The 65,185-nt window shown below is 40.9% G+C and overlaps 3 protein-coding genes and 1 long non-coding RNA gene across 4 annotated transcripts; 3 read left to right on the top strand and 1 right to left on the bottom strand.

The window, feature by feature from the left end:
* The first annotated feature begins 4,450 nt into the window (after positions 1 to 4,450).
* Positions 4,451 to 9,253, top strand: LOC108511656 (G-type lectin S-receptor-like serine/threonine-protein kinase B120). Its single transcript, XM_039116476.1, is given in 11 exon segments — positions 4,451 to 4,625; positions 4,628 to 5,097; positions 5,099 to 5,125; positions 5,127 to 5,367; positions 5,370 to 5,777; positions 6,328 to 6,429; positions 6,516 to 6,727; positions 7,945 to 8,155; positions 8,238 to 8,475; positions 8,685 to 8,835; positions 8,948 to 9,253. Coding segments are annotated over 11 exon segments (2,502 nt in total). The 5' UTR covers positions 4,451 to 4,489.
* Positions 9,254 to 10,962: 1,709 nt separating this feature from the next.
* LOC103717327 lies at positions 10,963 to 32,557 on the top strand. Its single transcript, XM_039116475.1, is given in 15 exon segments — positions 10,963 to 11,666; positions 11,669 to 12,403; positions 16,212 to 16,319; positions 16,399 to 16,616; positions 17,408 to 17,618; positions 17,775 to 18,012; positions 18,435 to 18,585; positions 18,731 to 19,037; positions 22,587 to 23,795; positions 29,659 to 29,784; positions 29,863 to 30,083; positions 30,846 to 31,056; positions 31,213 to 31,450; positions 31,862 to 32,012; positions 32,141 to 32,557. Coding segments are annotated over 15 exon segments (4,983 nt in total). The 5' UTR covers positions 10,963 to 11,116; the 3' UTR covers positions 32,450 to 32,557.
* Positions 32,558 to 36,577: 4,020 nt separating this feature from the next.
* Positions 36,578 to 42,053, top strand: LOC120104744. Its single transcript, XR_005507118.1, has 2 exons — positions 36,578 to 36,635; positions 41,862 to 42,053. It is a non-coding gene; the product is annotated as an uncharacterized LOC120104744 (long non-coding RNA).
* A 15,552-nt stretch (positions 42,054 to 57,605) lies between these two features.
* On the bottom strand, positions 57,606 to 61,152 carry LOC103717328 (G-type lectin S-receptor-like serine/threonine-protein kinase At4g27290). The gene is made up of 4 exons (XM_039116474.1): positions 59,840 to 61,152; positions 58,191 to 58,397; positions 57,854 to 58,091; positions 57,606 to 57,768 (listed from the first exon to the last, which is right to left on the bottom strand). The coding sequence occupies exons 1-4, from the start codon at positions 61,125 to 61,127 to the stop codon at positions 57,606 to 57,608; spliced, it is 1,896 nt and encodes a 631-aa protein (XP_038972402.1). The 5' UTR covers positions 61,128 to 61,152.
* Between the last annotated feature and the right edge of the window lie 4,033 nt (positions 61,153 to 65,185).

The following is a 65,185-nucleotide window of genomic DNA, read 5'->3' as shown; positions in this document are numbered from 1 at the left end:
GCCCCACCGAGAGAAGAGGGCGGGAAGGGCCTCCCGCCCGACGGTAGCCCTGGCCGAGGACCGGCGGCGGCTGCAGCCGAGGGCCGCGGTCACGGTGGGGACACCTACCTTATCGAGAAAAACAGGGGAGGGGAAGAGATCTCCGTCCCATTTACAGCCTTAGTCCTCTCCACTCCGCTTCTTATAATTGTCCACTGATCAAACAATTATGCAGTTGCCACCACCATGGGGCCTAATTAGTCTCCTCCTCCTCATCCCTGGCCTATGTCACTCATTGCTTCAATCTCAATGAAAATCTCGACCGAGATGTCAATTTGTATCGATATGGGCTTCTCACCCATATGACATGAACTATACCTTGGTCCATTTATCTCAGTTAGTATTAATCTATAATATCCCAATATGTCCGTCGATACAAGATTATAATATTGATTGAGATTTCTCAAACAGGTTTTTACTCTCTAAAAACTAATTCTTAAATAGTAAATATTCAAAACAATTCAAAATATTAATTAATTAATTAGTTCATTAATTAATTGATTGATTGATTAATAATTAGTTCACTATAAAACTGAAATGTCCAATATCACTAGAGATGGGCACTGGGCCGGGCCGCCCATGGCCCGGCACGGCTCGGCACGACCCAGGCACGGCCCGCTTGCTACAGTAACGGGCCGTGCCTAGCACGGCCCATTAAAGGGGGCCGGGCTGGGTTACCACTTTCTGGCCCGCGGGCCGAGCCCGGCACGGCCCATAAGGGCCTGGGCTGGCACGGCCCACGGGCCAGCCCGGCACGGCCCATAAGGGCCTGGGCTCGGCACGGCCCGCGAGCCAGCCCGGAACGGCCCATAAGGGCCTGAACCGGGCCTGGGCCGGGCCTGGGCCGGGCCAGGCACGGCCCGTCCCCCTTAAAATAAATGGAAATAATTTTTTTTAATAAATTAATAAATATTGAAAACTAAGGATTTATTAATATAAAGCCACCTTAATGGTGGGGGTTTGGCATAGACCCCTACCAGTTTATTAATTTAAATCAAAATGGTACATGAAGGGAGGTTTGGACCTTGGTCTGACCTCCAGAATACAATAAAAAAAGGAGAAAAAATAGAGATGACTCACTTTAACAATTAAAAAAATAAAAATGTACAATTATAAAAAATTAAGAAATCTTACTAATCATCAGTGATTCAGTATTCACTATTCAGTAGTGTTTGTATCATCATCATCAGAGGATGTTGTATTATGTCCACCTTTATCTTGAAGTCTCGCCTCAGCATCCAACCAATCTTTGAAGCAGAGAAGCATCTCAACTGTTTCGCCAGTCATCCTACTTCTCTTTTCGTCAAGAAACACGCCGACCTGCACTAAAAGCGGATTCCCATGCTACTGTGGACATCGGCACAGCTAAAATATCGCGTGCAATTGCAGACATAACAGGATGTTGATTTTTAACACTCTTCCACCAAGATAATACATCTAGACTCTCTATTTGATTTTCATCATATGCAGACTGAAGATCATTTCGTAAATAAAATTCTAGTTCACTACTAAAGATGAAGAAGATGAAGATGAACTTGAAGCATGTGTGTGTTTTCTCTGTGCAATGAATGAAAAAATAGATGACGAACGAGAACTACTAGAAGAAGAAATAGAGCTTTGTACGGAGAATCTAGATCCACGAATTTTTCCATCATATATAGCATAAATATCATAAAGAAGTTGTTTTACCTCAATTTTAGCAGGTTCAGGATCTTGAATCATATTTTCACAGTATGCATCAAGTAAAATTAGCACGCCATTCAATTAACTCTTGGATCAAATACAGCAGCTAAGTTATGCATAGGACATATCTTGTCCCAATACTCATTCCATTTAGATTCCATTTGTTCAATAATAGGCATTAAAACATCATCATATCTATGTTCTGCAAATTTTGACTAATTATATATGCTTGTTGTAAAAATGAACATGAAAGTTGGATAATAAATACCAGAAAGAATATCAGTAGCATTATAAAAACTAAGCAAAAAATCTTCCAAAATTTTTTCTTTATTCCAATCAGTTTCAGTCAATGTAAAGCCTAATCCACGATCATTAATATATGCACTTAATAAGTTTTCATATGGGTATGCATCATGTATCATGCTATATGTTGAGTTCCAACGAGTAATTACATCAAGTTTAATTTTTTTAAAACGTTTACCATGATTTATACATAGTTCCTTAAATTCTTGAAGTCTTGATCTTGAAGCATGAATAAAAGAAACTGCATTTCTAATTTTTGAAATTCACATCTTGAATCATGCCCATGCCAGCTTGAACAGAAAGATTTAAGATATGACATGCACATCTAATATGCAATAAATTTTCATTTAACATGGGATGCAATGAGTCCTTTAATAATGTAACAGCAGAATTATTATTAGATGCATTATCAAAGTAATAGACATAATTTTATCATTAATATTATATGAACATACAGTTTGATAAATGGCATTTGAAATTTGTTGCCCAGAATGTGGAAAATCAAAAGCACGAAAAGCAAGAATACGTTTATTTAATTGTCAATCATTATCAATATAATGAGCAGTAATGACAATAAAACAATTACTACCTACAGATGCTGACCAAATATCAGAAGTTAATGAAATTTTTACATTTAAAGTAGAGAGTGTTTCAATTAAAGTTTGTCTCATTGCTAAAAAGTTAGTCATAGCTACTCTTCTAAATGTACGCCTACTAGTTCTTTTGTAAGCAGGTTGTAGGTTTAATTGAACATATTCTTCAAAATTAAAAGATTCACATAAACTAAAAGGTAATTCATTCTTAACTATCCATTTTACAAGTTCTTTTTTTTTATTTTCATAATTATATGCAAAATTAAGGGTACTTTGAGCATGAGAATCATGCATCCTATAACTCTCTTGATGTCTTCTTAAATGGCCTGTTCCCCCACTACTACTACAACTATAAAGTTTGGCACATTTTTTACATTTTGCTTTCCAGACTCCATCAACCATAATTCTAGCAAATTCATTCCATACAGCACTAGTCCCCTTACGAGAAGAGGTTTGATCTTCACTCGGTTCACTAGTTCTAGAGGAACTAGGAACATGGGGTTGGGGATTAGTTTCTTCTCCCTCAGAAACAGGAGGAATGCCAAAATGACTTTCCTCAAAAGATGACATATCTAAATTGATGAATGCAAAAAATAAAAACTAACCACAAGGAAGAATTGAGTAGAGGGTCAGAGGGCAGAGGTAGAGCCGAGATTCTGAGCTTCCTCTTGTGCTCTCAACAGGAGGGACCTTCTCTTCTCAACAGGAACCTCCTCTTGTGTAGCACTTGAACACTTGCTAAATGCAAACTAAAAATTAAATTGCTAGAAGAGCACTTTAGAAGAGAGAAATAGTAGTAGTAGAGAAGGAGAGAATAGTTGGTTTGGTTGTGGTGAGAATGAGGGAGGAAATGGGTATTTATAGGACTCCAAAAAAAATTTTCCCCAAAATACCCCTCAAACTAGCCGTTTTTGGACTGTTGGGAGAGGTATTTTGGGAAAAAACCAAAAAATAGCCGTTGGAAACGGCTATTTTCTTCCCCCCCTGCCAGATGGGGCACGGCCCGTAACGGGCAGAATTTTTCTGCCAGACGGGCCGTGCCAGGCACGGCCCGTTTGGACCCGTTACGGGCCGTGCCTGGCATGGCCCGTTTGGCAGCCCGTGATGGGCCGTGCCTGGCACGGCCCGTCTCGTGCCGTGCCGGGCCCGGCCCGCCAATCCACGGGCCTAGGGCCGGGCCGGGCTTGGGTTTTTGGCTGAGCGGGCGCCGCTAACGAAGCGGGCCGGGCCAGGCACAGCCCGTTTAGTCCGTGGCCCGGTGGGCCTGGGCCGGGCCGGCCCGGCACGGCCCGATGCCCATGACTAAATATCACTATTCCCGTTTGACCTGGTTTTCTATACCTTATTTCTTTCCTATGTTGAGATTAGAATATTAGTCGAAATCGGCGCGTATCTCAGCTATTTCATGTTTGGCACAGGTTTGACGGTGGCCAAGAAAATCCAAAGATCTCGGTCCATCTCAGCATCGGCTACCTATTAAGATGGCCAAAATCTCAGATCTTAAACGTCACCGCCACGGCCACTAAAACTGACCAGAGACGTTCCATTTTGTTCTAGAGTAATCAAAGAGTATTCCTCCTTGTTCTTTGTGACGCCATGGATCCCATATATGGAATCCACCACCTTAGAACTTCAAATATGCCGGCTGCCGTACCTACCCAACGAGTTGACCGGATTTGTTCTCGAGTAAACAAAAGAAGGCGACAATTGGTCAAAGTAGAGCCGGACACCATCCATGGCCGAAGACTCAGATACTTGCACACGTTTCCTTATAGATCGAGCAGCAGAAGCTCATGATCAATGGATCAAGAATAATGCAGAGATAGAAGCAAAGAAGATCACCTCTCAAAATTTGCTTTCAACTCTTGAGTATGGGCTTTTACCAGGGTACTTCCGTTCTCCTCCTCTCTTCTCTTCTCTTCTGTTTTGGCTCTCTTTCGCTACCATCCCATGCTAAAGACACGCTAACACTAGGCCAATCAATTAGCGACGGCGAGACGCTGATCTCTGCGGCGAGATCTTCGAGCTGGGCTTCTTCAGCCCTGGTAGCTCGAAGAACCGCTATGTCGGAATATGGTACTATAACTTCTCAACTGACACGGTCTTATGGGTTGCCAACCGAGAGATCCCAGTGCCGGACCACTCCGGGACCCTCGCCATCGCAGAAAATGGCAACCTGGTGGTCCTTAACGGGACTAAGAGTGTAATCTGGTCGTCCAATGCATCCATGTCATCGAACGAATCGACGGTGCAGCTGATGGACACTGGAAACCTTGTTCTCCTCAACAGCTCAGGAAGCACCGCATGGCAGAGCTTCGATCATCCCACCGACACGTACCTCCCCGGCATGAAGGTTGGGCTCGACCTTCGGACGAATGTGAACCAGCTCTTTTTCTCGTGGAAGAGCAAAGATGATCCAGCGAAGGGGAACTTCTCCATGGGCATCGACCCAAGGCGGTCGACGCAGATCTTTTTATGGGAAGGGGACTAAACCACGGTGGAGATCCGGGCGGTTGGAACGGGCAGGTGTTCATCGGAATTCAAAACATGGTTGCAACTTACGTCTATGGATTCAAGCTCAGCAACTTTCAGCAGGAGCAGAAGATGTACTTCTACTACAATGAATTCAATAGCTCGCATCGATACGTTCTGACGTGGGACGGCATTGAAGAGCACTTGATATGGAACGGCACGAAACTGGATTGGTATCAGTTCTGGGCGCAACCAATTACGGAGTGTGAATTCTATAACAATGCGGGAATTGTGGTAGTTGCACCGATGGGAACACGCCGATATGCAGCTGTTTGAAGGGGTTCGTACCAGCGGTGGACAGGGAATGGAACGGTGGGAATTGGACTAGTGGGTGTGTCAGGAGGACTCCATTGCAGTGCGAGAGGAACAGCACCAGTGGCGAGAAGGCTGAAGCTGACGGGTTTTGGAAGCTGCAAGGGGTGAAGTTGCCGGACTTGTCGGACTGGGATTCGGATGTGGCGGACGAGAATGGATGCCAAACGAGCTGTTTGAGCAATTGTTCTTGCAAGGCCTATGCGTATGTGACAGGGATCGGTTGCTTGATGTGGGGAGTGGATTTGGTCGACATTCATGTGTTCTCAAGTGGAGGGAATGACATGTACCTCCGGCTCGCCGGCTCGGAGCTAGGTGAGCGACATCTAAAGTTTCTTGCTTTTTGTTGGTATTATTATTATTATTATTATTATTTTGCTTGTTGTTTGGAGACCATGAAGGCTTGGAATTGGCTAAGCTATATAATTTCTCCTTCCCTATTTTCTAAATACTAATTTATGATATAACCTGGAATTATTAAATACATTAAAGGAAAAAAAAAAAAACCATTGAAGCTCATTAATTAGAGGTGAGCGGATTGAAGGTGTGTGGACTATGAGAAAAGCTAGGTTGGTGCCTGTATCTAAAATTTCTCTAGATCTTTTTAGATATTTTCCTAGAGTAGAAGTTGTATTCATGGATTATGGAAAACTCTTACATTTGATCAATCTTGATGTCTAAATGGCAAAAAGCATATGTTACTTTGGGAGCTTAGAACTCACCCTTCTAAAGTTCAGGAGCAATAGCTCACTATTCTTCTTTAGGCTTGCCTATGATTTGGGCTATTTATTTTCCTTCTTTTCTCTTCTCCACTTTTAGTACTCTGGGATATATAATTAATCAAGTTCTCTTTGCAGATAAACATAAGAAGATACCAGGTTATGCTATAGTTATATAATTGTTTTGACAGTGGTATTTGTACTGGGATGCATCTATGTCTTGTGGAAGTGCAGGAGAAGAATAAGAGGTAATGCACTACACTGGCTTGTGATATTTTCCTATTTTTTCAGTCTCACCATTGTCTGACTAATATTATTAAATCAATCTGCCCAGAGTATTTTAAGGGAAGAAAGAGCCAAGGTGTTGGAAGAGTTGATCAGAGTAGTGGTAGAGGAGCATCAACAGAATTTTCAGTGGCAGAGGAAAGGAAGGATGGAGAACGCCAAGAGCTACCTCTGTTAAGCTTTGATTCCATTCTAGGTGCCACGGGGAATTTTTCTTCTTTAAATTTGCTTGGTGAGGGCGGATTTGGTCCTGTCTACAAGGTTAGTTGACATTTTCACTCATCAAATTTTTAAGCAATACACAGGATTTGAACCCTGGAGCTATCAAGCTTTTAGCTGTGTTATGCCGACCAAATATATTACCAATTAGTAGTATACAATGATCACTTGTCAGTAACTTTACATTATTTGAAAGAAAAAGTATAGGGAATTTATCTACTCAAGCATGTTGATGATGACATGCATGCACATGCTTGTCTATCACGAAACAAACAATTGACACTTACCCATTCGTAGGTATCGCACGTAAAATTCATGATAATATTGTTGCCATTGCAGCACTTAGTGTGTGCTTGTAACTACTATTTAGCACCTGTGATGCATATGCCATTCTAAAAAATACTAGAACAGGGACAGGAGAAGGGGGATACAATTCCCCAGGGTTCACATTGTAATACTGTCTTTCAGGTGTGCTTACAGGTGTGGTAGTCCTGATCTAAAAGTTCTGCATAAGGATAAAAGGGTTGTGACAAACTAAAACAATGAAGAATTTTGGGAACATAGTGTGAAATGAAATTAGTTTATGAGGGCTTCATCTTGTTCAGCCATTTAGACATAATTTATCTATTCTTATGGGTAAAACAAGGTGAGAATGTGACTATTTTCCACCCTCATGCAAGTGTATGACATAAAATTACCATCCTTTGAACTTCCATGATCTAATGGTCTTCTTTGATAATTGAAAGGGTGATTAAGTTTTTGGTAGAAGCGGCCATGCCTGTATATTTTATCACTGGTTTTTTGGAACCAGAAACTAATTAGATTTCATCCATGTTTTTGTGTCTAGTTTCATCAAGCAACTCTGTTGTGTAGGAAAAAAAAAATTCCAGCTAGGAGTGATCTATCTATACTCACACTATTTGCAGGCCTGGCCTGAAGTTGAATGTAATTTGCAAAATGGGTTTTGTTAAACTTAGATTCTAATATGTTCACAATTACCCTCTTGATCTTGCTTTCTGTTGACAATAAAAAGAATTCTCATTTCCCAAGTCCGCTCTCTTTACCTTATTGCTTCCCTTTTCCTTCTCTGGGTTCTTAGTGTCGGAATGCAATCTGGTGCTCTTAAAATTGTTAATTATTTCAATTCTTTTTGTTTGTAGAAATTTCTTTGGGCTTGAAATTCTTAAAACATCACTCTTTATAGTAAGCAAACTTTGGCATTAATGTTATGAGCACTGAAGTGATGTGAATTCTAATAGGGCAACCTACCAGGGGGCCAAGAAATAGCTGTGAAAAGACTATCAAGGAGTTCTGGGCAAGGCCTGGAGGAATTCAAGAATGAGGTCATTCTGATAGCAAAATTACAACACAGGAACCTCGTTAGACTCCTGGGATGCTGCATTGAGGGAGAAGAAAAGATACTGATTTATGAGTACATGAGAAATAGAAGCTTGGATGCTTTCCTTTTTGGTAAGTACATCCATGCCTGCTATTCTCTTATACTTGACTTTTACTGTTTGTACTGATCTATCTAACAATCCAATTTGGACAGACTCAAGAAAGAAAGGGCTCTTGGACTGGAAGACGAGATACAATATTATCGAAGGGATCGCACGCGGCCTGCTCTACCTTCACAGGGACTCAAGGCTACGTGTAATCCATCGTGATCTAAAAGCTAGTAACATCTTGTTAGATGAGGAGATGAACCCAAAGATCTCAGACTTTGGCATGGCAAGGATCTTTGGGAATGATGACAACGAAACAAACACCAAGAGAGTAGTTGGTACATAGTAAGTACTGCTTACTTACCTGGGATTAATTACAGAAAAATCTCATTTTGAGTCTTTAAATTTGCTTCATGACATGAGGAGAGAGGGTGAGCTGCTGAGTGCCACAACATTTCATCGTCATGAAGACTTACTATTAGAATGATCATATGCTCAATGTCTCTGCATTTACTTGTACAAGTATCTCTTAGCATTTTCACTGTTGAATGCAGTGGGTATATGTCTCCTGAATATGCGATGCAAGGAGTGTTCTCCGTGAAGTCTGATGTCTATAGCTTTGGAGTACTACTGCTGGAGATTGTGAGCGGGAGGAAGAATAGCACCTACCATCACCCAGAATTATCTCTCAACCTCTTAGGATATGTAAGCAAATATATGTTCTGTTTCTCTTTTTAGTGCTATAAAAAGCTGCCTAGACCGATGCTGTAACTATTCTTCTAAACAGGCTTCTTGCTTGAACTTTGAATTGCTGTAGGCTTGGAAATCATGGAATGAGGACAATGTGATGGAGTTTGTCGATCCATCCATAAGGGATTCCTGTTCGCTGAGCGAAGTATCGAGGTGCATAAATGTGGGGCTCTTGTGCGTGCAAGACCGAGCAAATGATAGGCCAACCATGTCATCTGTCGTTATAATGTTAGAGAGAGGGACTACTGCTAATCCCCAGCCAAGGCAACCCACATTTGCAGCAGATAGGAGCAGCAGTGAAACTGAGTCATCAACATTGGATCCCATGGTCAATTCAGCTAATATGACGATCACTCTGCTTAGTGCGCGGTAGAGGCTGAGGCATATAATAAAAATATTTTTTCTTTGTATTTTCAGTTTTGTATATAATGAGCTAGAGTGTACTGATAGATTGACAGAGACGGTAGCTTTTGGATTAGATCGTTGAGAAGATATTTTGTATATAATATGCTAGTTTTTGTTTATTATGTTTTTTTTAACATTTTATATTTCATTATGTTTAATTTTGTTGTCTTAGAACTAGGATTCAGCGACGAATTTGGCCACTGGATCAATTTTGAGCTTATTTGCGCATCTTAATAAGAAAATATTACTTACAGATCGATGGTTTGGAAGACCACTTGCATAGCTAGATTTTAGCACCCAAATTCATCGCGTCCCCCGCGTGAGCTTTGAAGATCGTCTAAACCGGCGGAAGCCCACAGAATTGAACACATAACTCGCAGTATTTGACCAAGGATATATGAGGGTCCTAGTTCGTTCCCACACGCTTTGCAGCTTCCCTATCTTCCATGGACCCCAACTTTCTGAACATTTCCCACTTTGATTGATTTTGATGTGTTTGAGAAACATGAATGCATTTTTTCTAAATGTTACATTTGAAGTTAATAGACCACCCTTTCTAGCATCTCTCCTCCTGCCTTGCCTCTGTTGTCACCTCCCTGGCCTTCTCTCTGACCTCCGCCACCCCCACCCCCTCCCCACCACTAGTTCCATAGACCACGGTGCCTGCCACCACTCTGCCATCATGCTGGGATCGGTCTTGATCCGCTATCGACTTGGGCACAACACGATTTTTGGAGAAATCATAGCCGTTCATCAAGGAAGGAAGCATCAGTCTTACTTCCAGATGCTCGGCAGCGACCAATAACACTAAGACCACATTGAAGAGCCGACTACATTTTATCAGGATTATTTTTTTGCTACAATGGATGGTTCATACATTTCTAGTGTGAATACATCCAAGAAAGTCAAAAAGTAATAAGTGCTCCAGACAGCTCCCTCTCACCAATCCAGAAAGCTCCCCTAGAGTGATCGGCCACATACGAAACCACCCAATCTGTAGCTCCATTGGCCTCTCTGTAGACATGCCTTGATCTGTAAGGCAGCGTCTATGCCTACCATGACTCAAATATTTCAGAACAATGGGTGGTAGCCACCCATGCCATCGGTGCACCCCCAGATCCAACCGATCACCATAGCCGAGTCACTCTCAAGCATAACTGCACTGGCCCACAGAACTTACTGGGCTTGATACAGAGCAACCAAAGTTGCCCTCAACTCTGCCTTAGGGACAAAAATATCAAAAATCAAACACCCACCAGCTGCTACTACTCTAGAATTCGGACATCTAATCATGAAGCCCGCACCACCCCCTTCTGCCACCATCCAGCACATATCCATCAAAGTTGACCTTAAGAAAACTTAGAGGTGGGAGCTCCTAAGTGAAAAACACCATCCGTGGCACTATAAGTGCAGATATAAAACCTTAGATATCTCGAGCTGTCAAAAGTTTGTTCGATGGACTTATATGGGTGATCTACGCTATCTGTACATGGGCTTACTCCACAATGGATCTAAGTATAAAACTGCTCTTTCCAAAGATCCAAGTATTTCTAGTCAACTAAATATGGTAAGTAATATAAGTCGTTGATATTTATACTTCTTTTTACATCCGGAAATATGACATTCAGACTCATGTGACAAGCCACGAGCCTTCGAGCTGTCGTGGGCCTCTCCAAACTGCATTTCGACACCCTAGTCAAAGTCCAAACGCTATGGTCTGCACGAAATTTCTAGCCTTCTTCCCCACAGACGAAAGAGCCTTGCCATTTCATCTTACTTAGCTAAGAGCATTGGTGTGGCATGAAGAACATGGCAAAGAAAGGAAAGTGCAATGGAGTGGCCCCTCTTCTATATTGCCATTTTCTTGTTATCGTCGCCATCTCATCCACTCCTTTGTGCTTCAGATGATAGGCTATCTCCGGGCGAATCCATTTCCCTGAACGAGAGCTTAGTCTCCGATGGCGGAGCCTTTGCTCTGGGCTTCGCCCACCTCGGCGATTCACCTGCTAATCTCTACCTTGTTATACGGTACTACAACATCGCTCAGGAGACAATCGTTTGGGTTGCCAACAGAGAGAAACCGATCGACGACTCCTCGGCGACTCTCAAAATCTCAAACGACAGCAATCTCCTTGTCATGGGTTCAAACGGAAGGATCTTCTGGTCATCGAATGTCAGCAGCACCGGTCCGTCAAAAAATAGTACCATGGTCGCCGTTCTGAAGAACAACGGCAATCTTGTACTCAGAGAAGGCAGCCGTACCATTTTATGGCAGAGTTTTGATCACCCGGCCGACATCTTCCTCCCCGGCATGAAGCTCGAATTGAGTTACAAGACCCACGAAGCCAACAGGTTAACATCTTGGAAAGATGCACAGGACCCATCCCTGGGAACTTCTCTTTTGGTGCTGATCCCAATACCTTTCTCCAGTTCTTCACATGGCAGGGTTCCGAGCCTTACTGGCGAAGCACGGTGTGGACCGGGAGATTGTTTTCTGGAGCTCAAGTGACGAACTCCAGCTATATATCATATCTAGCTATCACAGCTCCTGAGGATGAGGTCTACATCATCTCATTTAGTCTCTCCGATGAATCCTCGAATGCTATGTACAAACTAGACCATACAGGCCAGCTTCAATTCCTTGGATGGGATTATGGCTTGAATAATTGGAGCATTGCCGCAGCACAGCCTCATAGCATGTGTGTCAGATATGGCCACTGCGGTCCATTTGGCTGTTGTGATAGTACTGAATCAGTGCCGACATGTAAGTGTTTGGAGGGTTTTGAGCCCAAGTTTCCAAGTGATTGGAACCGGGGGAATTTTTCGGGAGGTTGTGTCAGAAGGACAGCTTTGGAGTGTGGTAATGGGGATAGGTTTTTGATTCTCGGGGACATGAGGCTGCCAGATAAGTTCTTGTTTCTGAGGAATAAGAGTGCTGGCGAATGCGAAGCGGAATGCCTTGCCAACTGCTCTTGTAATGCTTATGCCTATTCTAATTTGATCACGGAGTCTGGTAACGTTTCACGGTGTTTGGTTTGGATGGGGGAATTGATCGATGCTGAGATGGGAGCCATCGGAGGAGAGAATCTCTACCTGCGTGTTGTTGGCTCGGAACTGGGTATGCCTACTTGTCGGATCTTTGTTATCTTTCTCATACAAAGAATTTTGTAGTATAGTGCACACAAGGTGTTTGAGTATAAACTTGAACGGCTTGGTGCGGGATGCATATAACTATTGACTGCTCGAAATACATGTCTGGAATTCATTGCTGAGTTTCATGATTGCTGCAACATCTGCCAATATATTAGGTTTAACTAAATAGATATCTGTTGGTCTTCTCTTAAGCACCCCTTCTGCCGAAATACACACAATGATGGAAGAATGTAAGAATTGAACCCCCAAAAGTAATAAAAAAATAAATAATTCTAGCTGATAAGCCAAAGGGAGCTCGATCCACCCATTGGCACTTCTCTCCTAAGCACATGACACTTTTTCATTTTTCACAATGAAAAAAACTATATTTTGGTTGTTAACTAGCATGTTACTTGAATACCAATTATTACAATCTTATCTATTCCACTTGATATGCCATTGTAGTTGAACTACACCCATTAGAAATTCGGTTTCCTTAGTTATCTGAAAGATTTTGAATAGTCTATGCTGGAAAATGCTTTGTTGATCACCATTAAAAATGTGGCTAATGATAATTTTTCCATCATTTTCTTATGATCAGCAAAATGAGAGTTGGTCTAAATCAAGGGTCGAAATAATGGTGATATCGGTCCAGGGTGGTGTGGTATGTAAAGTGGTACATGAGAGAGACAAAGAGAGAGAGGGGAAATAAAAAAACGTGTACTAAGCTGTGGGGGTTGATGCCCATTTATCATGGAACAATTCAGTTTGCCAAGGAACCAGTAGTGGGAGGTGACCTGGCCGAATCATGATTCATTGGCACATACCTGCTGGTATGGGCTGGTATGCTCAGCTCCTCAATCCTTGATGTAAACAAGGCAAATTTGTCCATATATAAAATAAATTTATTTGTTGGAAGCTAAATTAACTTATTATTTAGCCCTTCATGCCGCTTGCAATGACGTGCTGCTTTTCTATTTAACATTTAGTCGTGAATTAGTTTATTTCAATTTATCGCTGTCTTACTAGGATAATTATTGGCCTTTGGAGATAAATTTCCGTATTTTATTGGAGTCCATGAGTTTGCTGTATATTCCAGAATGTTGACAAAATATGTAACCACCATGCAGTAGTTGCTTTTCATTTTCCATATAGTCCTGAATTAATTTATTTCAATTTATCGCTGTCTTATGAGGATAATTATTGGCTTTTGGGGATAAATTGCGGTATTTTTTGGAGTCCATGAGTTTGCTGCATATAAAGTATAATCCAGAATGTTGACAAAATATGTAACCATCATGCAGTAGCCGCTTAGCTTCTGCTTCTGCTTTTATAAAGGCAGGAAGTTGTAATTCTTTCGTTTTTTAAAAAAGAATAGGTGGGCTTTAGATGGAACTTACCGAAACTTTGCTTTAGCACTCCTTGCTATGCTTGTGCTGCCCATATGTAATAACTTAGCTTTAACATTTGTTTCATTTTATCAAGCTTTTCATCAATGCAGCTCAACCCTGGTGTAAGATTGAATATATTGTTATTTGTTGCCAGATCTGGACCATTATATTCAATAATGATTTATTCTTTCACCTAATCATACATTTCATTTTTTTAAAAAATTTTAAAAGGATGGTGTGAAGTAGGAAGTAGTCCTGAATTAATTTATTTCTACTTATCGCTGTCTTACTAGGATAATTATTGGCTTTTGGGGATAAATTGCGGTATTTTTTGGAGTCCATGAGTTTGCTGCATATAAGGTATAATCCAGAATGTTGACAAAATATGTAACCACCATGCAGTAGCCGCTTAGCTTCTGCTTCTGCTTTTGTAAAGGCAGGAAGTTGTAATTCTTTAGTTTTTAAAAAAAAGAATAGGTGGGCTTTAGATGGAACTTACCGAAACTTTGCTCTAGCACTTCTTGCTATGCTTGTGCTGCCCATATGTAATAACTTAGCTTTTGCATTTGTTTCATTTTATCAAGCTTTTCATCAATGCAGCTCAACCCTGGTGTAAGATTGAATATATTGTTATTTGTTGCCAGATCTGGACCATTATATTCAATAATGATTTATTCTTTCACCTAATCATACATTCCATTTCTTTTTAAAATTTTAAAAGGATGGTGTGAAGTAGGAAGTAGTCCTGAATTAATTTATTTCTACTTATCGCTGTCTTACTAGGATAATTATTGGCTTTTGGGGATAAATTGCGGTATTTTTTGGAGTCCATGAGTTTGCAGCGTATGAAGTATAGTCTAGAATGTTGACAAAATATGTAACCACCATGCAGTAGCCGCTTAGCTTCTGCTTCTGCTTTTGTAAAGGCAGGAAGTTGTAATTCTTTCGTTTTTTAAAAAAGAATAGGTGGGCTTTTGATGGAACTTACCAAAACTTTGCTTTAGCACTCCTTGCTATGCTTGTGCTTCCCATATGTAATAACTTAGCTTTAGCATTTGTTTCATTTTATCAAGCTTTTCATAAATGCAGCTTAACCCTGGTGTAAGATTGAATATATTGTTATTTGTTGCCAGATCTGAACCATTATATTCAATAATGATTTATTCTTTCACCTAATCATACATTTCATTTCTTTTTAAAATTCTAAAATGATGGTGTGAAGTAGGAAGTAGTCCTGAATTAATTTATTTCTATTTATCGCTGTCTTACTAGGATAATTATTGGCTTTTGGGGATAAATTGCAGTATTTTTTGGAGTCCATGAGTTTGCTGCATATAAGGTATAATCCAGAATGTTGACAAAATGTGTAACCACTATGCAGTAGCCGCTTAGCTTCTGCTTCTGCTTTTGTAAATGCAGGAAGTTGTAATTCTTTCGTTTTAAAAAAAAAGAATAGGTGGGCTTTAGATGGAACTTACCGAAACTTTGCTTTAGCACTCCTTGCTATGCTTGTGCTGCCCATATGTAATAACTTAGCTTTAGCATTTGTTTCATTTTATCAAGCTTTTCATCAATGCAGCTCAACCCTGGTGTAAGATTGAATATATTGTTATTTGTTGCCAGATCTGGACTATTATATTCAATAATGATTTATTCTTTCACCTAATCATACATTTCATTTCTTTTAAAAATTTTAAAATGATGGTGTGAAGTAGGAAGTAGTCCTGAATTAATTTATTTCTACTTATCGCTGTCTTACTAGGATAATTATTGGCTTTTGGGGATAAATTGCGGTATTTTTTGGAGTCCATGAGTTTGCTGCATATAAAGTATAATCCAGAATGTTGACAAAATATGTAACCACCATGCAGTAGCCGCTTAGCTTCTGCTTCTGCTTTTGTAAAGGCAGGAAGTTGTAATTCTTTCGTTTTTTGAAAAAGAATAGGTGGGCTTTTGATGGAACTTACCAAAACTTTGCTTTAGCACTCCTTGCTATGCTTGTGCTGCCCATATGTAATACTTTAGCTTTAGCATTTGTTTCATTTTATCAAGCTTTTCATCAATGCAGCTCAACCCTGGTGTAAGATTGAATATATTGTTATTTGTTGCCATATCTGGACCATTATATTCAATAATGATTTATTCTTTCACCTAATCATACATTTCGTTTCTTTTTAAAATTTTAAAAGGATGGTAAGTAGGACACTGGTTAACTTGATTGACATGTTCAATTTTACTTCATTACATTTCAAAAGTTGTTACCACCTACAGGCTGAAAGAGAAAGGACAACAATAATTGTAGCACCTGTTTCTGGAGCAATTTTTTTTTTTTACTTACTTGGAAGCTGACTAAATTTTCAAATTTATTGCATTTTGTTTCTGTATTTTTTTCTCAACCTACAGGCAATAAGAGACTTAGAAGGACAATTGTCATTGTAGCATCTGTTTCTGGAGCAATTCTGTTGATCACTTTAACATACTTTGCATGGAAGTTCAGAGATAAAATAAAAGGTAATACAACAAAGTATTTGTTGCCTATTTGTCAGTTGACCATATTCCAGTAATTAATTAATCTATATGCCCCAGCCAGGTATACGGAAGGATGGAAAGAATAAAGGGAGTCTGCTTGATGATCTGAGTTCAGGTACAGAATTTCCAAAGGACTTATCTGGTTCTAGTGGATTTGGAGAAGGGCCTGGTCATATCCCAGAACTTCCACTAATAAATTTTGAAAGCATAGCAGTTGCCACCAATAATTTCTCTGATTTGCATAAGCTTGGACAAGGAGGTTTTGGCAAAGTTTACAAGGTAAAAGACTTGAATTAGACTATAGTATAACACCAGATTTTGGATGCAAATGTCCTTTTGTTAAATGAGATATCTATTTGTTTTTTGATATATTTTATTCACCATTTCTCTTTGCTAAAGAGATGTGTCATTAGCACCTGTACAGTGTTAGTGCTCCATCATCTCTTTTGCTTTGTTTATGGTCCAAGAATTAGAGGATCTACTTCAGATATCGTGCTCATGTATATGTGCGCCTTTTATATGTGCTCATGTATATGAATTAACAAGCAAGCATGCAATTATTGCCAGATAGCACCATATGTGTGCTTTCGTTCTACATTGCTTGCAGAAAACATTCATTACCACAAGCATGCGCGGTTAGCACAGCTTGTTTATGTATTTTACATGTAACAGATGTACACAAATGGTCTTGAATAGGATTGGCATTTTTCATATTAATGTAAATTCACTTTTGTATCTTTTATCTAAGGTGTTAGCAACTAAGATTGTTAGCTATTAATGATGCATTAAATCTTATAAATACCTTTAGTTTTATTATTTATTTATTTAGTCTCACTTGTCAGCCTCTAAATCTTGACTTCTCTTGGTGCCTCTTTCTACCACCATATAATCTATATATATATGTGTAATAGAATAACAATATAAAGAAAGGAATGGAAGATAGATGAGGAAATAATAAACCTTTTACTGAAATGTAGTCTTCAATTTTCATAAGTCAGCAGAATCCTTTACTTATTCACATTTAAATTAGTGAGCACTCTGTAACATGTTAAATGATACTTATTTTTCAGGGTAAGCTTCCTCGAGGGCACGAGATTGCTGTTAAAAGACTTAGTAGGAATTCTGGGCAAGGGTTAAAGGAATTCAAAAATGAGGTTTTGCTGATTGCCAGATTACAACACAGGAATTTGGTTAGACTTCTTGGTTGCTGCATGCAAGGAGAAGAAAAGTTATTGATCTACGAGTACATGCCCAATAAAAGCTTGGATGCCTTTCTCTTTGGTTTGTTCATTTTCATTTTCGGTGCATTCTTAATATCTAGCTAGGAATCTACACTGCATATTTCTTTCTCTTTCACTGGAATATGTCTTTCTGTTATGCATAGATTAAAAGCTTGGAATTTCATTAATAAAATTTACAATATATTTCTCTTTATAGACCCAGCAAAGAAACAACTATTGGATTGGGAAAAGCGCTTTAACATAATCAAAGGAATTGCTCGAGGGCTTCTATATCTTCACCAAGATTCAAGATTAAGAATAATTCATCGAGATCTTAAAGCTAGCAACGTTTTGCTAGATCAAGATATGAACCCTAAGATCTCTGACTTTGGCATAGCAAGGATCTTTGGTGGCAACCAGAATGAAGTAAATACTAATCGAGTTGTTGGAACATAGTGAGTATTTGAGGCACTCCTGTGCTTATTTAAAATTTCTATGCGAAAATAATAAACAAATCTATGGCATGCATAACCTGCATCCCCCCTCCCCTCCCTCTTTAAATATAATCAAATTTCATTTTTTTTTTTTTTTTTTTTTTTTGATCCCTTCAAATGTCATTAAGGGGCCAATATCTACAAGTCGCTCCACCGTGGCTATGAGATCATAGATTCGAAATATGCAAATAACCTCTCTACATGTAGGGGTATGGCCATACGTCTAACCCTCTCTGGACTCCACAATGGTGGGAGCCTCGTGTATTAGACTATTAGGTTACTCTTTTCTTAAGACAAATATCTATAATTTCTTGGGTATGCTTCAGTTGTAAGACTCATATGAACTCAGTTTTTCATTAACTCTGTACATTTATGTTATCCAGTGGCTATATGTCTCCTGAATATGCAATGGGAGGACTCTTTTCTGTGAAATCTGATATCTATAGCTTTGGGGTATTGATCTTGGAGATTGTGAGCAGTTCACGAAATAGTAGCTTTGATCTCGCTATGGATTCTCCAAGTCTGCTAGCTTATGTAAGTAAAAGTAGTTTTATGTCTCCCCATGCTATTCCTATGTTCCTTTCTGAAGGAAATGGTGACATAATGTTTAATTTTAAATGATATTTAATGAAGTTCGATGACCAAATTCCAAATTGATCTTTAATTTTAAATGTTTCAGGCATGGAAACTATGGAAGGAAGGCAAGGCAATGGATCTCGCAGACCCATCCTTAGTAGAGTTATGTTCAGCTGATGAAGTGTTCAGATGCATACATGTTGGGCTCTTGTGTGTGCAGGACCACCCAAATGATCGGCCAACCATGTCATCCATTGTTTTCATGCTGGAAAATGAAACAACAATACATCTTACACCGAGACAGCCCACTTTTACAGCACAGAGAAACTTAGATGAATATGATGCCAAGATGCAGAATCTTGAGATATTTTCTGCAAATAATTTAACCGTTACGGTGGAAGAGGGACGGTAGAAGCTCAAGGAATCTCTAATATTGAATGTTCTTGCTCTCATGAGAAATTCTTGTCACAGTTTCTAGTCATTTATAGGCCTATTCATCTTTCATCTTTTCTTCTTAAGAGTGTAGAGATTCCATGAGACCAACATACTGCATTCTACCAAATTGATTGGTTAGTTGCCCATCCTTGTCAGTCATTCCCGGATTGAAGCTTTTGATTGAGCAAACTCAAACTGACATTTGTGGATAGAGCTCTTTTCAGTAATTTCTTGATCTGGTATGGAAGCTTATTAGTCTGCGAAGGCAAAGAAAACCAAGGAGTGGCCAAGAATTTTGAGCGTATTTTGAAGAAGACACAGTGAAAGTAGTACCATGAGTTCATTCTGGAGTGGGCATCTTTGGGTTATTTGTGAAGACATCCAACTGAGGCAAGGAGGAGATGTGGCATCTAGGCTATGACACATTCCAGTTGAGAAGTTAGACGACACATTCCAGTTGCTATTTCTCAACGATCATAGTAGTGAGTAGGTTTCATACTGAAACAGAATCATGTGAGCTAATAGCAGCACAATGTTGCATAGCTTTTAAGTGTTTATTCTACGCTGTTGATATGGATGCTGCTCCGGATTTTTCAACATGTAGCTCCTTTGGATGGAAAGAGTATATCCTTGTTACTGATTAATACTCTCTATAATATGTTTGGTTGTTCCATAAGTTCCAAACCTTCAGAGGAGTGTCGCGCCATGCAGGGGAGAGAGGCAGATTTGCAGCGTCTAGAGATCGAATCATCCTCTGATTCTAAGATGGGGAGGCAATCTTGATGCGTCGGAGATAGAGGAGAGGGGAGATACTATTTGGAAAGAGCTTGAAGATATAGCAAACGATTGTCTCAACTCTTCGGAGATAGAGGGGATCTGCTCTCACTGCACTGTGGTACTTCATAGAATCAGTTTCGGTGCACGGTGTTAGAGGCTTCTCATCTCCACCGGTGGGGGTGCAGGATGGACCATGGAAAAGGGCTGTCCAGGGCCATCACTAACCCCAATGGCAGATCCAAAAATAATAGAAGAGGAAATAGCTACTTTGCAAGACCACTTCTCCATCAAGCTTGTGTTGCCGAAGGAGTTGATGGAGGAGAGCCAGGAATGGGATAACGGGGAGTTGGATCCTCCTGGACTTGATCTCCAAGGAATTCAAGGAAAAGGATCGGCCCCCAAACTCTATGGAGACCTTTGCTATGGCAGAGGACCACAATATGTCCCACTTTCAAACGGAAGGTGAGATGGACACTGTGCTGTTGAATGGCCCGTGGATTGTCTCCGGCCAACTCCTAGGCTTCCGATGTTGACTCTATTTTTTGGCAACAATTTATCTATGAAGACCTTTACTTCCGAGGTGCTTGAATAGGGCACCCATGGTTTGAGTTGAAAGGACATCCCAGATCTAGCGTTCAAAAGCTTGCAACTACATCACAAGCTATGGGTAAAGCCAAAGGCCTGCTACAACTCAAGCCTAAATTACAATTTGATCCACACCTAAAATGATTATGGGATAAGCTACCAGCACTCAAATTGTGGGCCCCTACATAATAATACCCCCTCTCCTTCATCTAACCCAACAATGAGATCATACCAAACTTCATCATCTCCTCCGACAAAGAAGCTGTAACCACTCAGAACGAATACTTTTGCTCCCACCCTAGCTATTCTAAAGTAGGTCAAGCGCCAGCCTCGTATAAAACATCAAAATGGACCGAAATGCTAGGAGTTTGGGCCAAGCACCAAGATTTTAGACCGGAGCATCCAATATACAAGCTAAAATACCAAAGATGCAGACTGATACATTTAGTAAGATGTAAGCTGAAATACCAAAGTTTTAACCCAAAATTAGGATGCAGACTGAAATACCAGGGGTTCAAAATGAGTAACTATAAATTAAGGTGTTCAAACGGAAGGTGAGATGGACAGAGTGCTGTTGAATGGCCCGTGGATTATCTCCGGCCAACTCCTAGGCTTCCAACGTTGACTCTATTTTTTGGCAACAATTTATCTCTGAAGATCTTTGCTTCCGAGGTGCTTGAATAGGGCGCCCATGGTTTGAGTTGAAAGGACAACCCAGATCTTGCATAAATAATAGTAGCAAGTTGAAAACAAATAAAAAAAGTAGAGGTTGTAGATACTTTAATCGCATCCATGCCTCTATGACATCTATCTTTATAACGTAAACTCCTAAATAATTTGTGAGGGGTGTCTGATGGTTCTCTTTTTCCCTGCTCTTCATCCCCACTCCTGGGCCAATGTCATTTGTAAGATGCGTGTCCTACTTGCATCTAAGATGCGTAGCACTTCAATCAATTTTTGAGCGTCTAGCAGAGGTTCAATGCACCTGAGAAAAATACCATTTGATCTTAAAATTTAAAAATTATTATCAAGAAATGAGACTCTTGGAAAACCGTACGTCTCATTTGTAATGTAATTTGTTCTTACTCGGACCCATATTGGTTTCTATGGTGTCATCTACGTCAAATAAGAACCTCTCTCCAAATTCCTGTCCGTTATGCGTCAATCCAGATCTTTCAGAATGGTCGCCGCGATACTTCTCATTCTAGCCAGAACTAATAAAGAACTACCGCAGCGGACAAATAGCTGTCCTTCTAAATTAATTAATCCATGTCGCGCAAGAAGCCTTGCTTTAGAGGAACTAGAGAATGGCCACTTCATGCAAACAGGCCCATGCGGACATATATTTAGTGTTGTATCGGTTATTCATCAAAAAAATTTTGGATACTTATGTAAGACTGAAAAATCCAAAAAATACATTTTCATTAGCTACTTTGGATGAAATCCTGAATTGTTACAAATGGTATTGGAGTACACTCGGCCCATAGCCTATATGAATTAAGAAATACTGCAACATAGATTCATGCAAGCTGACCACAAGCCGATCGTAGTAATTGTGATTAGATTTTAATGGATTGAACTCTTAACTTGATGACGAAACTTAAACGAAAGAATATGTGAGGACCCATGCATGCGTGTGTTTAGTCCCCATATCGGTGTCCCATATTAGTTATTCGACCGAGGAAATTTTAGATGTTTATACAGGACTAAGAAAATCTAAAAAAATACCTTTCGACTAGTTATTTTGCATGAGTTTCTAAATTATTACAATATATATACATATGTATGTATACATATGTATATATCTATATGTATAAATAAAAAAAAATATAGAGAAATGCAACATTAAGGTCGGACGCCCAGGAGTAGCACGCGGTTTGTTTTACACCAAGCTTAAGTTGATTGGATTAGATTGTCCGAATGGGAGCGCAAACTTGCGCCATCAACTGCAGTTTGACACCCTGGTCTGCACGAAATTTCTAGCCTTCTTCACCACAGACGCGAAAGGACCTTATCATCTCATCTTTCTTAGCGAAGACTCAAAAGCATTGCCGTGGCATGAAGAGCATAGCAAAGAAAGGAAAGTGCAATGGAGTGGCCACTCCTCTATATTGCCATTTTCTTGTTATCGTCGCCATCTCATCCACTCTTTTGTGCTTCAGATGATAGGCTATCTCCCGGCGAATCCATTTCCCTGAACGAGACCTTGGTCTCCGATGGCGGAGACTTTGCTCTGGGCTTCTCCCCCGTCGGAGATTTACATGCTAATCTCTACCTTGTTATACGATACAACAACATCGCTCAGAAGACAATCGTTTGGGTTGCCAACAGAGAGAAACCGATCAATGATTCCTCGGCGACGCTCACAATCTCAAACGACAGCAATCTCCTCGTCATGGGTTCAAACGGAAGGGTCTTGTGGTCATCGAATGTCAGCAGCACCGGTCCGTCAAAAAATAGTACCACGGTCGCCGTTCTGAAGAACAACGGCAATCTTGTGCTCAGAGAAGGCAGCCGTACCATTTTATGGCAGAGTTTTGATCACCCCGCCGACACCTTCCTCCCCGGCATGAAGCTCGAATTGAGTTACAAGACCCACGAAGCCAACAGGTTAACATCTTGGAAAGATGCAGAGGACCCATCCCCGGGGAACTTCTCTTTTGGATATGATCCCAATACCTTTCTCCAGCTCTTCACATGGCAGGGTTCCGAGCCTTACTGGCGAAGCCCGGTGTGGACCGGGAGATTGTTTTCTGGAGCTCAAGTGACGAAGTCCAGGTGTATAGGATATGAAGCTATCACAGCTACTGAGGATGAGATCTACGTATCATTTAGTCTCTCCGATGGATCCTCGAATGCTATGTACAAACTAGACCATTCAGGCCAGCTTCAATTCGTTGAATGGGATTATAGCTTGAATAATTGGAGCATTGCCGCAGCACAGCCTCATAGCATGTGTGACCGATATGGCCACTGCGGTCCATTTGGGTGTTGTGAGAGTACTGAATCAGTGCCAACATGTAAGTGTTTGGAGGGTTTTGAGCCCAAGTTTCCAAGTGATTGGAACGGGGGGAATTTTTCGGGAGGTTGTGTGAGAAGGACAGCTTTGGAGTGTGGAAATAGGGATGGGTTTTTGATTCTCGGGGGCATGAAGCCGCCATATAAGTTCTTGTTTCTGACGAATAAGAGTGTTGGCGAATGCGAATTGGAATGCCTTGCCAACTGCTCTTGTAATGCTTATGCCTATGCCAATTTGAGCACGGAGACTGGTAATGTTTCACGGTGTTTGGTTTGGATGGGGGAATTGATCGATGCTGAGACGCTTGCCGGAGGAGAGAATCTCTACCTGCGTCTTGCTGTTTCGGAACTGGGTATGTCTAGTTGCATCTCTCTCTTTCTCATATTCTTTTTTTTTCCCGCCATTTTCCTACCACAAGTATGACTATTAGATGACTGAAATAAGATAGTTTAGTTTATTTTCCAACAGATCATTTAGTTTATTTTGTAAAGATAGTTTTCCATCGAAGATATTGACAACTAAATGAAGATGAACGAGAAACAAGATGTACCGTCTAGGAATCAAGGTCTTGTAGGATGTTGTGTCTCGGGAAAGTGTAGTTTATGATTGATTCTCTTATTCATTGATGGCGGAAAATAGAGGATAGAGACTTCGGCGGAAATGTTTCAGTTGGAAACTTTTTGTCTGATCTTTGTTCTCTTTCTCATGGGAAGAATTTTGTGGTATAGTGCACACAAGGTGTTTGAGTATAGACTTGAACGGCTTGGTGCGGGACACATATAACTATTGACTGCTCGAATACATATCTGGAATTCTTTGCTGAGTTTCATGATTGCTGCAACATCTGCCAATATTTATTAGGTTTAACTCAATAGATATCTGTTGGTCTTCTCTTAAGTACCACCCCTGCCCAAATACACACAATGACGGAAAAATATGAGAATTGAACCCCCAAAAGTAATAATAAATAAATAAATCTAGCTGATAAGCCGAAGGGACTTTGATCCATCCATTGGCACTTCTCTCCTAGGCACATGCCACTTTTTCATGGAACATGAAAAAGGTGTACTAAGCTGTGGGGTTGATGCCCATTTATTATCATGGAACAATTCAGTTTGCCAAGGAACCAGTAGTGGCAGGTGCCCTGGCCGATTCATGATTCATAGAGCACATACCTGCCGGTATGGGCTGGCATGCTCAGCTCCTCAATCCTTATTGTAAACAAGGCAAATTTGTCCATATGTAAAATAAATTTATTTGATGGAAGCTAAATTAACTTATTGTTTAGCCCTTCATGCTGCTTGCAATGACGTGTTGCTTTTCTATTTTCCATGTAGTCCTGAATTAGTTTATTTCAATTTATCGCTGTCTTACTAGGATAATTATTGGCCTTTGGAGATAAAGTGCAGTATTTTATTGGAGTCCATGAATTTGCTGCATATAAAGTATAATCCAGAATGTTGACAAAATATGTAACCTGAAAAAAATAATAATAATAAATGACTTGTTGAAAGCTTTGATAGAACTTACCAAAACTTTGTTTAAGCACTCTTTACTATGTTTATGCTTCGTTCTGCATATGTAATAACTTATGGTGCGGATACCAGTGTTAGATTATCCGTCACTCGGATCTACGGTCGTTATAGGAGGATGTTGCAACCAGCTTGATTTTATTCTAGGAGTGATTTTATGTTATTTAGGCTTATTAGGGTATTTTGTTATTTGACCGTCTTTAGGACTTATTTTGGTATTTTATTATTTTGAGGATCTTTTGCAAGACTATTTTTTTTTAGAGGCTTGTTTGCATATTGTCATTTTAGAGCTTTTATGAAATTGTTTTCTCTGCAGAGGTCTTTTTGTTATTTTATGATCCTATATATATGGATCCATGCATGTGTTTAGGGTTATTGAATGATTGAATGAAATAGCCTCCTTTTAGCCATGGCCAGAGCCGGATGAGAAGCTTGGTTCTTTTTCTTCTCCTTCACTTCTTTTCTTCCCCTTTTTTTCCTCTCATCCCTGTAGTTGTCCTACATCAACTTTGGTACCAGAGCAACAAGGCAACAAAACATCTTGGACTGCTGTGGGCCTAGGCCTTCTCCCCCATCCGAGAAAGGGTCCCGATACTTCCGAAGCCGAACTTCCAAAGCCCTGTTCCCGTGTGTGATTCCTCCTTTCGGCGAAGCGCGAGGAGGAAAGGAGAGCACCCCACCCCGAGTCGGCCGGCGACCGGACGCGAGAAAGGAGGACAGGCCGCGTGTTCCGCCGCGACACCTCCCGATTTTCTTGGTATTTGCGGCGGGTCCCGACGAAAGAAAGGGAAAACCCTCTTCCGTCGCGCCGTCTTCCGCTAGGATCCGGGAAGAGGAGCACCACCGCTGCTACCTTCTCCTCCTCGTCGTCCCTTGACTCCTCACCGCGATCGCTCGCCGGTGCCACTCCTTCGCCTCCCTTGGCTGCGGCCATCGAATCGCCACCCGCGGCTCCTCGCCGGATGACTCCGCGTTCCACGCGGCGTGTCGCCACAAAAACTGGTAACCACTGGCATCCTTCCCCTCCCCCAAGTCTCCATGAAGGAGATGGACCCGTAGCGGGTTATCGGAGTGGGTGCGCCCGACTGAGTTCGCACGGGCCCAAGTCACCGGCCCGCTCGACCACTTCCTTCAAAGCACGAGCCCAACAGCGCCACAGCACCACAGCCCCCTCCCTCCTTCATCTCTCGGGCCCGACTGGCCCATCTGCACATCTGTACAAATTCGCCACCTCCCCCCCCCCCCCCCCCCCCCTCTTCCACAGGCCCACAACCCGCTAGTCCGATTCTCTAACAACCCCAAACCCCTCATCCGCCGGCCCACAGTCGCAAGCCCGCAGGCCATTCAGGCCCCATGAATTGCTGATTTTCGCCCTGCCGAGTTGTTGGAACCAGACCCAATTGAAGCTATTTGACGAGCCTTCTTGCTGCGACCGTGTCTCTGATTGTCATCCCCGCCCATGTCAGATTTCCTCTCTTATTGGAAACTCTATTTGTTTGTCTAAATTCAGCATCAATAAACTCTTGTGTACTCTATTGACTTAGTTTACTATGAACTCAACATACACCCCAAACAACCCTAAAACCCTTGTAGTGGCCCATCTTAACCATTAATTGTAGGGCTATCTAATCTTTGGGAGTTCTTCGAAGCTCCGTGCAACCCTACAACACACAGAATACTAGCGCTATTTGGCTGCAATTACTAGCTTGCACTTAGTACGTGATCATTTACTTGATTTGCTAAGAATTAGCTTTCTGTTTATATTAAGCATATACATTGTGCTTTAAGCATCATTTTCATGCATTAGGTCTGCTTAGGAACCACCACTGTCTTAGCATTGTAGGGCTACGCACAACTTTGCACACTCATTATATGCACCTTCGTAGTGGTCGTGTTGTCTCCCAATTAGAATTTCAATTTGCCATGGATCCTAACATCGAAGCCTTGCTAAAGATTGTCCAAAACTTAACCACAGTGTCCACCCAGGCTTGCACCCGACTAGACTTAGCTGAGGCTTCCCTTCAGAGGATTATGGGATCCAAAGAAGGTAGTGCCTCCCATTTGGAAGGCCCAGAGATCCAGATTGAAACTTTAGACCATCTAGGATCTGTGCAACAGGGTCACTTTGACCCTAATCCCTTCCTAGGCCGCCTTAAAACCTACCCTCGTCACAAAGGACTGGTTCCTTTCCCTAATGTCAATAAGGGTTATCGATACAATGTAGAACCTAGAGAGCCCCGTGATCATGATAAGGATGTGCTCAAGAGCATTAGGGTTGAAGCACCCACCTTGATGGTCGCCTTGACCCAAAGGTTTTCTCAGACTAGTTACACAAAAAGGATCACTTCTTTGAGTGGTACAATTTGTCTGACGAAAAGAAGGTCCGGTTTGCCAGAATGAAGCTCATTGGTTGAGCTAAGTTTTTCTGGCAAAACACTGAATAGCTTCTGGCTAGGAGACGTCAGCCTGCCATAACTGATTGGATATAAATGAAGAAAAAACTTAAAGAAAAATACTTGTCCCTTAATTACCAAGATGATCTCCTGGACCGATGGAACAATTTACGACAAGGTACTCAATCAGCCACTGACTACATCGCACAATTTGATGAATATATGATGCAATGTAATGTGATTGAGGATGAGAGAATGGTCCTAAGTCGGTTCCATAGAGGTCTCAATGATGAATTTCAGAAGGAACTTGTCCTCCGAGAAGTGTCCACATTAGACCAGACCTATGCAATTGTGCGGAACTACGAGCATGTTACTAAGTCCATATTTGTAAGGCGCCCTAACACACGAAGTACTTCTATGGGCCCAATTCTTCAGGGTCCAAACCTTCTGTAGGGTCCTCTGCCCCTAGACCCCCTCCTACTGCCTCTACCACAAATCGGGACACCAAAGGAAAGGGAATCTTCGATGAACCCCCAAAGCCAACCTCTAGAATTCAGTGCTATAAATATCAGGGTTTCGGTCACGTTGCCTCCCAATGTGCCAATAAGACTCTAGTTATTGATCAACAAGATTTGAAATGATACAAATGACTTGGAAGGGCAAGTCTACGAACCAAATTTCGATGACATTCGGGACATTGAGGAAGAGGTTGATAAAGGACCTGCTACTCTAGGATGCATTCGCACTATGCCTATATCATTTGCACCTTTAGAGAGAAAGTTTGCCTAGTCTACCATGAGTGTAGTGCATGGTTACAAAGCTAAGAAATTTCTAGATTCCTTGTCCATGTCACCCCATATTACGATTTTCGAGTCTGCACATGCACTAACACAGCACATCCATGAGTTGCATCAGAAAATCCATAAGAGCATTCATGCATGTACTGCGCAATCTAAGGCGCAAGCTGATTTCCACAAGCATACCGAAGAATTTCAAATTTGGGGTTACGTAATGATCCGTATTAAGGAATTGCAGTCTCTTAGTGTTAGACCATTCAAGGTGTTGCATAAGGATGACACTGACGCCTATGCCATTGACTTCCCATTTGATTTTGGTAATTGCCTTACTTTTAATGACTCTTTTGCTGAACCCTCTCCTGAGCCCGCTGCTTATCCTATTACTGATTTCATGCCATCTTCGTTTCCTTTTCTCCTCTATCGAGCACAGAAAGACTATACTGATTCTATTTTAGCCGAGCAAATAGTTTTTACTAGTGATGGAGACATCCAACATTTTCTGGTTCGTTGGCGAGGACGATTAAAGTCCGGCTATACTTGGATCCCGCGCGAGAAGCTACAACAGATTGACCCGAACTTGCTGGAGTACTACTGGGGCTACACTGAGCCGCTTTCGTCGAGGTCGACTTCTTCCCACCCGGAGGAAGTTGGTGTGGATACCAGTGCCAGGTCACCCGTCACTCGGATCTAAGGTCGCCGCAGGAGGATGTTCCGGCCAGCTTGATTTTATTCTGTGAGTGATTTTATATTATTTGGGCTTATTAGGGTATTTTGTTATGTGACAGCCTTGAGGGCTTATTTTGGTATTTCGTTATTTTGAGGATTTTTTGTGAGACTAGTTTCTTTTTAGGGGCTTGTTTGCATATTGTCATTTTAGGGCCTTTATGAGATTGTTTTCTTTATTGGGGTCTTTTTGTTATTTTGTGACCCTATATATATGGGTCAATGTACGTATTTAGGGTTATTGAATGATTGAATGAAATAGCCTTCTTTTCTCTGAAACCCTGGTGTGAAGCCATGGCCAGAGCCAGGTGAGAAGCCTGGTTCTTCTTCTTCCCCTCCTCTTCTCTTCTTCCTCCTTCCCTCTCCTCCTTGCAGTTGTCCTGCATCAACTTAGCTTTAGCATTTGTTTCATTTTATTGAGCTTTTCATCAATGCAGCTCAACCCTGGTGTAATCTTGATTATATTGTTATTTGTTCCCAGATGTAGACATGATATTCAATAATGATTTACTCTTTCACCTAATCATACATTTCAGTTTTTTTATTTTTTAATTTTAAAAGTATGGTGTGAAGTAGGACAGTGGTTAACTTGATTGAGATGTTCAAATTTACTTCATTACATTTCAAAAGTTGTTACCACCTATGGGCAGAAAGAGAAATATGAGGGCAACAATAATTGTAGCACCTGTTTCTGGAGCAGTTTTTTTGATTTTCTTTACTTACTTGGAAGCTGACTAAATTTTCAAATGTCTTGCATAATGTTTCTATAGATTTTTCTCAACCTACAGGCAGTAAGAGAAATAGAAGGATAATTATCATTGTGGCACCTATTTCTGGAGCAATTCTTTCGATCGCTTTATCTTACTTGGCATGGAAGTTCAGAGATAAAATAAAAGGTAATACAATAAAATACTTGTTGCCTATTTGTCTGTTGTCCATATTGCAGTAATTAATTAGTCTAATGCCCCAGCCAGGTATATGGAAGGATGGAAAGAATAAAGGGAGGCTGCGTGATGATCTGAGTTTAAGTACACAGTTTCCAAAGGACTTATCTGGTTCTAGTGGATTTGGAGAAGGGAAGCGTGGTCATGGCCCGGAAATTCCCCTAATAAATTTCGAAAGCGTAGCAGTTGCCACCAATAATTTCTCCGATTCGCATAAGCTTGGACAAGGTGGTTTTGGCAAAGTTTACATGGTAAAAGACTGAATTAGACTATAGTAGAACACGTGATTTTGGATACAAATGTCTATATTTTTGATATATCTTATTCACCATTTCTCCTAGAGAAAGAGATATGTGTAATCAGCACCTGTATAGTGTTAATGCTCCATCATCTCCTTGCTTTGTTTATGGTCCAAGAAATAGAGGATCTACTTCAGATATTGTGCTCATGTATATGTGTGCCTTTGTATATGTGCTCATGCATATGAATTAACTAGCAAGAATGCAATTATTGTCAGATAGCGTATGTGTGCCTTTGCACTACATTGCTTGTAAAAATCATTCATTACCACAAGCATGCAGGGTTGGTACAGCTTGTTTACGTATGTTACATGTAGCAGATATACACATAGTCTTGAAAAGGTACTAGGATTTTTTATTTTAATGTAAAGTCACTTTTGTATCTTTTATCTAAGGTGTTAGCAAGCAAGATTGCTAGTTATTAATGATGCATTAAATCTTATAAATACCTTTAGTTTTATTGTTTATTTATTTAGCTTCATTGTCAGCCTCTTAATCTTGACTTCTCTTGATGCCTCTTTCTATTAGCATATAATCTATATATTTGTAATAGAATAACACTGTACAGAAAGGAAAGGAAGCCAGATAAGGAAATATTAAACTTTTTACTGGAGTGTAGTCCTCAAAATTTCATAAGTCGAAAGAATCCTTTACTCATTCACATTTAAATTAGTGAAGCCCTCAGTAACATGTTAAATGATACTTATTTTTCAGGGTAAGCTGCCTCGGGGGCAAGAGATTGCTGTTAAAAGACTTAGTAGGAATTCTGGGCAAGGATTAGAGGAATTCAAAAATGAGGTTTTACTGATTGCCAGATTACAACACAGGAATTTGGTTAGACTTCTTGGTTGCTGCATGGAAGGAGAAGAAAAGTTATTGATCTACGAGTACATGCCCAATAAAAGCTTGGATGCCTTTCTCTTTGGTTTGTTCATTTTCATTTTCAGTGCATTCTTAATATCTAGCTAGGAATCTACACTGCATATGTCGTTATCTTTCACTGTATTATGTCTTTCTGATATGCATAGATTAAAAGCTTGGAATTTCATTAATAAAATTTACAGTATATTTTTCTTTATAGACCCAGCAAGGAAACAACTATTGGATTGGGAAAAGCGCTTTAACATAATCAAAGGAATTGCTCGAGGGCTTCTATATCTTCACCAAGATTCAAGATTAAGAATAATTCATCGAGATCTTAAAGCTAGCAACATTTTGCTAGATGAAGACATGAACCCTAAGATTTCTGACTTTGGCATGGCAAGGATCTTTGGTGGCGACCAGAATAAAGTAACTACTAATCGAGTTGTTGGAACATAGTGAGTATTCGAGGCACTCCTGTGCTTATTTAAAATTTCTATATGAATATAATGAGTGGATCTGTTGCATGCATAACCGGCATATCGATTTCCCCTCCCCTTTTTTGATGTAATCAAATTTCTTTTTTTTTTTTTTTTTTTTGATCCCTTCAAATGTCATTAAGGGGCCAATGTCTACAAGTCGCTCCACCGTGGCTATGAGATCATGAATTCGAAATATGCAAATAGCCTCTCTATATGTAGGGGTAAGGCTATATGTCTATCCCTCTCCAGACCCCACAATGGTGGGAGCCTCGTGTATTAGGTTACTCTTTTCTTAAGACAAATATCTATAATTTCTTGGGAATGCTTCAGTTGTAAGACTCATATGAACTCAGTTTTTCATTAACTCTGTACATTTATGTTATCCAGTGGCTATATGTCTCCTGAATATGCAATGGGAGGACTCTTTTCTGTGAAATCTGATGTCTATAGCTTTGGGGTATTGATCTTGGAAATTGTGAGCAGTTCACGAAATTGTAGCTTTGATCTCACTATGGATTCTCCAAGTCTGCTAGCTTATGTAAGTACAAGTAGTTTTATGTCTCCCCATGCTGATCCTATGTTCCTTTCTGAAGGAAATGGTGACTTAATGTTTAATGATGTTTGATGACCAGATTCCAAATTGATCTTTAATTTTAAATGTTTCAGGCATGGAAACTATGGAAGGAAGGCAAGGCAATGGATCTCGCAGACCCATCCTTAGTAGAGTTATGTTCAGCTGATGAAGTGTTCAGATGCATACATGTTGGGCTCTTGTGTGTGCAGGACCACCCAAATGATCGGCCAACCATGTCATCCGTTGTTTTGATGCTGGAAAATGAAACAACAATATATCTTACACCGAGACAGCCCACTTTTACAGCACAGAGAAACTTAGATGAATATGATGCCAAGATGAAGAATCTTGAGATATTTTCTGCAAATAATTTAACCGTTACGGTGGAAGAGGGACGGTAGAAGCTCAAGGAATCTCTAATATTGAATGTTCTTGCTCTCATGAGAAATTCTTGTCACAGTTTCTAGTCATTTATAGGCCTATTCATCTTTCATATTTTCTTCTTAAGAGTGTAGAGATTCCATGAGTGTCATGCCCCGAGCCCGAGGTGCGGCAGACGCCGCACGCTCGCCCGAGCGTGCCGCGTAGACGTGCAAGGCATCGGATTACATCAAAGCAAATACAGATGTTCAAGACTTTATTTAAGGATTAATAGCAGATGCTTAAAATTGACAAAATACTTAAAATCATTCAAAAGCAGTCTTACAAAACTCCAAAATAACATATGCCAACATAATTCAAATGTCCAAACTAAACTAACTTAAATGTCAATAACTGAAGAATCATCGGAAACTCTAACGCACTTCCCAATTCCGTGCGATCAAGCCTCTGGATCTGAAAAATGGAGAAAACAGAATAATGAGCTACACTAGCCCAGTAAGCAACAAAATACCCCAGAGTGGGGTCAGAGCATATCAGATCAAAATACAGGATAATGTCTGGAATAAATCACAAATAATATCATTTTTACAAAACTCTGATATAATAATCTCAACATGATAGGCTACGGCCACGTAACCCAGTGGTATGGGTTGCACAAAGTGCCAGAAACCACTATTATTAGTCACCGGTGGCAACGGTGTCCAGAAACCACTATTCTAATCACCGGTGGCGCGGTGTCGAAACCGGTTCCTCACAGATTACAAGTCGACAGGTCCAACGTATAATCCCCATTGGCGAGGCCAGAACAGAACAGAACAGATCATAGCCATGCTGAGAATGCATATAAATAGAAAAATACATTTCATAAATTATCCAAACATATTTTGCGGATTTCAGAGCATATAACATAATTTTCAAATAACATTTAATATGCCTGACCCATTTTACAGAATACAAAATATTTATCAGAATTTAATCTATTTATCAAATAATTTGGAAATTTCACTTGAAGTATTAAGTTACTTACCTCTTCTCGCTTAATTTTTACTTCAAATAGGCGAATCAGGTTCACCTGTTTAAATTTAATTAATTCCTTATTAAGTTCAGAGCTAAGCAAAATCTAGAAATAATACTACTGGGTACGGCCCAACAGGGCCCAGAGTTAGTCCATAATGCACATGGCCCGATAGGGCCCACATCGAACACGGCCCAATGGGCCCGCATAGACCCGGCCCAATACGACCCCCCAAGGTTGGCCTCTAATTCGTTCATTTATTAAATAAAAATTCATTTCAGGGACCAATATCTAATTACATAGCACCATTCCGTAATAAAAATCGAGAAAAATCACCAAATAAATATAGTTGGGGTCCTTTATGTAATAAATCTTTCTTATAGGGATCAAATAGAAATTACAGAAGATCCTTTTGTGAAATAACATACTGCCAAGGGCTTAACTGCAAAATTCTATTTATTGGCCAAACGGGTACGGGTTCCGAGTTTCGGGTCGGGTTTCGGATTTTCGGATTCGGGTTCGGATTTTCGGGTTCGGGTTCGGATTCGAACTGGGCCCAAGTTGGGCCCACAATGAATTGGGCCCAAGCTTGCCCAGCTCGGCCCACGGTGGGCTTTCTTCCTCCCCAAACCCCTCCCATGAACAGGAGAAGGAAGGAGCCGGCAGGAGGAGGAAGGGTCGGCTGGATGGCCGACCTAGGTGGCCAGGGGTCGTCGCCCGGTCGACGGCCAGCCAGCCGCAGTGGCGGCCGGCGGCTACTGCGGCGACGGGCATGAAGAAGAGACCAACAGTGGTCTCGATTTAGGGTCGAACAGAGGAAGAAATCAGGTTATTTGGCAATAGAATGAAGACAAAGAGGAGGGAGACTCACCGACAGGCAACGGAGGCGGTGGAGAGGAGGGATCTCAGCAGAGGAGCGACTCGGTCCGGCGGCTAACGGCGGCGGTGTTTTTCGAAAGGGAAGTGGATCTCAAAACAGGGGAAGGCGCGGTTGGTGATGGTGGTTGATCGGGCGGCACGCCAGCCACTTGGAAAGCAAGAGCAGAGGGAGGAGAAGAAGGGAGGAGAGGAAGAGGAGGAGTCGGAGGAGGGCTCGGGTGATCTCCGGAGGTGGAAGAATGGGGGTTTTATTGCCCCATTTCAACAGCTCTCTGCCGCGGGAATCACGGCGGTGGAGCAAAATCAGCAGCCGCTCGTGCGGCCGCGGGGTGAATGCGGAGCAATCACGGAATCTTCGCGACGCCTCCGCCCCCGCTGCGCCCGAAGAAGCCGGAGGGGGATCGCGATTGCGATCCCCTGCTCTGGCCCCTTCCAAAAAGGGGCATGGGCCCGTATCTCACAATGAGACCAACATACTGCATTCTACCAAATTGATTGGTTTGTTGCCCATCCTTGTCTGTCATTCCAGGATCAAAGCTTCTTGATTGAGCAAACTCAGGGCGACATTTTGTGGATAGAGCTCTTTTCAGTGTTTTTTTGATCTGGTATGCAATCTTATTAGCCTACGAATGTAAAGAAAACCAAGTAGTGGCCAAGAATTGAGCACATTTTGAAGAAGACACTGTGAAAGTAGTACCGTGAGGTCATTCTGCACTGGGCATCTTTGGGTTATTTGTGAAGACATCCGACTGCAGCAAGGAGAAGAGATGCGGCAATAGCAAGAGCGCACGTTCCAGTTGAGAAGGTAGACGGCATATTGTTATTCAGCCCTGTGCATCTTATTATAGTTGGACACGACCACAAAGAATAAACAATCATAGCTGTGAGTATATCCTAGCATAGCAACACAATGTTGCATAGCTTTTAAGTGTTTATTCTACACAGTTGATTTGTGTGAGAACCCAGAGAAAAAAATAAAATAAAATAAAATATGTGGATTCATGGGCCGGCCCGAAGAAGCCGGGCCCATCTATCAAATACGATCGTGCCCTAGGCACGATCGTGGAAGGGAAAACACAAAGAGGGCGTTAGAGGGGGGGGGGGGGCGCTAGAGAGGGCGATCGCCGAAGGAGGCCGATCATCGGGGGGAGTTTGAGCGCCGGGAAGGCGGCGGATCTCGTGAGCCGGCCGGTCAAGAAGGATAATGAGGATCCCCACCAATCGCACAAAGAGGCCTCGGATCCATGTGTTTACTCACGGATTTCTCCACCGATTCCTCACCGGAAGGGTCGCCAGAGCATCCCGTCGGACTGAGGTAAGCCCCTTGCGCTTCATTGCTTAGTTTTGGGTCGTGTGGGTGGGATTTTGGCCGGCGGATCGTCGGGGATAGAGTCCGAAACATGGTATCCCTGTTTCGGCTTCTCTCCTCCGGATTTTTGCCGCCGCCGGCCGCCGGTTGGCCGAGATCCATGGCAGGAAGGGGGTTGATCGGATCTGTGTGAGGGTTGGAGATGAGTTCCTAGGGTTTGTTGTGGATGGGGATGGTGAACCGAGGTCTTCTCCTTGTGGTTCCACCTTGTTCCCCTCTTTCTCTCGTCGGTTGGCCGCCGGCCGGCGACGATGGAGAGGTGGCTGCCGTCGGGTGAAGGCCGAGCCACCATGTTCTTCCGTGGATGAAGGGGGAGGGGGAAGGAAGGAAAGAAGTCCATCTGTTGATGTTGGAGGGGGAGGAAAATCATGCCTATTCTTGGGAGGAAGAAGAAGAAGAGATAGAAGAGGAGATCTCTTCTTCTCTCTTTCTCTTGGCCGGCCCCCATCGCCGGCGACTGCAATAGTGGCGGCCGGCGATGGTTCGGCCAATGGGGTTGTCGGGTTGGGGAAGGAGAGGGCACAGCCACCATGGTTGTTGCCCTTGGATCAAAAAGGATTTGAGGGAGGGAGATGTATTCCCAACCATGAAGAGAGAGGGATCATCCCTTTCTTTTGGTCTCTTCACCGGGACCGGCCATCATCGCCGGCGTGGTAGCGGCCACGGCTGGCGACGACATAGACCGATGGTACAGGGTGGGAGTCGGGCTACCCCGACTGCCCTAGATTTGAGGGATTGAGATGTTTGGGGACCTAGTGATGGACCCCATAGTAGATGTGAATTATATTTTAGAATATTTAAATATTGAATAATTTAGTCTGTGAAATATAATTGATGTTGTAGGGGAAAAGTCAGCGGTGCCAGGAGATTTTGATCAGGGGACTCAGCACCCCAGCGCGTAGGTTGTGATTCGGATTTGTATTTGAGTCAGTCTACAATTTCTGTAAGAATCCCTACATCTGAGCACTTTTATTTATGCATATATTGGATTTATCGTTGGATATATTTTATCAGTATGTTGCTATTTGTTTTTGAGCTTGTATGACACTATGAGGTGTGCATTTTGTTTATTATGAAAGTATTGGAATAATTAAATTGGAAAGGAATAACATATTTTTGAGAAATTATGAAAATATATGACGTGATTGAAATGTGATTAAACATGTAAAACTAGACATGTAAAATGGGTTGGACTAACCTTGTCATGAGATAGCCTCTACGAGCTTATGCGTAGGATAGCCTCCACGGGCTTATGCGTGGGATAGCCTCTACGAGCTTATGCGTAGGATAGCCTCCCCAGGCTTACGTGTGGGATAGCCTCTACGAGCTTATGCGTAGGATAGCCTCCACGGGCTTACGCGTGGGATAGCTGCCACGAGCTTATGCGTGGGATTTGTGCAGTCTTGGACTGGGTCATGAACTTGGTTAGTCCAACGCCAGAAGTGAAAAGTCTGAAGACTTGGGAATCAGAGTATAACGTGAATGGATCATATAATGTGAAAAAGGATTTATGTATACAAAATGGTTATGTATATATTTGTTATTTGTTAAGCCTTTGAAATGATGAAATGATATTATTTGATGTTTTGATTATTTTATTATTATTACTGTGTGTGGCTGTTGGGATTCTTACTGGGCTGGAAAAGCTCATACCCCTTCTTCTTTCTTTTTTCCAGAGTTGCAGGATGCATAGACATGGATAGGATGAGCGCAGAGTGCGAGTATGAGAGTCATTAGTTGCTTAGTCTATCTGGATATCAATGAATATTGAAAGCTTTTGTAAATGAACCAATTTGATTATCTGGTCATGTTGGATTTATATATTTGATTTAAGTGATTAACTGTGGAATTATCGAATTGTTGTTTATCTTAGGCCTTGCATGATCTTTAGGGCACTGCTCTAGGGCTCATGCGGCCTTTTCGCGTGGCCGGATTCGGGTGCTGGGTTCGGAGCGTGATAGAGTGGTATCAGAGCTTAAAGTTAAGGTATCCTAGGGTTTATGTTCAGGTGAGTATCAGTGGAGAATTATGATAGAAAAATTATCAGAGATTTGATTTATAATCACTTGAGATTGTAACAAGAATGATATTATAATCTAAGGTTTAAGACCACTAGGGACTGTGGCCTTAGTGGCATTAAAGTTTGAGGTTTAAGATTATTGGAAAATGTGACCAGTTGGAATCTAAGCATATGTTTAAGATCACTAGGGATCGTGACAGAAATATATCATAGCTTAAGGTTATGATCACTTTGGACATGACAATTAAATTCAGTGCTTAAGCTGTAAGATCACTGGGCATTGTGATAAAATGTATGCATCGGTTTGATTTTCGATGCATACGGAAGGAAAGTATAAATTGTCTTTGATCATGATAAGAGAGGTTTGACCTAAGATAAGTGTAGGTCAACAATGGCATATCGAGTATACCATGTTCAGATATTATTTAAATGATTTGAAAGTTCAAATTTGATGTGGGTTTTGATGTGATCATACTTTTGGTTTTGCTGCTAATTATTAGAGTGGGATTTGTACGTTGATTTAGTATTGGAGTAAGCTAAGGAGATTTCATAATATTGAAAGGAACGTTCTTCGAAGTTGAAAATGTATGTGGATTATATCTGGTGTTGGCATGTTGGATATTGCAAATAGGTCTATTTTCTATGGATGTATTTGATTATTTTGAGGCCATAGAGTATGCATATTGATGGGAGAATTCTAATTATTTGAATTCTCATGTTTGGATTGGGCTACTGGATTTTACTTATAATTGTAGAAGACTATTTGATGTGTTAATTTAAAACTCAAGCCTAGGTTTAAGATTTGAGCAGGGATCTTTTGTCATTGTTGATGAAGCCACTAATAAATGTCATATTGAGTAGAGACTTCGGTCATGAGATGCTTACATGAATTATCATATATAGCATTGTTGATGGATGTTAAGAATCTTGGTGAAGGAAGATCTGGAGATCGATCGAGTTAAATTCTAGTGTATTGGCTCAATGACTTCTAAACCATTGAATTTGAAGTAAATCTTTTGGAAAGAAGATCAACGTAGATTGTTTAATCGAATTGCTGAGGAAATCCACGGTTAACTTATTTTAAATTAAACTTAGATATTTTGAATTCTAAAATGGTTGTGAAGATCATGTAGTGACCATAAACTTGATTAATGCCTTGAAGGTTAGTTATGGTTAGTATACTCTACATAAATTGAGGACAAAGAGATCTGGAGGTTCTGCTCAATTAAAGTTTTGAAATTTGAATTTTCTTACTCCTAGTGCAAAGTGATGTTTTGGTCATAAATCTTTAGAGGCTTTAGAGCATTTAATGGATTATATCAGAGTGCGCAGTGGAAGTGTAGTGGTTTGAGTTATTTTGAAACCGATTAAAAAAATAATAATAATAACAATACCTTGATCTGAAAGGTATTATTATGGAACACTTGAGTTAGTTTCTAGTAGAGGCGAATATTGTTGATTCTTTGTCTACTGGAAGTAGTTGTGGGCTCTCCTATTTTTGATAATTTTAAGAATAATTTTGGGGCATCTCAAATTTAGCGTTGATGGATTGATAGCTCTGTGATTAAGCTTGGGCCTAGAATGATTTAACATAGTTCTTCGACTCCTAGCTCTGACATTGTTAATATACTTATTTGAACAGGTTTGCGGTTTTTCTAGGATAAAGATTGATCATTTAATCACAGGCAAAGTTAAGAAAAGAAAATTGATTATAGAATATTAAGAGCATTTGATACTAAAGATTTCTCCTATTTCTGTTAAGTTAATTATGATCTTAATGTAGAATCAAGAGAAATTAATTTTCTTGGGATATAATTATGGCATTTTAATCCAAGGTTGGGAGTTTGGAATTCTTTTGAAGAAGATAAAAAAAAAAACTTACTACGTGTGGTAAATGGAAAGGATCAAGTTTTGAGATGCTGTGATTTTTGTATCTCAAAATCTTGTGAGTAGGTACTCCGAGAGGGAGACTATTTGAGATCTCAGGGATGATATGATGGATACATATTTTTAGAGCTTGAGACTTCAGGTATGTTAATTTCGCGGACGAAATTTTTTTAGGAGGGGAGAATGTGAGAACCCAGAAAAAGAAAAAATATGTGGATTGATGGGCCGGCCCGAAGAAGTCGGGCCCATCTATCAAATACGATTGTGCCCTAGGCACGATCGTGGAAGGGGAAACACAAAGAGGGCGTTAGAGGGGGGGGCAGCGGCGCTAGAGAGGGCGATCGCCGGAGGAGGCCGATCGTCGGGGGGAGTTTGAGCGCCGGGAAGGCGGCGGATCTCGTGAGCCGGCCGGTCAAGAAGGATAATGAGGATCCCCACCAATCGCACAAAGAGGCCTCGGATCCATGTGTTTACTCACGGATTTCTCCACCGATTCCTCGCTGGAAGGGTCGCCGGAGCATCCCGTCGGACTGAGGTAAGCCCTTTGCGCTTCATTGCTTAGTTTTGGGTCGTGTGGGTGGGATTTTGGCCGGCGGATCGTCGGGGATAGAGTCCGAAACAGGGTACCCCTGTTTCGGCTTCTCTCCTCCGAATTTTTGCTGCCGCCGGCCACCGGTTGGCCGAGATCCATGGCGGGAAGGGGGTTGATCGGATCTGTGTGAGGGTTGGAGATGAGTTCCTAGGGTTTGTTGTGGATGGGGATGGTGAACCGAGGTCTTCTCCTTGTGGTTCAACCTTCTTCCCCTCTTCCTCTCGTCGGTTGGCCGCCGGCCGGCGACGATGGAGAGGTGGCTGCCGTCGGGTGAAGGCCGAGCCACCATGTTCTTCCGTGGATGAAGGGGGAGGGGGAAGGGAGGAAAGAAGTCCATCTGTTGATGTTGGAGGGGGAGGAAAATCATGCCTGTTCTTGGGAGGAAGAAGAAGAAGAGATAGAAGAGGAGATCTCTTCTTCTCTCTTTCTCTTGGCCGGCCCCCATCGCCGGCAACTGCAATAGTGGCGGCCGGCGATGGTTCGGCCAATGGGGTTGTCGAGTTGGGGAAGGAGAGGGCACAGCCACCATGGTTGTTGCCCTTGGATCAAAAAGGATTTGAGGGAGGGAGATGTATTCTCAACCATGAAGAGAGAGGGATCATCCCTTTCTTTTGGTCTCTTCACCGGGACCGGCCATCATCGCCGGCATGGCAGCGGCCACGGTTGGCGACGACATAGACCGGTGGTACAGGGTGGGAGTCGGGCCACCCCGACTGCCCTAGATTTGAGGGATTGAGATGTTTTGGAACCTGGTGATGGACCCCATAGTAGATGTGAATTATATTTTAGAATATTTAAATATTGAATAATTTAGTCTGTGAAATATAATTGATGTTGTAGGGGAAAAGTCAGCGGTGCCAGGAGATTTTGATCAGGGGACTCAGCACCCAGCGCGTAGGTTGTGATTTGGATCTGTATTTGAGTCAGTCTACAATTCCTGTAAGAATCCCTACATCTGAGCACTTTTATTTATGCATATATTGGATTTATCGTTGGATATATTTTATCAGCATGTTGCTATTTGTTTTTGAGCTTGTATGACACTATGAGGTGTGCATTTTGTTTATTATGAAAGTATTGGAATAATTAAATTGGAAAGGAATAACATATTTTTGAGAAATTATAAAAATATGTGACGTGATTGAAATGTGATTAAACATGTAAAACTAGACATGTAAAATGGGTTGGACTAACCTTGTCATGAGATAGCCTCTACGAGCTTATGCGTAGGATAGCCTCCACGGGCTTATGCGTGGGATAGCCTCTACGAGCTTATGCGTAGGATAGCCTCCCCGGGCTTACGCGTGGGATAGCCTCTACGAGCTTATGCGTAGGATAGCCTCCACGGGCTTACGCGTGGGATAGCTGCCCCGAGCTTATGCGTGGGATTTGTGCAGTTTTGGACTGGGTCATGAACTTGGTTAGTTCAACGCCAGAAGTGAAAAGTCTGAAGACTTGGGAATCAGAGTATAACGTGAATGGATCATATAATGTGAAAAAGGATTTATGTATACAAAATGGTTATGTATATATTTGTTATTTGTTGAGCCTTTGAAATGATGAAATGATATTATTTGATGTTTTGATTATTTTATTATTATTACTGTGTGTGGCTGTTGGGATTCTTACTGGGCTGGAAAAGCTCATACCCCTTCTTCTTTCTTTTTCAGAGGCACTGGATTTGTAGAGTCCATCGGGTGGGACGAGAAATGAGATCAGCATGTAGTCTGACTGCTAGATAGATAGAAGCAGCTTATCTTTTATTGTTGGACATTTGAAAATCTTGTAATTAAACCGATCGTTTATTTAAACATGTCGAATTGTCAATTTGAGTTAATTAATTAGTTATGGATTTATTGGAATTGTTGTTTATCTTAGGCCTTGCATGATCTTTAGAGTATTGCTCTAGGGCTCATGCGGCCGGTCGCGTGCCGGACCTGGGTGATGGGTTCGGGGCATGACAATTTGGATGCTGCTCTGCATTTTTCAACATGCAGTTCCTTTGGATGGAAAGAGTATATCCTTTTTACGGATTAATACTCCCCATAATATGTTTGGTTGTTCAATAAATTCCAAAACTTGAGAGGAGGGAGTCGCCGTGCAGTGGAGAGAGGCAGATTTGCAGCATCTAGAGATCGAATCCTCCTCCGATTCTAAGATGGGGAGGCGATCTTGACGCATCGGAGATAGAGGAGAGGGGAGATACTACTTGGAAAGAGGTTGAGGATGTAGCTCATGGAATCGGTGCATGGCAGCGAAGGCTCCTCGTCTCCACCAGGAGTTGGGTCTGTAAGATGGACCTTGGAAAAGGGCTCTTCGAGGCCATCGCTGACCCAATTGCTGGTACGAAAAATAATAGAGAAGGAAATAGCTACTTTACAAGACCACTTTTCCATCCAGTTTGTGATGCTAGCGGAGTTGAGGGAGGAGCGGTAGAAGTGGGAAAACTGGCGGTTGAATCCCTGTGGACTTGATCTCCAAGGAATTCAAGGAGAAGGATCGGCCCCCAAACTCTATGGAGCTCTTTGCCATGGCAGAGGACCACTATATATCCCACTTTGAAATAGAAGGTGAGATGCTCACAGTGCTGTCGAATGGTCCGTGGATTATCTCCGGCCAACTCCTAGCCTTGAACCATGGAGGCCGGACGTGATACCGGAGGAAATCGATAATCTGACATTTTGCAGCGGCAGCCAGGCAACCGATGATCATGGGCGTCTCAACCGATCAGCGCTGGGGAGTTGGCTATGCCCGTGTTTTTGTATGGAATGATAATGCCAAACCACTGAAACTTGGCTGATGAATTCAAGATGTTGACTTTGTTTTTTGATAACAATTTATCTACGGAAACCTATCGGAGCTTTGCTTCAGATGTGTTTGAATAGGGCACTCAACCTACCTATAGGTTGAGTTGAAAGGACCACCCAGATTTGGTGTTCGAAAGCTTGCTACTTCATCACAAGCTATAGGTAAAGCCAAAGGCCTGCTACAACTTAAGCCTAAATTACAATTTGACCCACAGCTAAAATGATAATGGGATAAGCTACAAGCACTCATATTCTGGGCCCGTGCATAATAATTCCCCCTCTCCTCAATCTTACCCCACGATAAGATCATATTACACTTCATCATCTCCTCCTTCACCCAAGAAGCTCCAACCACTCGGAATGAATCCTTTTGCTCCCACCCTAAACGATAGTTATGTGCTAGCCTCCTATGAAATGTCAAATAGGCCGAAATACTAAGAGTTTGGGCTGAAGTACTAAAGTTTCAGACCAAAACACCAAAGGTATAATCCGAAATACCAAGGATGCAGACTAATACACCAAGTAAGATGTACGTCGACATACTAAGGTTTCAGGCTGGAACACTAGTGTGCAGGCTAAAATACCAGGGGTTCAAGCCAAGTTACTGTAAATTAAGAGGGTGAGATTTATTAGTCTAGGACGAGATCTTAGTGGTCCAAAATTGGTGGTTGGCCGACAGTTATCGCCAACGATGCATGTGAGAAATGGTCGAACTACCTATCATACATGGCTATAGTGGCCCGTATGTGGCAAACAAGAATAAAATGTCCACAATGAATAGTCAGATCTTTCCACTACCCATGACTTGAGAGGACGGGTGGTGCTACCTATTATTTGTGGCAATTCTAGGTTATGTAACACATAAATAGCAAGAATAAGTATCTAAGATGAGCTGTGGGCCTATGGCAACTATCTTACCAATTAAGAGGAGTCGCTTATAAATATCAAATTATAATTAGAAGAAAGAAGCTTGGACACATCAATAGATCCTGGACCTATGCTACTCTCATATCCTCCTTTAATTATCCTCTTTCCAACTACTCTAATGCCGGTGGCCCTCTTTCCAACTACTCTAATGCCGGTGGCATGCTGGTGCACTTATTTACCCCTTGCCATGAGGACTTGTCAAACAAACTTTCTAGCATGCTTATCCTTAGCCGGTGAGAAAAGTCATGTGCCAAACAAGTTTTGTGGCATACCCAGTGGGACAATCATATAGCTACCATAATACTGCTATGTCCAGAGATTGATGAAGTAGTTACAAGTAAAGTGGCCACTATTCTAAGGCTATCTATAGAGTGATATATGGCATCTTCGACTTTAGCAGCAAAACATGTCAAAAGACTTGTTTCTATTATTGAGAGCTAGTATTATGCGCCATAACACATTCTGCTACATATTGTTTAGAATCAGCTAATCCTTCCTCTTTGTTGGGTGAATCGATTTAGTATGAGGAAATTGGAATTCTCAAGAAACATAACTTTTATTTTTGTGCCCGCTTGAAGGGCAAGACCGAAGACTGCTCTATAGAATCATGGGGATCTATAGACGGAGGTAACGAAAAAGGGATCCTATAGTTAAATGTAGGATTAAGGAAGACTAAATAAGTATTTGACTGATGACTTGATTGGCATCAGGCTAGCAATTGAACCTAAGAGAAGAAACGTGGGCAATATTATGACAACATAAGTCTACACCTTTAAGATCGGTCATCCCCCAGTAGTAATGGATAGGGGCTATATCTGTTATTTTAGAACGTGTCGGAGTGTCATCATTATCCGGTGAGACCAATCACGTTGAAGCTCCGGTGTTCACCGAATTGATAGGCCTGGAGCATTAATGGTCGAGTGAGAGGTTATGGCATTAGAGTTACTCCCACTCAGTTGTTTGCAGTGAGCAGATATACTCAAGATGTCAGACAAACTAGTAGCACTATAGAGATTTGTAGTCTAAAGGCAATGATAGAAGAGAGAGGCAGAGCCATCATACAGTGATGGAGGAGATGAGGCAAACCTATCATACAAAAATGGGGAGAAGAGGCACACCTATCATACAGATATGGAGGAGTTGAGGCAGAGCTATCAGATAAAGATACAATCTTTGAGGGCTCAGCTTGACCAGATTGCATCTATGTTGCATAGGTTTGCCCCTCCTCAGGTAAATAACTATCTCTATTTGAATATTTTATACAATTATGATGTATTTTTGTATGATTTTAATGATTTTCGTATTCTTATCTTCTAAAGTTTCTATCTTTTCTTATACGTTCCGGATACTTCATCTATTCGTAGAAATGATGATGATGATGATGCCATCGACCCATGATAGCTCTTAGACTATTTATTTAAAAATTTTATATATATATTTTTTATGTTTTTGGTATATTGTAAATGTAAATTGGCAATGTAAATATAATCATATTTGACAATATGAATATTTCGAATGATTCGTTTGATTGTGATATATGTATTTATATGACTTTTGTTGTGTATGTGTTTGGTAAATGTATAAAGAGTTTTAATTTTTTTTAAAATATTTTTTTATAAAAAAAAATTAATTCTTACGACGCTTTATAGCATTGTTAAAAGATGCATTACCGACGCTTTTAAGCGTCGGCAATTGGCGACGCTTTCAACAAGCATTGGCAAGTTGATTTTTGATGCTTACATTGCCAATGCTTTTGCAACGTTTTAGAAAGTGTCAGGAATAAAACTACCGATGCTTATACGCATCGGTATATACAATGAAATGCATCGGCAATGCCTGATTTTCTTGTAGTGGATCTTTGGTGGCGACCAGAATGAAGCAATTACTAATCATGTTGCTGGAACATAGTGAGTATTCTAAGCACTCCAATGCTTATTTAAAATTTCTAACAAATATAATGAAGAGATCTTTTGCATGCATAACCTATGTAACAACCCAGGACCTCACCCAAAATGGCTAACCGGAAGGTATTATTTGGGTTCTTGATCCTGTATAAGTACTCAAGATCTACTTAGCAAATAACCGATGTGGCACTAAACACACGTCCGCACGGGTCCTCACATACTTCCCCCGTTCAAGTCCTAACGTCCTCGTCAGACTAAGGGTTCAAATCCATTCGAATCTAATAACAAACACCACGATCAGCCCGTGGTTAGCTCCAATAGATCTGTGCTGCAGTGTCTCCTACTCCACATAGGTTATGGGCCGGATCCGCTCTGATATCATTTGTAACAACCCAGGATCTCACCCAAAATGGCTTATCGAAAGTTATTATTTGGGTTCCTTCATCTTGTATAAGTACCCAAGATTTATACAGCAAATAACCGATGCTTTCTGGCCCTCCAAAAGTACTTTTAGATGAAAAACTGTATTTGGTAAATTTTTCAAAAAGCTGTTTCAGCTTTTGCGGAAAGCTGAAAACAGCTTTTGGGAGGAAGCTCCAATTTGGAGCTTTTGGGAGGAACCTGTTTCAGCTTTTTTAGGAAAGGCTGTTATTTTTGACAAAAATGCCCATATTAAAATATAATAATTACATAGCTTGTCCTTTTATAAACCTAAAATCTGCTGGAGCCAAGAACCCTAACCGTCAGACTCCCTTCCGTAAGAAAAGATATTTTTCTTTTCAATTTTTGTATACATCTCTTGAACCACATTTTAGAAGAAAAAATTTTAATCCATTTCCGTACCTTCCAAAATCAATCTATTATTTTTTTAATATTTTATACCTTTATTTTTGTATTATACTATAAATATAATATCATATTATATTATATCATAATACATTAATATGTTATGTTAAATAATTTAATATTATGTATATTATGAAAAATTAATTTATACTAATAATTATAATATTTTATACCTTTATTTTTGTATTATACTATAAATATAATATCATATTATATTATATCATAATACATTAATATGTTATGTTAAATAATTTAATATTATGTTATATTATGGAAAATTAATTTATACTAATAATTATAATATTTTATACCTTTATTATTGTATTATACTATAAATATTATATTATATTACATTACATTATAATACATTAATATGTTATTTTAAATAATTTAATATTATGTTATATTATGGAAAATTAATTTATACTAATAATTATAATATTTTATACTTTTATTATTGTATTATACTATAATATTATATTATATTACATTACATTATAATACATTAATATGTTATTTTAAATAATTTAATATTATGTTATATTATGAGAAATTAATTTATACTAATAATTATAATATTTTATACTTTTATTATTGTATTATACTATAATATAATATATATTACATTATATCATAATACATTAATATGTTATGTTAAATAATTTAATATTATGTTATATTACCAAATATAATTTACTCTAATAATTATATTACTATTATGCTATATTAACATAATATTATTTTATATTACAATAATATTATACTATATCGTATATTTATGTATTAATTTATGTTATGTTTTATTATGTTCTGTTTGTATAATACTATGCAATGTCCTTTATGGTAATTTTGTCATACAAAAGTACTTTCACTACAAAAAATTATGGTTTTGCCGACTCTTCCCCGCCGACGCTATCAAAAAGCGTCGGCGAAAACCGAGCGGGGTCGAAACTCGACGACGCTTTGTTTTAGCGTCGGGTGAAATTTGGATACGACGACGCTTTAAAGCGTCGTCGCAGGCCAAAAGATACGACGACGCTTTAAAGCGTCGTCGGAGGCCAAAAGGGGCCCAACTCCCCCGATCCCTCCTTCACCCAGCCGCTCCCCCGATCTTAGAGACGACGACGCTTTAAAGCGTCGTCGGAGGTCCCTCCTTCTTCACCCAGCCGCTCCCGCCGATCCCTCCTTTTTCTGCCGCTCCATCCGCCCACCCACCATCCGCCGTTCTTCTTTAATCCCACGCTGGAGACCCCACCCGTTCTCCCCTAATTTCTTTTAATCCGCCGCCGCCTGGGCTTCGAAGCAGGGGCACTCGAGGGCTCCTCCGGATCGCCGTCTGAACCAGCCCAGCCACCACACGGCTCCATCGAGGGCTGATCACCCGGCTGTAGTTGAACCACTCGAGGAGGACTGCGAGAACGAAGACGACGATGAGCGCAAGGGCATATATGCCGCCCCTATCGCCCGGCCAACCAGAGAAGAGGATCTAGGCGTTCTTGCCCCAGGAGAAAGTCATGTGCATGTCGTCCATCCCGTGTCCCATATCGCCCATGCCTTGTCCCATATCGCCCATGGGCGCCATACCATGATGTCCCATGTCGCCCATTGCCGTCGTCCATGGCGGAAGATTTTTGCCAGGGCTATACGAGGAAGGGTTTCGCCGTCGTCCATGGCGGCCATGGCCTGGTTCCCCTCTTTCTGTTTTAATTTTTTTTTAAAAAAACAGGTTGCTAACGCCGACGCTTATAAGCGTCGGCGTTGAGTATTTTCCCGACGCTTTCATTAGCGTCGGGAAAGTCCTGTTTTTGCCGACGCTAAGAGAAAGCCTCGGCAAAAACCGGACCCACGCCCACCTGCCCGACGTTTGGACCCACGCTTTTGCGAAGCGTGGGCTGGGAATTCGCCGACGCTTATAAGCGTCGGTGGAGACAAAAAAAGCGTCGGGAGTTCTTCCTTCTTTTGTAGTGTTTCTCAGTTTGTTTACCAAACACAAAACAAAGTATCACAGCACTTTACGAATGTAGTTACCAACAGCAAACAACTTTTTATAACAGCTCTACTTCAGATAGCTCTACTTCCAACAGCTCTCCCAAACAGGGCTTAAAACACACGCCCACACGAGTCCTCACAACCTACGTATAGATCCCGCCTGCCCCCACCTGTTTCTGATGTAAAAAGATGGGTGGCCATATTTCATTTTTTTTGTTTCCTTTTTTCTTATCCCTTCAAAGTTCATTGAGAAACAAATCTCAACAAATTCTTGGGCATGCTTCATTTGAAGTCTCTTTTGAATTCAGTTTCTTATTAAATCTGCACATTTATGCAGTGGCTATATGTCGGCTGAATGTGCAATGGGAGTGCTCTTTTCTATGAAATCTGATGTCTATAGCTTTGGAGTGTTGATCTTAGAGATTGTGAGCAGTTCAAGGAACAGTGGCTTTCATCCTGACTATGGACTCTCCCAGTCTGCTAGCTTATGCAAGTGAAAGTAGCTTTCTGTCTCCCGATGACAATTCTTCGCTTGTTTGTGAACAACAATGTTGTTTTTTATGTTTAATGACGTTCAGACATGAGATTCCAAATTGATCTTGTATTTTAAATGATTCTGGCATGGAAACTATGGAACGAAGGCAATGCAAAGGATCTTGTGCAGACCCATCTATATGGAGTCGTGTGCATGATGAAGTGCTCAGATGCATACATGTTGGGCTCTTGTGTGTTCAGGACCGTCCAAATGATCAACCAACCAAGTCATCTGTTGTTCTCATGCTGGGAAACGAGGCCATAATATATTGCACACCAAGTCAGCCGCTTTTATTGCAGAGAGAAACCTAGATCTTCCTCCATGCAAAATCTCGAGATACTTTCTGCAAGTAGTTTAACCATTACCATGGCAAAGGTAGACCCTCTAGATTCTCTAATATCTAGCTTCATTCATGTGAAATAGAATGACTAATAAAGTTGGGGTAAAGATTTCATATTGCTTAACTGTTCTACTTCTTGTTTGATTTATCAGTCTCATGAAAATTTCTTGTCAGTATTTCTAACTATTTTTTAGTCCATACATCATTCAGTATTTTCATGATAGAATGCAGAGATTCCATGATATCAATCATACCACCTTCTAATTGATTGGCTGCGGGTCAATTCTCATCCTATTCATAGATCGGAGCTTCTAGATGTAGCAAACTCAGACTGACAACTTGTGGGAGGACTGTTGGAAGTTGATAAACTTAATTATGCTGAAGAATTCAAAGGATCATATTCAGAATCCAAAGGGTCATATGAAGAATCCAAGGGTCATATGAAAAATCTAAAAGGTTACATAATGATGTATTTATTAGGGAAGTTAAAAGATCACTTCTAGTGCCTATAAATATGTGGCTATTTTGAAGAAGAATGCATTGAGGGAAAAAAAAGAAAGGAGCGAAAGATAGAGAGGGCTTGTAAGTAAAGTTGTATTCCTCCTTGAAGAAAAGTTGTACTACTCCATTATCTTATATAAAGTATTTTTCTCTCCATATTCTTGTGTTTCCACCACCATTGCATACTCTATCAAAGTGGTATCAGAGCTTTGGCTACCGGGGTGCTTCCTATTCCTCGTCTCACCAATACCAACTATGAGAATTGGAGTATCCAAATGAAGGTGTTACTTGGATCTCAAGATATTTAGGACATAGTCGAAAAAGGCTATGAAGAAGACGGAGATAGAGCACAATAACGAGAGACTTTTGAAGAAAGATAAGAAGGCTCTCTACTTCATTTATCAAGGCTTAGATGAAGCCGCTTTGAGAAGATTGCTGGTGCTACCAACTCAAAGCAAGCATGGGAGATCCTCGAGAAAGCCCATAAGGGTGTTGAGAAAGTGAAGAAGGTGCGCCTCCAAATATTGAGAGACGAGTTCGAGACTTTGAAGATGAAGGAAGGAGAATCCATCTCGGATTACTTCACAAAGGCTCTATCTATTGTAAACCAAATGAGGAGAAATGGTGAGAATATAGAGGACAAGCGTGTGGTGGAGAAGATCCTAAGATCCTTGGATCAAAAGTTTGACAATGTTGTGATAGCAATTGAAGAGTCCAAACATATGGATACTATGACAGTTGATGACTCAATGGGTTCTCTACAAGTCCCATGAGCAGAGGATCTTGTTGCGAAAAGAAGAACCTTTGGAGCAAGCCCTGAAAAGCAAGCTCACCATCAGTGAGAAGAAGGAAGGCCCAACTGACGAGGACAAACATAAAAACTATGGTCATGGTTACAGCCGTGGATATCATCATGGACGAGGCCGTGGACAAGGATGAGGTTCCTTTGGATGTGGCAGAGGAAGAGGAGGCCCAGGATTTCCATCAAATGAAGAAAGCACTCAAGACGGAAAAAGGCAAGGAGGTTTCCCAAGAGGAGGACGAAGGTATGAAAAGAAATGTTAAATGCTTTATTTGTGGCAAATATGGTCATTTTTCCTCAGAATGTTACCATAATAAGAATAACCAAGTGCATGAGAAGGCCAACTATGCAAGGAAGGAGGAAGGAGAAAATGGTGTGCTACTACTAGTAGAGAAGGGAGAAGAAGCCTCCAATGAGAATAAATGGTACTTGGATACCGGTGCAAGCAATCATATGTGTGGGCACAAACATGTCTTTAAAGAGTTAGATGAGACAGTGGAAGGCAACATTTCTTTTGGAGATGCCTCAAAAATTCAAGCGAAGGGGATAGGTAAGATCCTAATCCAACTCAAGGATGGTTTTCAACAGTTCATTTCTAATGTTTACTATGTGCCTAATATGAAAACAAATATCTTAAGTCTTGGTCAATTATTAGAAAAAGGCTTTAATGTTTGCATGAAAGGAGGATGCCTGTACTTGAATAAACATGATCAGTTGATTGCAAAAGTACCTATGACCAAGAACCGAATGTTCGTGTTGAACATTAAGTATATCAATACAAAGTGCTTAAGTGCATGCATGAAGAATAACATGTGGCTATGGCACTTGAGGTTCGGGCATTTGAACTTTAGCTCTTTGAAGCTCCTCTCCTCAAAGGCGATGGTGAAGGGGTTACCTCTCATGGAGAATACTTGTGAAGAAATATGTGAAGCATGTATTATTGGAAAACAGTCAAGAACAAGTTTTCCAAAGGAGTCATTTCATCGAACCAAAAAACCTTTGCAACTTATCCATACGGATATTTGTGGTCCTATCACACCGGCCTCATTTAGAGGTCGTCGTTATTTTCTAACATTTATTGATGACTTTAGCAGGAAAACTTGGGTGTATCTCTTGAAGGAGAAATGGGAGGCCCTGGAGATATTCAAAAAATTCAAAGCTCTTGTGGAGAACCAAACTGGGTGCAAAATCAAAGCTTTGAGATCAGATCGAGAAGGAGAGTATACCTCGAAAAAGTTCGAAGAATTCTGCAAATCTCAAGGCATTTGAAGGACCTTAATTGCCGCATACTCACCCCAGCAGAACGGTGTAGTAGAAAGGAAGAATCGAACCATTCTTGACATGGTGAGAAGCACGCAGAACACAAAGAAAATGCCAAAAGAGTTTTGGGCAGAAGCCATAAATTGTGCGGTGTACATCCTCAACCACTGCCCAACAAAGAATCTTGATGGAAGAACCCCCCAAGAGGCATGGAATGGCTATAAGCCAAACGTATCTCATCTAAGAGTATTTGGTTGTATTGCCTATGCACACATCCCAGATCAAAGAAGAAGCAAGCTTGATGATAAGAGTTATCCTTGCATCTTTATAGGATATGACCAGAGGTCCAAGGCATATAGACTCTATGATCCAAAGACAAAGAAAACTATTGTAAGCCGAGATGTGAAGTTCAACGAAGAAGGAAGTTGGAATTGGAGCACCAACTTGGTGGAAGTACAAGAAGAAGAAGAAGATGAAAAGGCTCAAGATGAAGATTCCTCACCTCTCTCTTCACCTAGCACGAGACTCCATCTTTAAGTGAGGATTCTAGAAAGACAAGAAGCATTCAAGATCTCTATGAGGTAATAAGACCTCTTAATCTCATTTGTTTATATGCTGATGAGGATGTAATCTCTTTTGAAGAAGCAGTAAAGAATGAAAACTGGAAGACGGCCATGGATGAAGAAATGAAAGCAATCCAAAAGAATGACACATGGGAGCTTACCACTCTTCCAAAAGGCCATGAGCCCATCGGAGTGAAATGGGTTTACAAGGTAAAGAAGAACGTAGAAGGAAAGATAGAAAAATACAAGGCTCGCTTAGTAGCTAAAAGCTACAAACAGCAAGCCGGGACTGACTACGAGAAGGTATTTGCTCCCGTAGCTCGTATGGAGACAATTTGCCTGGTAATTTTTCTTGGCAGCACAAAACAATTGGAAAATCTACCAACTAGATGTGAAGTCGGCCTTTTTGAATGGCTTATTAGAAGAAGAAGTATATGTTGAGCAACCTAAAGGGTATGTGAAGAAGGAATGCAAAGAGAAGGTTTTAAAGCTAAAGAAGGCACTTTATGGCTTAAAACAAGCTCCAAGAGCTTGGAACTCAAGGATTGATAGCTACTTCAAAGCAAACGGCTTCAAGCAATGTCCCTCTGAGGATGCTGTGTATGAGAAAGAAAAAATTCTAACATATTACTTGTTTGTTTGTATGTGGATGATCTCATCTTTACAGGTAACGATCCACAAATGATTGAAGAATTCAAGCATGCTATGATGAAGGAATTTGAGATGACAGACATGGGAGACATGACATACTTTCTTGGTTTGGAAGTCAAACAACATAAAGAAGGATTTTTTCATATGCCAAGAAGGTTATGCTAAAGAAATCTTGAAGAGATTCAAAATGGAAGATTGTAATCCTATAAGCACCCCCGTTGATTGTGGAGCAAAAATATCAAAAGAAGATGAAGGAAAGGTTGTTGACCCTGCTCTCTACAGAAGCTTAGTGGAAAGTTTGAGGTATATGACCTATACAAGGCTGGACATATTATATGCAGTTGGCTTAGTCAGCATATTAATGGAAGAGCCCAAATCAATGCAATGGAAGGCAGCAAAGAGGATTCTTCGGTACATCCGAGGTACTATTACCAATGGACTATTTTATTCTCATTTTAATAACTTTGAACTTGTTGGTTACTCAGATAGTGATTGGGCTGGAGACATGGATGACCGTAAGAGTACTTCTGGATTCGCATTTTTTATGAAAAATGCAGTATTTTCATGGATGTCAAAGAAGCAACCTATTGTTACTCTTTCTACATATGAAGCTGAATATGTTGCTGCATCTGCATGTGTATCACATGCAATATGGCTAAGAAACTTGCTAAAGGAAGTTGGTTCTGAGCAAAAGAAGCCTACTAAGATAAACATTGATAGCAAATCAGCCATTGCATTAGGAAATCATTCGGTGTATCATCAAAGAAGCAAACATATTGATATTCGTTTTCATTCAATCCGGGAACATGTGAAGAATAAAGAGGTAGAGCTACTATATGTGAAGACACAAGATCAAGTGGCTGATATATTCACTAAACCTTTGAAAGTAGACCTCTTCATCAAGTTTAAAAGTTCTCTTGGTATGATAAAGAAAGAACAATTAAGTTTAAGAGGGGGGGGGGGTGTTGGAAGTTGATAAACTTAATTATGCTGAAGAATTCAAAGGATCATATTCAGAATCCAAAGGGTCATATGAAGAATCCAAAGGTCATATGAAAAATCTAAAAGGTTACATAATGATGTATTTATTAGGGAAGTTAAAAGATCACTTCTAGTGCCTATAAATATGTGGCTATTGTGAAGAAGAATGCATTGAGGGAAAAAAAAGAAAGGAGCGATAGATAGAGAGGGCTTGTAAGTAAAGTTGTATTCCTCCTTGAAGAAAAGTTGTACTACTCCATTATCTTATATAAAGTATTTTCTCTTCCATATTCTTGTGTTTCCACCACTGTTGCATACTCTATCAAGGACCAATTTTCAGTATCTATGATTTGGCATGGAGTATTAACTGATTTGTGAAGAAAAAGAAAACTGATGTGTTGCCCAGATAGACAACCCAAGAGGGCGGGGGGTGAATTGGGTTTTTAAATTAACTTAGCTAATTAAAACTTTGTGGATGATTAACTAAATACTATAGCCAGTTATTTAATTAAAGCTAAGTGCTGTGAGTAATGTGTGGGGAAGAAGATGAGAGACAATGCACTACAAACACAAAGTTTTATAGTGGTTCGGAGCTAACCCTTGCTCCTACGTCCACTCCCCAAGTCTCACTTGGGAATTTCACTATAACCCCCTTGGATTACAGCCGGTTGTTTTGCAAGCTCACAACCGAACTTGTTGTTTTACGAGCTCACAACGAACTCGGTCGGTTTTTCCAGGCTCACCGACTAGAACCAACCCCGATTGTTTTTCCGGGCTCACAATCAAACCCTTACACTCGTTGGTTTTAAACCGGCTCACCAACCAACCTTAATCCCCTTGATTCAATCCCCCGATTGAATCAAGTAAATACACGAGATAGAAGAAAACAGAAAATAGCTTCTCAAAAAGCAGATTTAAAACAATATAATCGTAAAGGAGTTAGAAGCCCTCAAACGCTTTTAAGATGGTGAAGAGGTGTGGCTTCTGAAACTCCGGTCTCCTCTTGAAAGAGTGATCGACTTGAAAGCAGGAGGAGGAAGCTTTGAATGCTGGGAAGATGTTGGTGGAGCAGTAAATGCAGATCTTCCCTTTTTCTCGTTGAAGAGCACTTAGAGAGCTTGAAGACTTGAATGCTAGGAGTGGAATGTGTGTTCTCTACCTTGCTACAGTCTTCTGTGGCTATTTAAGCCAACCCCCACGGAAACTAGCCGTTACTCTGCTTTTTCTGGCCGTTCTGCACACTCTGCGCAGCCTGACAATGTGACCGTTGGTGGGTTGGAGTCGACTCGCGCGATCAGGAGTCGACTCGGCTGTAGCAGGAGTCGACTCGAGCTTTTCCGGAGTCGACTCGGCAACTGTTCCCAGTTTGAATTAAAGTTGCCGTCTTGACTGGGAGTCGACTCGTCTTGACCCGGAGTCGACTCGCCAACTTCTGGCGCTGACCTGGCAATTTTGGAGTCGGCTCATCCTCTGTAGTCCGTGGATCCAAATTTGAATTTTGTCCACTCGAGTCGACTCGACTGTCCTGGGAGTCGACTCGAATCTCAGAGCCCGAACTCCCGATTCTCTGTCTTTTGGCTCATCCAGTCTTGGAGTCGACTCGAACTTCCTTGGAGTCGACTCGGCTCTCAGTTTCCGAAAGTTGGTCTTCTGCCTTTTGACGTGAAGCTTGTCTTGGAGTCGACTCGAGCTGTCTGGGAGTCGACTCGAATCTCAGAGGCAGTAACATGGTCTTCTGTCTGTCGATGGTCGCACAGTCTCGGAGTCGACTCGCGTACTGCGGGAGTCGACTCGAATCTCAGAGTCCATAAAACGCTCTCTGACTTTTTCTTTGTGTACCGCTGGGAGTCGACTCGCGTTCCACTGGAGTCGACTCGAATCTCAGAGTCCATAAAACGCTCTCTGACTTTTTCTGTGTGTACCGCTGGGAGTCGACTCGCATTCCACTGGAGTCGACTCGAATCTCAGACCTGAAAAACTGCTCTTCTGTCTGTTTTCAGTCGGAGTCGACTCGTACTGATCAGGAGTCAACTCGAGCTCGTGCCAGTGACCTTGATACACTTGGAGTCGACTCGTGAAACTCGGGAGTCGACTCGTATCTCAGACATTGGTTCATGCAGACTTCTTAACTTATCCAAAATGCTATGAACCAAGTCTAGAGACACTTGGACAGGATTTTCACTGAAACACTCAATCGAATTCATTAGTAATCACAAGATATACTCAAATGCTTTGAGCTCATCAAAATCAAACGGGGTTTTAATCGATCACTCCACATGATGAATAGCCAAGAATTTTGAGAGCATTTTGAAGAAGACATGCCGTTCTGCAGTGGCCATTTCTAGGTTATTTGCGAAGTCATCCGACAGTGGAAAGGACAAATGATGTAGCATTATAAAGAGAGCGTTCCGCTTGACAAGTTAGTTTGCTCATATTATTCAGTTTCTGCATCTCATTTTAATTGTGCATTGAATCTACATAAAATAAGATAATAAATAATGTCTTGCAACAGTTGTAGTCTGGCTTCATCATTTTGGTTTGAACATTATCTCGGCATGGGGTTCTGTAAATCATGCTTTAGATTTTAGAACAATGAAATCGAAAGTTCTGAAGATAGTTCATCCATATATCAGGCTTCATGCAAAACATTCATAGTCCAGAATAACTATCTATTGCAGTGTTGGAACAATTCGTTGGAATTATCGTGAAGGGCTTCGAATTTGTTGGAACTATAAGATTATAGAGATTAATATGCATATACAAAAATTGGAGGGATTATACATAATACGAAAGATAGAATAGGGAAGAAATTAATAAACAAATTCCATTCATTTTGTTGCATTTAACATGAAATAAACAAAGACCTGAGGGATGTACTTCTATCTACCTTCCATAGCTGAAACAGTTATTTCATTTGCAGTGCATTCCTCTCTCGAGCTCGAAGGCAGACAAACTATTTCCATAGTTCTTCCAAAAGAGAAAATAGGTTTTTTAGGACTTTTCAGAGATATGCTTTCATTACTCAGCATGGAAACAACTTCTGACATGGTTGCTCTGTCTTCAGGGACATCTTGCACACACAGAAGAGCCACTTGAATGCATCTTGAGTACCCTTCCAAATGGCAGAGGTCATCTAACAATGGGTACATCAGCTCCAAGATGTTCCCTTCTTTCCATAGTTCCCAAGCCTGCAAATGTCAACTTTGTCAAAATCCTATGAAATTAAAACAAGGTTCATTGAGAAAACCAATGAAAATTAGAATATATATATATATATATATATATATATATATATATATATAGAGAGATCAATTCCTTATGTATCCAAGAAGGTTTAGAGATTGGTTTTGCCAATGAAGATTTCTGTTCTTCTTGCCGCTGAGAATCTCTAATAGCAGAACACCGAAGCTGAAAACATCGGACTTCTCGGAGAAGAGGCCCTCCATTGCATACTTAGGAGACATGTAACCACTGAATTCAACAATGCCTTTTAGTAACTAATATGAGCACTTACATTTTGTGAACAAATAAAATTATGGAAGAACCGATATCTTACTATGTACCGACCACCCTATTCGTATTCGCCTGTGATTCATTCCTCTCAAAAATCCTTGCCGTTCCAAAGTCCGATATCTTTGGGTTCATTTCACTATCTAGAAGTATGTTGCTGGCTTTTAGATCTCTATGAATAACTCTGAGTCTTGAGTACTTGTGGAGATAAAGAAGCCCTTGAGCAATCCCTTCAATGATGTCAAGACGCTTTTTCCAGTCTAATTCTGCTGCCTTGATTGGATCTGCAAGCACCATTAACATGATAATGAGCAATTCTGATTCAGTTGTATATGAAGAAAGAAATTGCATGTCAACAGTAGGATGCATCCATAATGACTAACCAAAGATGTAGATGTCCAAGCTCTTGTTGGGCATGTACTCATAGATCAACAACTTCTCTTCTCCTTGAATGCAATAACCAAGAAGCCTAACAAGATTTCTGTGCTGGAGATTGGCAATAAGAGATATCTCATTTCTGAACTCCACCACTCCTTGTCCCGAACTTCTTGAAAGCCTTTTTACCGCTAGTTCATGTCCCTCCAGCATACCTGACAAAGATTTGAGAAAAAAAAACACCTTTACTTGGATTTTGTTCTCACTTTATACTGTTGTAGAATTATGTTCATGCACTAAGAGAACCAAGAAGAAGTTAGGAATTTGAAGATTTTAAGGATTTCCAAGCGGAGAAGCATAAAATTATTTGAGAACAAACCAATTCCTATGAGCATAACCACTAAAGTTATTGAGCAAAACACGTTGTTTGGCTCATGGCTACTTCTAGGTTGGGATGGAGAACGTCTAATGAACTAGATGCTAAAGCTCCTATTTATTTAGTAGTACCAGAGATGCACTTGTTTCTACAATGACAACATCATAGTTGGGTATCAAGAAAACTGTATCCTTTTAGGCCTTGGTAACAGGTATCCAAAGATGAGGTTAATTACTTTCTTAGGAGGGGAACATTTTCTTCTCTAGTTCACTCTCTGGAGTGGCAATTTGAAAGGATCTCTATTTTTTAGGTGCAGCAGTATCTAACCCTAATTTGTTGAGAAGTTAGCTGAGGGGTGAAAGAGAGAATTAATTTGTATTTAGAGGACTCTCGCACCAAATATACATCCTCAGCCAAAATATATCAAGCCTTGCTTGGCCTTAAATCAGTTTCGATATACTAGAGCAGATTTCCTGCATGGTGGATCTAAAACAACTGGCCACCTACAAAAGAAATCACAAGCTATGCTTCGTTTTAGCATTCTAAAGAATTAAAATTAAGAGGTGAAATGATACCTTGTAGACAGGCCCAAAACCACCCTCTCCAAGTTTATTAGAAGCAGAGAAGTTATTAGTTGCTGCTAATAAGGTAGAAAAACTGAACAGAGGACAATCAGGAACTTTCTCGCCTTCGCCATCGATTGGTCCTTCACTGAGTTTATGAGATGCCGCTGCAATATTATCTGTTCCTACTAATTGAAGTTCCTGGCTGAGTTCTTGCTTGGCTGTTTTGAACAGAAGAAAGAAGTTTTCTTTTAGTTCATCGGTATGAGTAATTTTTACTACTCTATTTTTTCCTACCAAAACATTATAATTACTTTACACCAACATAGACTACCTTTCAATTGGAGCTTTTTCCTATGCCAACAGTAAAAGGAAACACCCAGTAACAAAAGAATCACCACTGAAACTGGCATGATGATTGCTATCCAAAGCTTTTTTTGCGTCCATTATCTGAATTACCAATCAGCATTCAACTGAATTCTCAGCTAGACATTTAACTTCGGAGGGAAACAAAGCTTTTAAGAAATTAGTCATCTCTATACATAAATTAGCATTGGAAAGATTCTGAGATCAAGCAAACAATAGATGAGACCTCCACATCAAAAATTATAAAGGGAAAAAAGAAATAAAAGAAACCAACCATTTGATGACACCAAATCACGAATGAAATGAGGAATCAAATGAATTCTGCATGGAATTCCCAACCGGAGAGCCTTACCTGCAGTGTGGTTGAGCTCCGAAGCTGCCAAACGAACATAGAGGTCTTGAGTGGCATCATGGTGAGCTTGGAGACCCAATAGGTCCCCAAACCATAACAAGCAGCCAGTTCCATTCTCATGTGCTGAAGCATAAGCTGTGCAGGAGCAGTTCGGCGCACACTTCGCCTTACAGTCCTCGATGCCGATGCTCGAAACGCCAGTGTCCAAGAAGAAGATCGGCAACTTAACCCCTTTCAGCTTTAAAAATTCATCTCCATTTCCACATTCTAGCATCTCTCTTCTCACACATCCTCCAGCCCAGTTCCCTGAATTCCATGCAAGATCAGACCTAGGCTCAAACCCATCCAAACAATTGCATGTGGGAGTAGAATGGTTGTTGCAGAGGCCATTAGCTCCGCAGCTAGTGGGAATCTCGCATGAATAATTCGTCGGTCCAGCCCAGATTTGTACCCACTCCTGTGAGGTTTCTACCCAAGCTACTTGATTGATCTGCCCTGAAACATCCATCACGGTTCTCGTTGGTTTAGAACTGTCATTGACAGAATAAGAATAGTAATCCCCATTCCAAGTCGGCATGTAGCTGAAATAGATGTAGTAAGTTGGTGTCATTTCAGGGACCGAGCTGAAGTTCTTCCCAGTCCAGACCCCACTCTTCCAGTAGACCTGACCCTTCCTCCAGATGATGAACTGTTTAGTGCCGTTGGGATCGATCCCGACAGAGAAGTCACCTTGAGCTGGATCTTCTGAGCTTGTCCATGACGTGAGAAACTGATTCTTTTTTCCATACATTCCCATTCTCATGCCAGGAATCAGTGTATCAGTAGGATTGTCAAAGCTCTGCCACAAGGCTTGTCCTTCTCTTCCATCACTCCATTCTCTGAGAAAAAGATTGCCGGTGTCTGTTAGTGTAGCAGCTGTGAGATTGGTTGCTCCAGAGTTGGATGCTATGGTGATCGATCTCCCAATGCTATCCAAAATGATCAGATTGCCTTTCCCATCAATGGTAAGGTAGCCAGAATTATCGAACACCGGCTGTCCGCGGTTGCCAACCCATACCACCGTCTGCACTGGAAGCTTGTGATACCATACCCCAACATAGCGATTGAGCGAACCGCTTGGGCTGAAGAATCCGAGTGCAAAGGTCCGGTTGGCAGAAAATAGTGTCTCTCCATCTTTAATTGACTGGTTTGGAAACAGGGTGTCTGCTGAATGAGAAAATTTGATGGTGAATAGAATCAAGAAAGGAAGAACACGGCAGCCATGGATGCTGCTTCTATCGCCCATCATTGGTAAGCCAAAACCCCTACTTCGATACTTTTTTGAGAACTAGAACATAGAATGATCTGAATTTAACCACATATGCTTCTTTGTCATGGGTTTGCCAGTAGCATTTCAATGCTGATATCATGACCCATCTTTTCTTGGGGCGTGTCTTGACTTATTACCTATACAGGGGCCCCAGGCTATTCTTCTTGTCTCAACATGGATTACAGTATCTTAATACTCGACTACTACTGTGTTTGGCAACAAATTTACACCAATTTTCTCATGTAACATATCAAAAAACTTTTTATATGCATGAACTTGATCCCTCATAGCATTAATCAAACGGGTAAGACTTTTTTTTTTTAAAAAAAAACGAATCCATGTGCAGACAAGTTTGGTTCGTATCCGAATCAAACAGAAAATTTACACCTTTTTGAACAAATGGACAGTTATACAAGTCTTAACAAAGACAGGTGCCGTTGCGGATAAGCTTTTTAATAAGACCTAAATAGCGGTCGCTTGAGGTAGGCTAGTTTTGGAAGCTATTGAGTCTTCTCGTGGTTGACTTAAATCTGGGGATCCAACATCCCCTAACTCGCCTGCTGCACCCATTAAAGATCGGACGAAATGTTGAGATATTTGGATTTTCTTCCTTCTTACGGGTTGTGTGTCAGCTAGCAGCCATAAAAAAGAATTCATTGAATCCTACAGCAGCTCAAACATGGTTGTGTTATTTGCTACTTGTGAGAGAACTACGAACACAAACACCTAAATTTAGGATTCCAGTTGTATAATGATTCACCTTTTTTTTTTTTCCTGATGTGCGCCATTGGATCACTCAATAGCGGCTACATGATCTGCTGGTTAGAGTGTTTTGAGATTTGTGCGAGGCATGATCCAACAGTTGATGTCGCATAAGAAGATTTTTTTTTTTTCTGCATGAAAGATATAACTCGAATCCTAAATTTAAGGGGTCAAACGAACTATCTATAGAAAAGAAACACTTTCAAGCAGAACATCAGGGATTAATGGCTGCTCCTTGAAATGCCCAATACTTAAAGATGAAGCGCACACATGAAATCAAGTAGGTTTCAAGCTGACCCACTCGCTTCAAGGGTATTTTCCAAGGCAGGTAGCCCAGCCGACCCACTCAAGTTGAGTTCAACGGTGAAAAAGGTCGGAATCATCCGATTAAATGTGCTCGCCGTGACGTGCTAAAGGTTAGCTTTCGCGTCTTTATCTTGCAATCAAGAAAGAGGTTATATGGAATTTATCTTATCTGGTAGTTTCCGTGATGGATGGAAACTATTAGAGATAAACCTTAAAGATAAGAATACGGATCCCTAACCTAGCATTATAAATCCATCACCTAAGGCACTCAAGTTTTGCATAGGTTAAAAGATCTGGATCTCCTCTCTCTTTCGTGGGTTCTCTCTTCTCTCTCGTGTAAAACATTTTCGTACTTGAACAACATGGGCGGAGGTCATTAAAAATATTTTTATTTAAATTATTATTCCGCTGCATATATTTACCTTACATATATAACCTTTGAGATGTACCAAAAATGCTGGAATAGAGAAATAAAATTACTTTTCTCTCTCCCTCTCTTGTTTTCTTCTTTATCTATAAATATTTCAACAAATACGGAGGCTACCGAAAAGGTTGAACTGAGAAATGTCCTTCACACCCAGACCTCCCTTTTTTACTAAGGCAAGCAGTATTCCAGTTGACCTTGTACGAAAACTTTGCAAGTTTTACAATTCAGAAGATCAGAAAGAGGAAAAAGAGCTAGCAGCACGAAGAAAGAAAGGTTGGAGGATAGATAGAGAAGCAATACATGATATACAATTTTGTATACTCTCCCATCTTTTAAATATGGGCCTGCATCTTCATCAAACAAATAAATAAATAAACAAAATAATCTAGTTCTGCATGGATATGAAGAAAATCTGCACGTTTCTTTCTTTCGTTTAAGCTTTTGCCTCGCATGCTGCTTTCTAAACCAACAAACTTTTAGTTGTAATTTGCGTACAATTCAATATCTTGACAAGGAGGAGTGTGCCAATCCATGAACCCTTTGCAAAGTTAAGGAGGAGAGGCCCTAATTAGGCTTAATGTGCACAGCTTAGCTGCCATAGTGGTTAGAACTTGAAGAGTAAGTTTGGTGATGGATGACAGGGGAGGCCCTAATTAGGCTTAATGACAGGGGAGGTCCATCACCTTAATTACGATCTCTGCAAAGAGCAACTTCATGAATCTGGTGCTGCTTGCCATTATAGTCTTTACCATTGTAACAGACCCTTATAACAGAAATAATAGCAATTATTTTCATTTGTAAGAAATACTAGTATTTTCAAAATTAAATTTTCATATATTAAACTTTCCCTCAAAAGTGATTATACAACAAAAAGTAATATCTTTTATTCAGCGCGAAAGACAACGCCAATATTTTCCAGTTATTGCTTATTATTTTCCATATAGCAATATTACAACAGTCATTGTAATGGTTACTATCTAAATACCAATTTAAAATGCTATTTTTTGAGGCAAATAATGACCATTATAACTGTTTTAACAATCGGTAGTTGTTACATTAAGGGGCCATTGTAACAGTATAATGCATTATTTAAAACCTTGGTCCACAGGAATTTCTTGGAGTTAGGTGAAGCTCTATTGGATTGACCCAAATTTGATCAGGCCATTAAGATCCATTGCCGCGGGCCCAACTTCTCAATGGGAATCAGAGTGGAATCTAAATTATTTGCTTTTGGAGAGGTTCGGTCCTAAAATAGATGGATTTAAACCATCTATTTTAGCAATATATGTAACAACCCAGGACCTCACCCAAAATGGCTAGCCGGAAATTATTATTTGGGTTCCTTGATCCTGTATAAATATCTAAAATCTACCCAGCGAATAACTTAGGTGGGACTAAACACACGCCTGCACGGGTCCTCACATACTCCCTTCGTTCAAGTCCTGACGTCCTCGTCAGGCTAAGGGTTCAAATCTATTCAAATCTAATCATAAATACCATGATTGGCCTGTGATTAGCCCCAATGGATCCGTGCTGCAGTATCCCCTAGTCCACATAGGTTATGAGCCGGGTCCGCTCTGATACCATTTGTAACAATCAAGGACCTCACCCAAAATAACTAGGCGGAAGGTATTATTTGGGTTCCTTGATCCTGTATAAGTACCCAAGATCTACCCAGCGAATAACCGATGTGGGACTAAACACACGCCCGCATCTCCTCGTTCAAACCCTGTGCGGGCGTGTGTTTAGTTCCACATCGGTTATTCACTGGGTAGATCTTGGGTACTTATACAGGATCAAGGAACCCAAATAATACCTTCCGGCTAGCCATTTTGGGTGAGGTCCTGAGTTGTTACAAATGGTATCAGAGCGAACCCGGCTCATAACCTATATGGACTAGGGGACACTGCAGCACAGTTTCATTGGGGCTAATCACGGGCCAATCGTGGTATTTGTGATTAGATTTGAATAGATTTGAACCCTTAGCCTGACGAGGACGTCAGGACTTGAATGGAGAGAGTATGTGAGGACCCGTGCGGGCGTGTGTTTAGTCCCATATTGGTTATTCGTTGGGTAGATCTTGGGTACTTATACAGGATCAAGGAACCCAAATAATACCTTCCGGCTAGCTATTTTGGGTGAGGTCCTAGGTTGTTACAAATGGTATCAGAGCGGACCCGGCCCATAACCTATGCGGACTAGGGGACACTGCAGCACGGATCCATTAGGGCTGACCATGGGCCAATCGTGGTGTTTGTGATTAGATTTGAATAGATTTGAACCTTTAGCCTGACGAGGACGTCAGGGCTTGAATAGGGGGAGTATATGAGGACCCGTGCGGGCATGTGTTTAGTCCTATATCGGTTATTCGCTGGGTAGATCTTGGGTACTTATACAGGATCAAGGAATCCAAATAATACCTTTCGGCTAGCCATTTTGGGTGAGATCCTGGATTGTTACAATATATATATATATATATATATATATATATATATATATATATATATATATATTTCTTTATTTATGCGCGCGCGCGCGCATG

This window comes from Phoenix dactylifera, unplaced genomic scaffold (assembly GCF_009389715.1).
Source record: "Phoenix dactylifera cultivar Barhee BC4 unplaced genomic scaffold, palm_55x_up_171113_PBpolish2nd_filt_p 000092F, whole genome shotgun sequence".
NCBI lineage: Eukaryota > Viridiplantae > Streptophyta > Magnoliopsida > Arecales > Arecaceae > Phoenix > Phoenix dactylifera.
This window is presented reverse-complemented; position numbering and strand designations above follow the sequence as displayed.

Bases quoted from the DNA above. Each gene is read 5' to 3' on its own strand.
- LOC103717328 (XM_039116474.1), bottom strand. From the start codon at position 61,127: ATGATGGGCGATAGAAGCAGCATCCATGGCTGCCGTGTTCTTCCTTTC. The intron at 58,398-59,839 runs GTAAGGCTCTCC...AATCTTTGTCAG, and splicing joins GGAGCTCAACCACACTGCAG to GTATGCTGGAGGGACATGAA. The intron at 57,769-57,853 runs GTAAGATATCGG...TGTTGAATTCAG, and splicing joins AATAGGGTGGTCGGTACATA to TGGTTACATGTCTCCTAAGT.